Source organism: Mustela lutreola, chromosome 1, assembly GCF_030435805.1.
Source record: "Mustela lutreola isolate mMusLut2 chromosome 1, mMusLut2.pri, whole genome shotgun sequence".
In the NCBI taxonomy this organism is placed as follows: Eukaryota; Metazoa; Chordata; class Mammalia; order Carnivora; family Mustelidae; genus Mustela; species Mustela lutreola.
In genome coordinates this window covers 204,596,988-204,651,356 of record NC_081290.1, presented here as the reverse complement: position 1 = coordinate 204,651,356, position 54,369 = coordinate 204,596,988, and the positions used below count along the sequence as shown (strand labels likewise).

The following is a 54,369-nucleotide window of genomic DNA, read 5'->3' as shown; positions in this document are numbered from 1 at the left end:
GTTACAAGTTCTAAAGAAGAATATCCTATCTTCTCTGAGCCAACAAATGTATGTAAATAAATGGTCTTTAGAAAATAAAGAAGATGGGGCACCTGGGTGGCTCATAGGACTCTTGGTTTCAGCTCAGGCCATGATCTCAGGGTTATGAGATCAAGCCCTGCATTGGGCTCCACATTCAGTGGAGAGTCTGGTTAACATTCCCTCTCTTCCTCTTCCTTTTCCCTCACCCTACATGCACTCTCTCTTCATCTCTCTCTCTAAAATAAAGAAATACATCTTAAAGAAAATAAAGAAGATAGACATCTATTTACATAGCATACAAAGTAAAAATATAAATAATTAAGAGCTATCAGTATTGTTATATCACAATTTTATAACTTTAGAACTATTTGATGTCTACCATTCATAACAATAAATAACACAATTTTTATAAGCTGAATATAATTATTACATAATTTCATTGCAGTCTTGAGTCTTGGAAAAAAGTATTCTTTGGGAATTCTTGCCTTCTTGAAATGTCATGAGGAGGAAAATCTGCAACATGATATGCAGCTACATCTATGAAAAATCACATTCAATCCAGATAGGACAAAGAATGAACATGTGAAGAAAGGATGAAAACATTAACCAAAAATTAAACACACTTTTACTCTCATTACCAAACTTCAAAAGGACAGACTTATAAAATTTTAAGAAGACAATTTCTTATTATTTGAGTCTATGGAGGCTAAATAAAAAGTCTCAAAATAATTGCTCTATCTTGCTATTTTCCATCATTTCTAAACGCCAAAAGATTTTTAAAAATCTGCCCAACTTATGATTCCCAGGTGTGAATTTCCTTCTATAAGACATGTCACTGAAAACATTTTCCCCAAATTATATTTTGCTATGCACCAGTTAGTGATATGAAATATCCATATTTTATCTATCAGGTATCTGGATATATAGGAACAAAGAGAAATTTTCTTAAAGTTTGACATCATAATAAATTAGTGATGAGTTTAACTATGCTTCTCCTTTACTTTGTTACCATGATATCTTAGTTTAGCACAGCAAACTAAGAAATATTTATAAAATGAAAAATTAGGAAATACAGATGCTATGTATTTGTCATTAGCAGAGGACATACATGGTTAAAAGAATTACAAATATCATTTATGACATTCAGCTCCTTATTTAGAAAGTAATTTCAGCGTGGTATATACTTTATATACTTAGCATTATTCAACTAGAAACAAATTTCATAACATACAAGATATTTTGAAACTCTCTTGTCCCTTTACTTTATGCAAGATGTTTAGAAAGATTGAATATCAGCTAAAACATGTTTTAAAAAAATTAAGCTTTAGCAAAGAAAATTAAAGTTAAGAAAAAAAATAAAGAAATAAAAAGAAGTACAGAAAAAAATTAAGCTTTAGCAAAAGAAAGCAAAACAAAGCCAAAGTCTAACTTTACAGAAAATAATAGCAACATAGAAGGCCATACAAACAACAAATGATTTATTTTCTTGAACCTGCTGAAAAAGCAGCACATTGATATGCTTTGAGATGAAAAGTTATCGTAACATGACACTTGCTGAGGAATACTAGTACTCTGTGAAAATGAAAGCTGAAATGCAGATAAAGTTTCAGAGATTATTTTTGTTATCTTGAAGTACAGTTACATGACTCCATTGTTAGATTTTTATATTCAGTATTTAAAGGGATATATGTTTGGGGGAATGCAAATCAATGCTACAATGAGGCAGCATTTCACACCCACTAGGATGGCTATACTGGTTTAAAAAAAAAAAAAAAAGATTAAACCAAGTGTAGTGAGGAGATGTGGAGAAATTACAACCCTCGTTCATTGTTGGTGGGAATGTGAAGTGGTATAGCCACTTAGGAAAACAGTCTGGTGTTTCCTCAAAAAATTAAACTTGTGTCCCAGCAATCCCACTCCTAGGTATTTACCCAGGAGAACTGAAAAGATATGTTCACACATAAACTTGAGTGTGAATATTCATAGCAGCATTATTCACAATAGCCAAAAAGCAGAAATATCCACTCATTGATGAATGGATAAACAAAATGTTGTATCCGTATAACAGAATTTAATTTATCCTTAAAAAGGAATGAAGTACTGATATATGCTACATAAATGAATCTTACAAACATTATGCCAAGTGAAAGAAGCCAGTCACAAAGGGCCACATATTGTATGATTCCATGTACATGAAATGTTCAGAATAGGTGAATACATGGAGATGGAAAGTAGATTAATGTTGCTAGGAGCTGGGGAGGGGCAGAGGGGAATGACTGTTAATGGGTACAGGATTTCTTTCCAGAGTGATAAAAATGTTCTGGATTTAGACAATGGTTACAACAACCTTATGAATATATGACAGTAAAAACTACTGAATTGTAAAATTTAAAAGGATGGGTTTTCTCATATATGAACCATATCTCAATTTCAAAAACTTTTCTCAAATATAAAGTACTTCTATTTGTCCTTTTTCTATGTATGGAACTAGAAATATTTGCTTTATATATTGAGGCTAAATGTTTAGGAACTCTAGAATTTACAACTCTAGAATTATATCTTTTCATGAGTTCAATCTCTTATCATTATCAGTAACTCTCTATATCTGGTAATGACTATTATTATTCAGTCTACTTGCCTGATATTAATATGGTTACTCCAGATTTTTTAATATGAATTTGCATGGTATATGTATATTTATATTTTTCATTGAGGTAAAGTTGACACATTTTATATTAGTTTCAGGTAGAAACACAGTAATTCAATAATTATATACATTACAAAATGCTCACTATAAGAAGTGTAGTTACCATCTGTCACTATACAAAGTTACTACAAGATTATTGACGATATTCCCTATGCTGTGTTTTTCATCCCTATGATTTATTTTGTAATTGGAAGTTTAAAACTCTTAATCCCCTTTACCTATTTCACCCCATACCCTCACTCCACCTCCCCTCTAGCAACCACCAGTTTGTTCTTTGTATTTATGTATTTCTGTTTGTGCATTTGTTTTTTAGATTCCGCATATAAGTGAAAGCATATGGTGTCTGTCTTTCTGTCTGACTTATTTCATTTAGCATAATACCCTCTAGACCTATCCATGTTGTCATGAATGGCAAGATTTCAATCTTTTCATGGCTGAGTAATATTCCCTTGTGTGTATGTGTATGCATATGTATATATATATATATATATATATATATATATATATATATAATGTATGTATATGAATGTGCGTGTGTATGTATGAAATATATATACCAGAACTTCTTTATCAATTCATCTATCCATGGATATTTGGACTGCTTCTATATCTTGGCTATTTTAAGTAATGCTGCAATAAGCACAAAGGTGCGCGTTTTTTTGAATTAGTATTTTTGATTCTTCAATTAGTATTTTGATTCTTTTACTACCAAGTAGTAAAACTACTGGATCATATGATATTTCTATTTTACATTTTTTTAAAGATTTTATTTATTTATTTGACAGACAGAGATCACAAGTAGGCAGAGAGGCAGGCAGAGAGAGGGGAAGGGAAGCAGGCTCCCAGCCGGGCAGAGAGCCTGATGCGGGGCTCGATCCGAGGACCCTCGGATCATGACCTGAGCCGAAGGCAGAGGCTTTAACCCACTGAGCCACCCAGGAGCCCCTGTATTTTACATTTTTTAATAATTTCCATACTCGGGCGCCTGGGTGGCTCAGTGGGTTAAGCCGCTGCCTTCGGCTCAGGTCATGATCTCAGGGTCCTGGGATCGAGTCCCATATCGGGCTCTCTGCTCAGCGGGGAGCCTGCTTCCTCCTCTCTCTATCTCTCTGTCTGCCTCTCTGCCTACTTGTGATGTCTCTCTGTCAAATAAATAAAATTTTAAAAAATCTTTAAAAAAATAATAATAATTTCCATACTGATTTCCATAGTGGCTGCAAGAAATTTACCTTCCCACCAATAATGCATAAAAGTTCATTTTTCTCCACATCCTCACTGACACTTGTTATCTTACTTTTTTTATACTAGCCAATCTCACTGATGTAAAGTGATATCTCATTGTGGTTTTGATTTGCATTTCCCTTATGATTAGCGACACTGAGCATCTTTTCATGTGTCTGTTGGCCATCTGTATGTCTCCTTCGGAAAAACATCTATTCATGGTTTTATTTTAAATCAGATTTTTTTTTTTTGGTGTTAAGTTGTATGAGTCCTTTTTATATTTTGGAAATTAACTCCTTATCGGCTGTATCATTTGCAAATACCTTTTCCCATTCAGTAGGTTGCCTTTTCATTTTTTGGTGGTTTCCTCTGTTGTGCAAAAGTTTTTAATTTGGTATAGTCCCAGTTGTTTATGTTTTCTTTGATTTCCCTTACCTGGGGAGACATCTAGAAAAATAATGCTAAGGTTGATTTTCAAGAGTTTACAATCTATGTTTTCTTTTTGGTGTTTCATGATTTCAGGTCTGATATTTAGGTAGTTAATCCATTTCAAGTTTACTTTGGTATGTGGTGTAAGAAAGTGGTCCAGTTTCAATATTTTGCATGTAGTTGTCCAATTTTTCCAACACCATTTATTAAAGAGACTGTTTTATTCTTGTTACCTTAGTTGTAAACTAATTGACCATAGAGGTGTGAGTTTATTTCTGGGCTATTTTGTTCTATTGATCTATGTGTATATTTTTGTGACAGTTCCATACTGGATTACTACAGCTTTGAAATCTTGAATTGTAATACCTCTTTGTTCTTCTTTCAGCTAGTTGGGGTCTTTTGTGGTTCCATACAAATTTTAGGATTCTTTGTTCTAGTTCTGTGAAAAATGCTATTGGTATTTGATAGGGATTACATTGAATTTGTATATTGCTTTGGATAGTATGGACATTTGATAATATTAGCTCTTCCAATTCATGAGCATGGTATATTTGTCCATTTATTTGTGTTGTCTTCCATTTCTTTCATCAATATCTCAGAATTTTCAAAGTATAGGTATTTAACTTCCTTAGTTAAATTTATTCTTGGTATTTTATTCTTTTTGATGAGTTGTTAATGGGATAATTTTAATTTTTCTTTCTGCTAATTCATGCATGGTATTTTTTAAAATGATTTTATTATTTACTTGCCAGAGAGCGAGCAAGAGCAAGAGCAAGTTAAGATAGAGCATGCAGAAGCAGAGGGGTTGGCAGGTAGAGGGAGAAACAGACTCCCTGCTGAGCAGAGAACCTGATGGGACACTCGATCTCAAGATCCTGGGATCATGACCTGAGCCAAAGGCAGATGCTTAACCGACTGTGCCATCCTGGCATCCTGTGTGGTATGATTTTTTATATTAACTTTCTATCATGTTGTATACTATGTTAAAGGTGTATTTCTTGTAAAACTTATATATTTCTTTTTTGTGTGTCTGACAACTTTTACCTTTGGAGGGTTTACTACATTTACAAAATTTACTATGGTTGCTAATATATTTGTATTTATTTCTACTATCTTAATATGTGTTTTCTACTTGTACTTATTTTTTACATTATTGTCTATTCCTTTTTACCTTTTATTGGTTAAGTTTTTTAGTTGCCTTTTTTTTCCTCATTCTATTTGCCCCCTTCAAGTTTTTTGGGTTTTTTTTTTTGAAAGTTATAAGTATTAAGTACATTAAACAGTTAAGCTAAATTTAACATACATATTCAACAAATTCAAAGTTAATATCTTAGCATTACGAAAAGCTTAGATCTCCCTTGTTTTTGCTATCACAGCTCTTCCACCATAGATATTTTCTCCTAGTCTTAGAACTTTATACAAATTTTGCCCTCAAATTAGACATTAATATATTTTTTATTGAATTAATGTTTGTTGACCTGTATTTGCATATTTGTCAACATCCTTCCTTTGTTTCACATTTTTTCTTGAATCTCAGACCTTACCACTGGGGTCATTTTCTTTCTGCTGACATATGTTCTTTAGGATATTTTTTCTCCACTGAGGTTTACTGAGAGACTTAAGGTGCAATGCCCTAAGCATCCATGGTCTGTAATGAATTAGCTTTCCTGGTATGCTTCTATAAATTACAGTAAGGAACTAATCACTGAAAATATTTCCTGTAAGGTGTTATCTTATGAAGCCCCAGTTAAGAAAGGCTGCCTCAGAGTTCCTTTTAAAACATGGATCTTTTGATGATATAAAATCTTTTGGCCCTTGTTTGTCTGTAAGGTCTGTATTTTGTTTTCTTTTGCTTTGTTTTTCTTGAAGGACCATGTTGCTAGGTAAAGAGTTTTAAGCTGTGAGCCCTTTTCTCTAAAACATTATATCTTCTGGATAGTATTGTTGCATTCATATCCGCATTCATAAAAAATGACATAGGTATGGAGTTGAGGTATAATAATAGAAGAAGAGGTATAAATCAGAGATACATGTATTCAAACATCTCTTAAACCTTGGTTTCTCCATCTACAAAGTGGAAAAGCTGCATGGTTGCTAAGATTAAAAATAACATATATATTATCTGAAATATAATACATACATATGATTTTCAGGATTATTATTTGTTTTTTCCCTTGGTCTATAGATTATCCTTAGATTTTATGGGTTTGAGTCTATAGCCTCAGAGAATAAAGTTTTATGTAGAAATTTTGTGGGTGCATGATAAAATTCTCTTTCAGTGAGCCAGACATTCAGACTAGTGGGAGAAAAGATCATCTGACTCCTTAGTTCTCATCCCAACTGGGAAGGTTCCTTCTTCCCTTTTGACACCAGATTATTTGCCAAATTTGTTGAAGCTCCTAGGCCTAGGTAATAAGATTTTGTTGTAGTGCAATGGTTCAAATTTAGGTCAAGTGCTATAATTTAATTATAAAAATGTGATTCATTTCCAAAGGTGTCATTTGAGGAAATCCATTTGACTCATATTTGTCCACTATCAGTAGGAAACTTGCCTATATCCAGATAGCTGAGAAATAAGACAACACAGAATGCTCCATGGCAGGCTTTGCTGTCAGATCTGTCAGAATCAAGCAACCAAATTGCTATATCTTCTCTGACTGGATATGACCCACAAGGTCACCTTGGAGACACACGGGCTGTAGGAAAATGCCTGAAGACGTTGTTCATGGCACCTTGTATTCCCCCCCTCCTACAACACACATACACACACACATACACACACTCTCTCACACACACACACATCAGGAATTTACCATTCAGCATATACAGTACTTTCTTTGGCATAGAGAGAACACTAATCCTTACTCTCTCTTAAGCCAGAGACTCTTTTCTTCCTTCCAAATGAGTCAGAAATAAAATCTGGTATTATTTTAATCATATCTTCCTAAAGGCACATTTGATTAGAGAATAAGAATATGCTAAGGATTAGGCATTTAACTAGGTAAATCAGTCATTAAAGATTTTTGAAGACTTTTTGAAGCCTAAAAATAGGCATCACATGGATATACTATAATATTCATAACAATTTCCTTTTTTTATTTTTTAGCTTATTTTTACATTTTTGCTATTGTAGGCAATACTGATATTCTCGACATAAATCTTCCTACTTAAATGCTTGTAGGTGAATTCTAACAATCCTAGAAATGTATTATAATACAGTCTTACAGGATGGGTTCATTTGTAGTTTGGATGTATGACCCACTCTTCCTTTTCTCAAACAGGATGATCTAGGGAGAAAAGAAAGGCTAACAGTAAGAAAGGGTAAGCCTATTCAGTACAGAATGAGAAAGACACTGAACTGTATTCTGGGGATGAAGGCAGATCTCAACATTCATGAAACATAAAAGCAGGGGTAGGGGTGACTCACCTCATTGTCTTCTGGATGAAGCCAAACACCGGGAAGGTAAAGTGTTTTCTGAGGTCCAATAATTGAATATCACCCAAGGTTACGTCCATTGATGAATGCAAATCCAGAATTCCAGGTCTGGAAGGAATGGAGTCTTGAGACATAGGAACAGATTCACACTGGCAATTCTCACCTGAATGTTGAGATCTGCCTTCATCCCCAGAATACAGTTCAGTGTCTTTCTCATTCTGTACTGAATAGGCTTACCCTTTCTTACTGTTAGCCTTTCTTTTCTCCCTAGATCATCCTGTTTGAGAAAAGGAAGAGTGGGAATCAAACCTTTAATGCTAATGCTACTGTTGTTCCTGACCCATGATGTATAATGGTATGTTTTGTTTTTTTTTTTTAAAGGAGTTGTTCTGTTTCCAGAGATAAGTATTAGATAATAAAGATGAATGCTAAAGCTAAGAAGTTACAAAAGTTATATATTTTTTAAAACCTGCTCACAATACCATGATGAGTGACAGGACCAAGATCTCGGCAAAGAAAACTGAGAGATAAGAAGACATTGAGACAGTTTTTCCAATAGCAGCATCTGCTTATTCAGGAAGAGGTGGCTGAGAAGCTTAGCAGAAACTTCTTTAGCCTCACAAGTTTAGGGAACAAAAACTGGATACCAACGAACCTTATTAAATAATTTACACTCTGGGTTGTGATCCTGAGCACCTGCCTAAACCCAAGGAGAAGAGTGAACTAGAAATAGTCTGGCCATTGTATGAAAACCTTGATTCAAATCATTTCTGTCCTCATAATTGTACTAAGGTGATTACTAATGCACTTAATCAACTCTAGAGGTGGATGTAAATTCCTGATAGCATCTTAGGCTTTAAGTTATTTCTAGCAGTTTTCATATGTAATTTCTGGAACTCAAAAATATCAAGCAGATGGGGTTGGAAAAGACAATATAATAAAAAATACTACACGGAACAATAGGCAATAAAAACAGATGCACAGGTGATGCAGATAATGGATTTATAAGTACCAGGCTTTCAAAGAATTATGCTGAGGCACCTGGGTGGCTCAGTGGGTTAAGCTTCTGCCTTTGGCTCAGGTCATGATCTTAGGGTTCTGGGATCGAGCCCCACATCAGGCTCTCTGCTCAGCAGGGAGTCTGCTTCCTCCTCTCTCTCTGCCTACCTGTCTGCCTACTTGTGATCTCTATCTGTCAAATAAATACATAAAATCTTTTTTAAAAAAAATAAAGAATTATGCTTATTAAATTAGTTTGCTCATAGAGATGAAAGATAAAAGCTAGAATTTTGACAGAGAAGTGGAAACTATTTAAAAAAGTCTAAAGTTATAGAATGAAAATTCTAAAATTAAAAAATGTAATAATTAGAAATAAGAATTTAACAGATATTTCGAATAGCAGATTCGATACAGCTAAATAGAGAATATAGCTAAATATAGACTCAGTAAACTGAATAATAGGAAAGAAAGTTTCCAAAATTAAGCTTAGAGGAAAGAAGAGTGAGAAACATACAAGACAGGAAGAGACAAAAGGAGATATAACAAAATGGTTCTAACCTATAAAATTGGAGGCTCTGAAATGCTCCAGGTAAAAACAAAGATTGCTAAACATTAAATAAAACAGTAATATGATATTCATAAGAAAACCATCTAAAATATAAAGGAATTATAAAAATAAAAGAATAACAGAAAATGATATAATAGATAAACCTTAAGCAAAAGAAGTTACTATAGCTTCATTAATATCAGAAAAAAATTTATAAAGATTTTTTTTATTTGACAGCGAGAAAGGGAACACAAGCAAGGGGAGTAGAAGAAGGAGAAGAAGGCTTCTGCTGAGCAAGGAACCTGATGAAGGGCTCTATCCCAGGACACTGGGATCATGACCTGAGCTGAAGACAGCTGCTTAATGACTGAACCACCCAGGCACCCCTAGTATCAGAAAAATTTGACATTTAGGCAAGAAGCACAACTAGAGATAAAAAGGAACATCTCTCAATAATAAAATTTTTAATCTAAGTGATAATGATACATATAAAAGCTAAAAGTAAAGATTCAGAATATCTAAGCAAAACTGATGAAATAACAGGTGAAATAAAATTCATAACCATAATGGAAAATTTTCAAACAATGTTTCAATAGCTAATAGATAAAGCAAACAAGAATCAATAAAGACATAAAACATTTAAAATAAGGTAATTAACAAAGTTGAACTAAATGATATATATAGAGCATTGATCTAATACATGCAGAATATACCTATTCTTTCAAGTATACACAATAATCTTTATAACTTTGACCCTATATTGGACTAAACAAGTATTGTATTTTAAAATTCTCAGACCACAGTACAGTTAAACAAGAAATTGATAATAAAAAAACTACTATAAAGTATCCAAATATTTGGAAATTAAGAAACATGTACACATCTTTTTAAAAGATTTTATTTATTTATTTGATGAAGAGAGATATCACAAGTAGGCAGAGAGGCAGGCAGAGAAAGAGGGGGAAGCAGGCTCCTTGCCGAGCAGAGAGCCCGAATCAGGGCTTGATCCCAGGACCCTGAGATCTGACCTGAGCCGACGACAGAGCCTTAACCCACTGAGCCACCCAGGTGCCCAAGAAACATGTACACTTCTAAATAACACAGAGGCCAAAGCAAAAATCATGAGGAAAGTTAAAATATATTTGAATTGAGTGGTGATGAAAATAAAACATATAAAAACTTATGGAGTATATATCCAGAATAGGCAATTCCATAGACACAGGGAGAAAATTATTGTTTGTCAGGGTTTAAGGGGAGGGGAAGAAAGTGCTTAATGAGTACAAGCTTTCCTGTTAGAGTTATAAAACTGTTTGGAACTAGATAGAAGAAGAGTTGCATTCATTGTAAATGTACCAAATGACTCTGGATTGTTCACTTTAAAATGATTAATTTTATGTTAATGTAAACTTCACCTCAATAAATGTTTTATGCTTATGGGATACAACTGAATTCATACTTAAATGAAAAATTGCCTAAAAGAATAAAGACTAAAAGTCAGTTATCTAAGCACCCATCTCAAGAAATTATAAAAAGAAAGAAGATAACTCCTAAGATAAAAAGTAGAATGAACAAAACACTTTACACCTTCAGAATGGCTAGTATCAAATAAGTAAATGAATAAATAAGATATAGCAAGTGTTAGCAAGAATGTGGAGAAAATGGAACCCTTATGCCTTGTTGATGGGAACACAAACTGGCATAGCCCTGTGGAAAACAGTATGGAGGTTCCTCAAAAAATTTAAAATAGGATCACCATATGATCCAATAATTCTGTATGGAGTATTTAACTAAAGAAAACAAAAACATTAATTCAAAAAGATATATGTACCTCTATGTTTATTTTGGCATTATTTACATTAGCAAATATGGAAGCAATCCAAGTGTCCATAGAAAGATGAATGGATAAATATGTGTGTGTGTGTGTGTGTGTGTGTGTGTGTGTAGACAATAGAATATTACTCAGCCACAAATAAAAAGAACAAAATCTTGCCATTTGCAACAATATGGATGGACCTGGAGGGTATAATGCTATGTGAAATAAGTCAGACAGAGAAAGACAAATACTATATGATTTCACTCATACATGGAATTTAAGAAACAAATGAAAAAAGAGACAAGTGAATAAACAGACTCTTACATACAGAGAACAAACCAGTGATTGCCAGAGGGGAGATGGGTGGAGGAATGGATGAAATAGATAAAGGAGATTATGAGTAGTCTTATCTTGATCAGCACCAAGAAATGAATACAATTGCTGAATCACTATATTGTACACCAGAAACTAATCTAACACTGGATATTAATTACACTTGAATTAAAAACTTTAAAATGCAAAATAACAGAACTAGGTGATAAGGGAAATAATTGGTATTTGAAAGTTGTGGGGCATCTGGGTGGCTCATTCAGTTAGCATCTGCCTTTGGTTCAGGTCATGATCTCGGGGTCCTGGGTTTGAGCCCTGTGTCGGGCTCCCAGATTAGTAGAGTCTGCTTCTTTTTCTCCTCTGCCCCTCCACCCCACTCGTGCTTTATCTCTCTCTCAAATAAATAAATAAAATCTTTTTTAAAAAAGTCAAACAATTAAAATAATACATATTAGAAACATACTAAAATGTTTAATATATTTTTTATTTTAAAATAATTTCAGATCTATAAAAAATTTGCAAAGATAATGTGGGATTTCACAAAAGAACAAAATAATAATAATAATAAAGAAAATGGCAGAAATGAAACAGAAAAGAACTATACAATATGGTAAAAGTCACAGCCAATCATTGATTCTTTGAAAGATTAATAATTTGGTAATATTATGATGAAATTTACCAAGACAAAAAGAGACATTACTACAGATGGTCGAGATATTAAAAATGAACAATTTAAACATAATACATTGAAAATTCAGAGGAAATGGAAAAATTCCCAGAAAAATAAAATTTATGAAAACTCACTTTTAAAGAAGCAAAATCTGACTAGTACTTCAATCTTGACGGAATTTAATCCACGCTTACAAACTTCCCCACAAAGAAAATGTTGGCCCTAATTGGTTCCACTAGTAAAATCTACCAAACATGTAAGAAGTAATACCAGGCTTACAGAGACTCTACTTCCCAAATCATTTATGGGGGTCTTAAAACTTGGTACCAAGACATAACAAAGATGTCTCAATAGCAAACATTAACACAAAAGAAGTCTTAATATTTATAATAGCCAAACACTGGAAATAATACAAATGTCTATCAACAGTAGGATGGTTAAATAAAGTATGGTATTTTATGAAATGGAACCCCATACAATACTGAAAATGAATAAATCACCACAACATCACTTAATGATGAATTTTAGCAAAAAACCAGGCACACAGATAAAGAAGGCATGCTATGCAATTCAATTTACACAAAGTACAAGGGAAAGCACTGAATTGGAGTGTTAGAAATCAAGATAATGGTTCACCTTTTTTTAATCTGGTTTTTTTTTTTTTTAAGATTTTATTTACTTATTTGACAGAGAGATCACAAGTAGGCAGAGAGGCAGGCAGAGAGAGAGCCGGGGAAACAGGCTCCCCACAGAGCAGAGAGCCTGATGTGGGACTCGATCCCAGGAACCTGGGATCATGACCTAAGCTGAAGGCAGAGGCTTTAACCCACTGAGCCACCCAGGTGACCCTAGTATGTTTTTTTTAAAGATTTTATTTATTTATTTGACAGAGAAAGACAGTGAGAAAGGAAACACAAGCAGGGGTAGGGAGGCTGGAGAGGGAGAAATAGGGGGCAGCTGGACAGGGAGAAGTAAACTCCCCTCCAAGCAGGAAGCCCAACACGGGGCTCAATCCCAGGACACTAGGATCATGATCTGAGATGAAGGCAGCCGCTTAACAACTGAGACACCAGACACCCCTAGATAATGGTTCACTTTAAGGGACAAGGAGAGAGAGTGATTGGGAAGGGTGCTGACAATATTTTACTTTTTTATCTCAAAAGAAGTACATGGTGTTCACTTTGTGATAATTTATTGAACTGTGCATTTATTATGTGCATTTATACATAAAAAGCTATAGGAGGTATAGTATTTTTAAAAAGCAAGTTGCAGAATATAACTTAGGGAGTGAACCCATTAATGTAAAAAGTAATTGTGTATATGTTTAGGCAAAGTTATATATGAAATCCTACAAACTTTTAGCCTAACCACAAACTGTCAGCCTAACCCCTGAATTCAGGAAATTTCTAGTAGAAGCTTCTGCCTGTCAATGTTATCTTTTAGGAACTAATTCCTAGAGGCTTCTGCTGAGCTGTCAATTTCACCTTTTAGAAAGAAACTAACAAACTTCTAGAATAGAAAAAGAAACATTTGAGGGCCACACCTGTGCAGATGAACCAGAAAGTGCCAGAAGTGACCTCAGCCTCATGGTATTAAAATCCCCTTCTGAATATTCATCCCAAGCCCTAATAAGAGTCTGCTTTCCCATCTTCAGGGAGACAGGACTTTGGAAATTATTCCCCACAATCTCCTTATTTGCATAAATAAATGACTTGTAATACAACTCCATTTGATGTAGTCTGTCTATAACTCACTGAGGAGCAGCCCACTTTGGTCCAGTGACACAGGTAGTGTTTAGTTCTGAAAAGTAGAAAGTAATTGGAATGGAAGGTGGGTTGAAAGGAGAAATTCCATCCTTTGCTCTCTCCATCTTATTTTTTCAGGTTTTCTGTTGTGTTTTGATTTATTATTTTTTAAATAATGATAATCAGGAAGTTTGAGAAATGTTGGAAGTCTTGTTAGAAGTGAAGAACAGAAAAACAAGGAAAACGGGGAGGCATTTTGCTTAAAGAAGCAAAATCTGACTAGTACTTCAATCTTGACGGAATTTAATCCACGCTTACAAACTTCCCCACAAAGAAAATGTTGGCCCTAATTGGTTCCACTAGTAAAATCTACCAAACATGTAAGAAGTAATACCAGGAACACTACAGCTTTGTTTTAAAACTCTTTTGACAAGAAGAGGTGGTTGGGACACCAGAACAGATGAGGGCAGCTCACCTACCAGTAGACTCAGGAAGGTGTCCTTGGGTGAAGAGTCAACCTTCAAGGTACCGAGGTAGAAGGCAGGGCCCAAATAGTTCCTTGGGACAGGCCTCCAGGTGGCAGAGCGGAGTCTGGAGGAAGAGCAGAGCCTTGAAGAAAAGACCTTCAGCACTCTAGTGCAAACACTGACCCTAGATTTCCCCACCCAGGGACGAGGAGATGTATTAGACTAGAAGCATTAAAATCAAGAGTTGGGAGACTTGTTCTAGGGTTCTAGTCCTGACCCTAAAGCACTCTATAATCCTGGGTAAATCAGTTGTCTGGATTTTAGCTCTTCATCTGCAAAGAGTTTGACATCTATAAGCCCCTTGATCCCTCCAAAGGTTTAGGCATAAGGAAGAACATACCTTTCAAAGAAGCTCATTGTCATTTCCAGAGAATAGATAGCAAAACCATTCAGGGGGAATTTATCAATGGTAACTGATTCAGTTAGTCCTGCAGATGAGAGTAAGAAAAAATATAGGGATTGGACATTCTCCAGTGTCTGGGATAAAGAAATTCAGACTGTATATGCCTATGACAAAGAATCAGCCAGGAGGGCAAAGACTTGTCTAACCTGCTATTACCAAAAGTTTCCTGTTACATGGTTCCATATTACAAAGAAAGTTTCCCACTGGCAGACTGGGTCCGGGCTCTATAATAGGCCAGGGCCCTATCCAACCATTCTGCTTTTCCACCCAGGAGAACTGGAGAAGGCAGGACAATGGAGAGGGAGCCTTTGGTCCAGGGACCTAGTCATCCCACTGATCAAGGGACTCATTTTCTCCTCCCAACAGCAACATCGTCCCAATCTGAGAATCCAAGTAACTACAAAGAGAGATTACAGCCTGTTTCCCACCTTTCCGCTGATCTTGAATTTTCCACGAAAAATTGACTCGTCCTCGATTTTCTACCAGGATCCTTAGAAGTTGACATTCCTAAAAAGAAAAAAGAAAAAATAAGAAGGAAGTTGACATTCCTGCTTGGGATAGACCATTTTACAGAGACTACATGTCCTCGCAGAGTTTTTACTCTCCAACGCATTCTTTTCTGAGTCCCAAATAGAAAGACAAGCAAATGGGAGAAAAGGGGTCTCCAGAGCACAGCAGTCCTTCTCTCTCATGAGGACCCTTTGTGTTCCTATTCCAAACCCAATCTCCCCTTTCATCTGCTGATCTGTCTTAAGAAAGGCAGAGCGGCTCAGCTGTGTGCTTTTGATCAGAGACCCAACCAGCAGCTAATGACTGACTCAGGGCCTAACAGGGAAGTTCCATTTAAGCCCTTGCATGTATGTTACAACACTGATACACCTGGACCTGGGAGATGCAGTTATGCTTATAGCCCTAAGCACTTGTTGATAGAACCCTAAGTGAGAAGCAATACCAAAGAGCAGTGGCAGAGAAAGGCGGTATTCTATCTCAGGACCAGGCTATGCTTGCTTTTGAGTCAGATGTGTAGGGCAACACCAAGACTCTTGAATCACATACCCTGATTTTAGGAATAATCAACGTCTTAGTATGATCATCCAGAAGTCCTATACTTATCTCATTCAAAAACACCTGCAAAAGAAAAGCCAGCATCAGACTTACTGGCCCACCTGAAGAAAGAAGAGAGGCTCTGGTTTAGGAAGCAGGTCATTTTGATGGAAAAGACTAGCCTTGGTGATCACAGATGGCTAGAAGCTGAACAGGAGGACTTCACAGGCTTAAGTTGTGACAAAGCCAAAAACAAATCTCTTTGGCTTGACTTTATATTCCCAATGCCTCATGAATAATAGATGCTTGAAAATACCATCTAATAGTAAAGCTGACCAGTGACTACCCACCCCAATAACAGAGTCCGGTTCTGCTTACCTCCATTTACAGTCTGTTGATACCTACCTGTGCTGTATCATGAACATTAGCATGGAGAGAACCTCCAGAGCAAATAGAAGTTTCATAAAGCACGAATCCATAGGACTGGCCATTCCCACTGTTTATAGGGAGGTTCTCCATGTTGACTGTTGTATGAGATATAACTGGCTAAGAGAGAGACATAGCAGAAACAGGGGCCAGGGTGATGAGAAGTTGGGATCCTTCTTCCTTAGGCCCTTGTCATTTTTTGTTGTACATCCTAATGGTCCCCAACAGTTCTTTGGGTAAGAAATATTAAACCCATGCTATTTGATGATTTTCATCATCTCCACTGACCAGGAAACTCAGGGGATAGTAGGAGCATCATAGAGGGAACAATTGCTGTAATCATGAGAATTAATGAAGTGAATAAACTGTCTAACATAACTGAAGTTGAATAAGAATTATGCACTAAAGCAAACATTTAGTTAGCATCTACATTATGTGCCAATAAGATCTAAAACAGTGATAGCAGAAGTGAAACTAATATGAATTCAAGAGTTAATATTTTTCAAGCAATTTTCACCTTTTCTTCAAAATAAGACAGGTAGTCTAATTTTAAAGGGAGAGAATGGACACATAAAAGTTCAGTGATTTGGCCTACTGGATGGTGAAGAAGAGTTAGAAACTCAGTTTTACGGCTTCCTGGCTCTCAGTGTTTCCTATATGGATCATGCAGTCCCACCTAAGAATATCTAGCAGATGGTTCCTCTGAGCTGGGAAACAGGATCCTCTAATATCCTGCTTTCCCCCGCCCCCCCACTCATTCTTCAAGTTCAAACCCCTTTACAGTCTACCCAGAGAAAAATTTTGTGGTTCTTACCCCATAGTTCTAAGTTTGGACAAAATCTAAAAGATTTATTTTCACCCTTCCCATAAAAAGTCCTTGAAAGAATCTCTACTCTGTGGTCTAAAGCTCTCTCCCACAGGTCCCCAGTAGCCAACCCCCCATTCCACGGCCAGGTAGTACTCACCTCATGTAAGTACTGTAGAACATCCCACAGTGGCAAGCAAAGGGATGGTTTCACAGAAGGATACTCAGCCTTGGGAGTGAGCTTGGGCAAAGGTGGCAGAGGCATTGCTGAAATGAAAATAAGCCATGGGGCAAGAAGGGCCTGAAATAACTACTGCGTTCTCCAATTTCCCCATCCCTACCCATGAACTCTCATATCCCAGGGCCAACAGGAGAAATGGGTCCTATCCTAGCATATGTGTATACTTCTCCAAGAGTGATGAGAAACTGGAAATAACTAAATTGGAACGAGTTTTATGTGCATGATAACTGATAGCTATAGACCTCTATAAGGTAATGTTGGTCATAGGGACTGAGGGCTCTCAGGGAGCAAGAAATCTACCTTGCACCTTCTGGCAATGCCAGTGCTCACTTTCTAGGACATAGCAGATTATTAACTGTATTTATTTTTGCTATCGTATGTAAGGGTACCATGCCATCATACCAAGAGATCTACAAATAGTAAATTATTTAATCTTCACAGTCATTATAGGAGATGGATATCACTTTTTCATATTTTAGTGAGGAAACAGGCATCAGGGTCTTGAAACACTCATGAAGAGCCCCTCATCTTTTAAGTGTGAAAATCAAGATTTGAACTTAAGGTTGCCCTTGCCCTTAAGGCTCCAAACTTTTGCCCATGGGGGGAACTTTCCCTTCCCTCACCCTTCCACTTCATGAGGAAAGCCATCCCTCAAATTAAAAGTGATTGCTGAGTACCTAAGACAGAGCTAAGGAGTCCTTGAAGCTTGAAATATTTTTCTGTGTAATCTCCGGCCTCTGTCAGGACAGCATCATAGTCTGCAAGACACCAGAGTCACTGGCCAGGCAATCTTCCACAACAGACCCTCTTTCAGCACTGCTGGCATGAGATGGGCCAGGGCTACCAGAGGGAGAGAGAAGATACATCTTCCCCATGGCCCAGACCAGTCTATCCCAGGCTGGGATGTGTGTGTGTGTACAGGGGCAAGGGTGTGTTATGTCACTCTGGGAATACTCCCCACAACCCTTCCTGGGGATCTGAGACTGCAAAGACATTGGACTCATCCTTCTGTTTTCTAATGGATACCCTCTTCTTCCCTCAATCTGGATTGCCCAGGTGTGTCTGTCAGTACCAGCAATCACCATTTGTATTCTGTGTGTCTTAGAAGGTTCAAGTCAAGGGATGATATATATGATGAGTGAAGCAGGGCTCTAGGTCTGAGGCACCCCATCTACTGCAATGACAACCTGCAGGGGGCATTATGAACATCACAGAAGAAAGGAAAATAAACAGGAATATCCTGAATGCTCAACATAGATTATAAGTCAAGAATTCAATGATGCTCAGAAGATGCTTTTGGAACCTTCTCTGTAAAACTCCAGTACCACTTGTGCTGGGAGGTGACCATACCAGCAGGCACTTGCCATAGCTAGTGACAACAGCTTTGTGTATCCCAACATATGTGGCCCCATTCATGAAACCAAAGTTGGTTCCACCATGGAACATATATACATTGAAGGAGATCTCAGATGTGATAAATTTGGACACAGTTTCCTTAACATCTGTAGAGGAGGAAAACAAGAACACAGGGAAAATTAAAAATTAAGACAGAAGTCTTTGGTGAAACTTATTCTCAACCCCACCCCAGAATCAACTTAGTTGTTTTGTGTTTCAATCTCCACTAAGATTCTAAGGAGAAAATAGGTGGAACTGGCCAAAACTATTCCAGGAAACCAAGTCTTATCAATACCTTTTCAAAAATTGTTTTCCTCAGAGTCTAGACATAATTTAGCTCAATCTTATATCTATTAAATAATAGCCAAAAAACTTAATGTCACTTAAATATCTAATGTTCATTAAATTTTCTGAAATTATACAAATAAGTAGTATAATCTCATTACTCCCTTCTAGAGTAATATAAAACCACTGCAGTAGTCCACAAGTAGCTGTTCCCAATCTTTAGCCACAGAAACTCTTATTTTTTTCATCATGACTTTAAGAGATATGATCAACCTTCCACTGACCATCATAGGGAATTGGTTAAAAGTTAGTCAGATATGGGATTCAATTCTGGCTGTGCTCTTTACTACTTGTATTAACTTGGACAACTTATATTTCTCTCAGAGCCTCTGTTTCTTTATCTGTTAAATGAAAGTTCTAATTTCTACTATCTCATACTACTGATGAAAGAATCAGGTAAGAAACACACCATAGTGCCAGACATGAAAGCAATCAGAACACTTGTTTGTTGGGGTGGGTTTTCTTTTGTTTCAGGCCAAGCAGGCTTTCCTCAGTTACCTGGCATTTTTCATTGGTTTACGTTACTTCTGATATAAATGAGCTTATTTTCATAACATCGACAGCAAAGTATCTTTAGCAGCAAAATATTTTTTCTAAGTCAACATCAGCCAGGCACTGTTCCGAGTTGTTTACTGCACTTAACCCCCACAACAACCCTATGAGGTAGGGTACATGATAATTCCCATTTTCAGTGAGGACACTGAGGTTTAGCAGACAAGGAAAGCTGCCTTGGATCATGCTGCTAGTCACGCAGACTAGCAGTGCTGAGGCTGAAATCTTGATCTCTTTGGCTGCAGGACCCATGCTTTCAACCATCATTGCATGTTATTTCCTGACAATGACTACCACTTAGTTGACATCAACATAGCAATGGCCTGCGGTTTACCAGAGATTATTAAGACTTTTAGCAAATGCATCCCCTTCTTCAGAGATGTTGCCTTTCCAAGACCCCTTCCATGACAACCTTGCCTTACCTCTGCAGGCTTGTCCCTCTCTTTTCTATCACTACACCTGTTTGCTTCAAAGCTCTTGTCAGATGTGGAACCCCTGATTTACTTCTTTATCTGGCAACACTACTAAATAACAAGCTCCCTGGGGGAAGGGACCAGGTCATTTTATTCATCAGTTCACCCTCAAGCATAGCCAAGACCTTGTACATATAAGTGTTGAATGAATAGTTTGGGTTGAATGAGCTAATTCATTAGCAAAGAAATGTATGAATGATCCGTGACTCAGAACCACCTCTACTTGGGGTCAAACACTGCAAAACACTTACCCTCAGCATTAGCAACTGAATGTTCACTTCCCCATGTGTCAAACCAGCCAACCCAGAATTCCATGATCATAATGGGCTTATTGCTCTAGAAACAAACCAAATCAAATACCAAGTCTGAGAAAATGTAAAAAGAAAATCAGAAAAGCTAAGCACAACAGACAAAAATTTAAGGAACTCATGCTCTTCACTTTTTCAAAGTTCAGCACTTCATTCTCCCTCCTTTCCCATCACCCCTTTCCCATCATCCATAGCTTTGGTTTCTCCACCTCTCCTAAACATTCTCCATACTCCTTAAACTTTATATGCTTTGCTGCTGTACCTGGATAGCACCATCTATGATTCCAACCTTGTCATATGTGAGGCTGGTTTTTAAAAAATTGGCTTTGGATAAACAAGGACCTGACTGCAATTCCTGACACAAATATTGAGGCTCACATATACCAAAGGCCCACAGCTAATATTATCCTCAATGGGGAAAAACTGAGAGATTTTCCTCCATGGTCAGGAATAAGACAGGGATATTTACTCTCATCATACTATTTAATATAGTACTGGAACTCTTAGCCTCAGCAATCAGACAACAAAAAGAAATAAAAGGCATCCAAATCAACAAATAAGAAGTCAAAGTTTCACTATTTTTAGATGACACAATACTCTATGGAGGAAATCCAAAAGACTCCACCAAAAATTTGTTAGAATACATGAATTCAGCAAAGTCACAGGGTATAAAATCAACATACAGAAATCTGTGGCATTTTTATTTGCCAATCATGAAACAGCAGAAATAAATATTAAAGAATCAATCCCATTTATAATTGTACCAAAAACAATAAGATACCTAGGAATAAACCTAACCAAAGAGGTAACAGTTCTGTACTCTGAAAACTACAGAACACATATGAAAGAAATTGAAAAGGACACAAAGAAATGGAAAAACATTCCATGCTTGTGGAATGGAAGAACAAACATTGTTAAAATATCTATACTACCTGGGGATGGTTCACAAGCTGGTAAAAGGAGTACATTTTGCATAATACAAGGTATCAGAAGCTTGAAAGAAAATAATTATTGCATAATCAGGGATAAATTCTGACATTAAGAACACAAAACATGGGGGAGGGTAATAAAAATGTAATTTTAGAATGTGTTTGAACTAAGTTGTTACCAACTTAAAATAGACTGATATAAATTTAAGTGGTTCTATGCAAGCCTCATGGTAATCAAAAAGCAAAATGTGTGGTAGATATGTGAAGGATAAAGAGAAAGGAATCTGAGCATACCTTTAGAGAAAATCATCAAATCACAAAAGAAGGGAGCAAGAAAAGAAGAAACAAAGGAATTATAAAACAGCCATCAAACAATGAACAAAATGGCAATAAGTACATTAACTGTCAATAGTTACTTTAAATGTAAATGGAGTAGCACCTGGATGGCTTGGTTGGTTAAGCATCTGCCTTTAGCTCAGGCCATGATCCCAGGGTCCTGGGACCAAGTCCAGTGTTGGGCTCTCTGCTCATCGGGGAGTCTGCTTCTCCCTCTCCTTCTGTCCCTCTCCCCTGTTCTTGTTCTCTCTCTCTCAAATAAATAAATAAAATCTTAAAAAAAAATAAAATAAAATAGGGATGCCTGGGTGGCTCAGTCAGTTAAGCATCTGCTTTTGGCTCAGGTCATGATCACAGTGTTCTGGAATCAAGTCCTGCATCAGGTTCCTTGTTCAGCAGGGAGCCTGCCTCTCCCTCTGCCTGCTGCTCCCAGAGCTGTTCTCTCTCTCTCTCTCTCTCTCTCTCTCCCTATCTCTCTCTCTGAAAAATAAATAAATAGAATCTTTAAAAATTAAAAATAAATAAAATAAATAAAAGTAAATGGACTAAATTTTCTAATCAAAAGACATAGAATAGTGGTATGGGTAAAAAAAAAAAAAAGTAAGACCCATCTATATGTTGCCTACATAAGACTTACTGAACATTTAAGGACATACATATTTTGAAAGCAAGAGATGGAAAAGATATTCCCTACAAATGGAAACCAAAAGAAAACTGGGATAGCTATACTCATATCACACAAAATAAACTTTAAGACAAACACTGTAATAAGTGATAAAGAAAGTCATTATATAGGGGAGCAATATAAAGAGGTCAATCCAATAAGAGAATATAACATTTGTAAATATTTACTTAATAAGGTTAATAAATATAAGATGATCCTATCAAGCTCTTTTCCAAACATAATAGTATAAAACTAGAAATAAATTACAAGAAGAAAACTGGAAAATTCAAAAGTATATAAAGATTAAACATGCTACTGAACAATCAATGGGTCAAAAAAGAAATCAAGAAATCTTGAGGCAAATGAAAACAGAACTACATATCAAAACTTAAGAGATTCAGCAAAAGCTGTCTAAAAGATACATTTGTATGAAAAATGCCTACATTAAAAAGAAGATCTCAAATAAACAACCTAACTTGACACCTCAAGGAACTAAAAAAAGAATAAATGAAGCCCAAAGCTAATAGAAGAAAGGAAATAATAAAGAACACAATAGAAATAAATGAGAGAATAAAAGCACAATAGAAAAGATCAATAAGGGGCACCTGGGTGGCTCAGTAAGTTAAGCCTCTGCCTTCGGCTCAGGTCATGACCCCAGGGTCCTGGGATTGAGCCCCACATCGAGCTCTCTGCTCAGCAGGGAACCTGCTTCCCCCTCTCTCTCTGCCTGCCTCTCTGCCTACTTGTGATCTCTGTCTATCAAATAAATAAATAAAATCTAAAAAAAAAAGTCAATAAAACTAAGGGCTGTTTTTTTTAAAAAAGATAACAAAATAAACAAACTATTGGCTAAACTTACCAAGAAAAAGACAGAGGATTCACATAAATAAAATCAGAAATAAAAGAGGACATGTTATAATTGATACCAAGTTAATATAAGGAAGGTAAGAGACTGCAATGAACATGCAATGAATATGCTAAAATATTGGACAACCAAGATGAAATACATAAATTTCTAGAAACATACAACCTACTAAGACTGAATCATGAAACTACAGAGAATCAAAAACATCCTAATAAACAAAGGTCCCCAACCAGATGGATTAACTGGTCAATTCTGTCAAACACTTAAAGTAGAACTAATGCCAATCCTTTCCAAACTCTTCCAAAAAATAGAAGGAGGAAGTATTTCTAATCTCATTTTCCAAAGCCAGCATTACCCTGATACCAAAACCAGACCAGCACGCTGAAAGAATAGAAAATATCAAGCCAATATACTTGACGAACATATATGCAAAAATCTTCAATAAAATATTAGCAAACTAAGTTCAACAATACATTAAAAAAATCATTCATCATGAATAAGTGGGATTTATCTCTGCAATGCAAGAATGGTTTAACATCCACAAATCAAACAATGAAGAACAGAACTGAGAGCCCAGAAATAAACCCACACATATATGGTCAATTAATTTATGACAAAGAAGCCAAGAATACAAAATGGGGAAAGTTTAGTCCCTTCAATAAATGGTGTTAGGAAAATAGGAACAGCCACATGAAACAATGAAATTGAACTCCTATCTTATACCTTACATAAGGATTAACTCAAAATAAATTAAATACTTGAATGTAAGACCTGAAACCATAGAATCCCTAAAAGAAAACATAGCCAGTAAGCTCCTTGATGTTGGTCTTGGAAATAATTTTTGGATCTGACATCAAAAGCAAAGGCAACAAATGCAAAAATACAATGGAGACTACATCAAACTAAAAAGCTTTTGTTCAGCAAGGGAAACCATCAACAAAATGAAACGGCAACCTATTGAATGTGAGAAAATATTTCCAAACCATGTATCTGATAACCAGTTAATATCCAAAATACATAAAGAACCCATACAACTCAATAGCAAAAAACCAAATAACCTGATTTAAAAATGAGCAGAAGATATGAATAGATATTTATCAAAGAAGAAATATAGATACCCAACAAGGACATGAAAAAATGCTCAACATCACTAATAATTCAGAGAAATGTGAATCAAAAACACAATGATATATCATCTCACACCTGTAACAATGACTCTTGTCAAAAAGATAAGAAATAACAAGTGTTGGGTGTGTATGCCATATAAAAACTTTTCACAGTAGAGTAAAAATTAACATTAAAATGTTACCAAATTTCAACCATATTATCATGTTTTATCCAATTAGTTCTCAAAATGCCTGGTTAACTGTGAATCAAATACGAATAACATCATGTAGGATTCTTTTTTTAAAAGTTTGCCCAGCATTTCAAAATGGTTACGGAATTAATATAACTTTTAAAATGTCGAAGTATGCTATACATATTGCACTTTTCTGCTAGGCTGGGCTAGTAATTTCCATGGCAAGACACTAAAACTATTGAATAAAATACACTTTTAAATCAATAGGTACTTGATAAATTTCCCTGAAATTATCAACATCATTACCAAAATCTTCCAGGATTTTGTAAGATTTGATTCCTTAAATACAGTTTTAAAGTTTAACCTAAGGAGGGAAAAAAAACCTCAAATATTTCACTTTTTAATGTCCTTTTTTGGTCCTTCAATGACCAAAGAGAATTTGAAACAGATTATGTTTCATGTTTCATGGCTTAATAAAAAGCTACAATTTCTATTATCCAAATTAAGAAAAATTATACTAATCAAAAGCTATTAATTTTGAAATGTCTACGTAAGTCTGTCTGTAGGTCCCCTTAGAACCTTTCATGCTTTTATAATCAAGAGATTTTAATCAATTATGTGCTAGAATCAAATTAGGTAAGGAAAAACTTATTTGAAAAAATAAAATCACTTCCCAATATGCTTGACAGAAACAAGCTATTCATTTTCATTTGTGTTCCATTGAAGACATAACTGAAATCTGTCCAATGGTTTATTTCCAACTGGTCCACTACGGAATTCTTTGGAATGTTTTAAGATTGGCTATAGCTAGAGTTCTGACTTCCATTTGGACCCTGTTCTCCTTCACTGTTTGGAGGAGATTTTGGTTTCGGCATCTTACTAAGAATAGTCGCCATCTCTTTTCTCTAGTTTATTTTTGTGTCTTAGTGTGGATTTACAAATTTACTACAGGTATCCTGCGCCAGGAACACAATCAGGTTTCAGGCCAGTTTGATACTGGCTATTCTTAATTCTCATGAGTGTAGGACTTTGGACTAAATGTCATGTCATTGGGACTGTGCTGTCTGTGGAACTTAATCATTTTCTTCAGATTTAAGGAGAGTGATAAAATTTGGAGTCAAAGGATACTGATGTACAATTTAAGGATTAAATTTTTTTATAAATCAGTTGTAAACAATGGATTATTTTTTTTAAAAGATTTTATTTATTTATTTGTCAGAGAGAGAGCGAGCAAGAGCAAGCACAGGCAGACAGAGTGCAAGGCAGAGTCAGAGGGAGAAGCAGGCTCCCTGCGGAGCAAGGAGCCCGATGTGGGACTCGATCCCAGGACGCTGGGATCATGACCTGAGCCGAAGGCAGCTGCTTAACCAACTGAGCCACCCAGGCGTCCCTGAGCAATGGATTATTAAATTAAATGTTGACTTCCTAGTATAAAACTGCAAGAATAAAAAGTAAAGTTCTCCAGCTTAAAAAAAAAAAAAGAAAGAAAGAAAGAAAGAAAGAAAGAAAGAAAGAAAGAACGAACGAACAAATGTTGGAGACAAGATGGTGGGGAAGTAGGAGGAGGCGCCCTTTCAACCTGTACCCTAAAGTGAGCTGATTACCTTCCAAAGAACTCTGATCACCCATGAAATCAGCCTGAGATCAGAATTATACACGTCTGGATCTCTACCAGAGCAGAAGATGCCAGTGGGCAGGTAAAGCAGAGTGGGAAAGTCTGACTGATATTAGAAGATAAACAAAAGGGGTAGGGAGCCACCAGAGGCGACCCATTGGAAAGTAATACCCCAATACGAGAGTGCCCTGTGCCTGGGGAGCAGCATTAACTCCAGAGTCTGGTAGAAAGCACTCAAAAAGAACAAAGGATCACTGGGGGTTAATTGCGGGAATCGGGGTGTTTAGGGTCGGGGCTTACGTCCCCAGACCCAGGACAGCCACCCCTGGTGCAGAGCCAGAGAGAGTGCCGCAGAGAAAACAGGTCTCGGTCCCTGAACCACCAGCGCGCCTGAGAGTGTGTGGCGCCCGGCTCCCGTGAGGGGCTGGGAGCCTCGCCAGCCAACAGAAGCATAGCCTTTTTGCAGTCCCCACTAGAGTGCCCTGCCATGCCATCAGAGTCCAAGTCATGCCCCGCACCCTCTCCTGAGAGAGGTGCACACAAACGCCAGCTGGGTGCTCTTGGACTGGAAAGACCAGGCACTCCCAGCCTGGGCCAGTGGGAAAATCTTAGTGTGCAATGGCTGCTTGGAACTTCTCTGGCAGTCTGGAGCTGCCAGACAGCCGCCGCTGCCCTGGTTTGGGGTACAAGCAAAAAATCCAGAGACTGCGACTGGGAACCTGCTCCGCCAGCGGCCAAGGCGGGATTTATTTGGGCTCTGAAGCCAGACTGAGGCTTCTCTCTGAGAGGGAGGTCAGGGTGCAGTTTGCGTTCCTCTAAACCTACAAAAACCATCAAAAGTGGTCAAGGCAAGAGAGAAAAACAAAAGTGAAAAAATATTAAAATCTCCAGAGAACAAAAGCCTGAAAAAACTAGTTTCCTCAGAGCCCACCCCCTTGAGGGGGGAGGGAGGACTTCACTGAGAGAACATCATAGACTGAAAAGGCACGTAGCAGGCCCCTCACCCAGAAAACCAACCAGGAAAGGAAAAAAAAAAGACGACAAGAGAACAACCACCACTATTTCATAGGACAATTTTTATTATTAATCCTATCCCACTATTCTGGCTCACTTTTTTTATATAGTTAATTTTTTACTATTATATAGATAATTTTTAACCTATTTACTGTCACAGTGAGATGTCCAGTACATCAAATTCCATAATAACCTTCTAACCTAAACTTTTTGATACATTCACCAGTGTTTTCCTTTTGCATTTCTATTTTTTAAATTTCTATTTTTTTTTAATTTTAGTTTAGTTTAGTCTAGCTTATTCCTTTTTTTAATTTTTATTTTCTAATATTCATATAGAGTTAAACTTCAAGGTAATCCCCTTTCCCCAATCAATGCCACCCCTATAGGTAAACCAATTCCTAATGCCCCATTATCTTAGGAAAGTTGAATCCTTTAACAAAGATATCAAGATACATCCAGGAAGAATCAAAACAACCTTCCTCACCCACACTGAGAATTTACAACCACTCTCCCATCTTTTTCTTCCACCAGTATTTCTGTGTTTTTGTGTTTGTCCTGATAGTACATAAATCTTACACTCAGGGTTCTTTCTGATGAGGTTCTTCCTTTATTTGCATATATATATATATGCAAATAACATATATATATTTTTTTCTCTTGTCATATACTTTTATCAGTCTTTTTGTCTGTGTCTGTTTGTATACTTCATAAATCTTACCTTGGGGCCCATTTGGGCTAAACCTTCTCTTTTATCTCACCTTTCGTTCCTGTCTCTCTCCCTCTCTCTTTTTTTCTTTTCCTTTTCTTTTTCCTCTCATTTGGGTGGGGAACTCTGATTGCTCAGAAGCATTCCAGGATGCACCTTGACTGCACCGCAGTCGACACACCCAGCTACACCCATTCAGCCATCTCTCCCCGAAATGACTAGGAGGAAAATGCCCAACAGAAGAAAAATACAGAGGATGGACCATCTGCAACAGAGCTAAATGCTATCAACATAGACAATATGTCGGAAAGAGAATTCAGGCTAACAATTATCCAAGCAATAGCTAGGTTGGAGAAAGCCTTGGGTAACCAAACGGAATTGATTAGGGCCGAACTGAAAATGACCAGAGATCATGTTTTCAATATTAGGGAAGAGCTGAAAGCTACCAGGGATGAGCTTCACAATGCTCTCAATGAGTTCCAATCTAATCTAAATTCTCTCAATGCTAGAGTAACTGAGACAGAAGATAGAATTAGTGATCTGGAGGACAAACAGATAGAGAGAAAGGATCAGGAGGAAGCCTGGAACAAACAGCTTAGAAGCCACGAAAACAGAATCAGGGAAATAAATGATGCCATGAAACATTCCAACATCAGAATTATTGGAATCCTTGAAGGGGAGGAGAAAGAAAGAAGTCTAGAAGATATAGTGGAACAAGTTCTCCATGAAAATTTTCCAAATCTCATGAATGGAACTAGCATTCATGTACTAGAGGCCGAAAGGTTTGCCCCGAAGATTACAGATTCTTGAAAGTCCTCGAGACACCTAATAGTAAGAATGAAGAATTATAATTGTAGGCAGAACCTCCTGAAAGCAGCGAGGACAAAGAAGATCCTTATGTACAGAGGAAAGCCCATCAGAATAACGTCAGACCTGTCCACAGAGACCTGGCAAGCCAGAAAGGGCTGGCAATATACATTCAGGGCACTGAATGAAAAGAACATGCAGCCAAGAATATTTTATCCAGCAAGACTGACATTCAAAATGGATGGAGAGATAAAGAGTTTCCAAGACCGGCAAGGCTTAAAAGACTATGCAACCACCAAGCCGATACTGCAGGAAATATTAAGGGGGCTTCTTTAAAGGAGGAAAAAGCCCAAGACTAGCATTAAACAGAAATATAGAGACAATCTACAGAAAGAAAGACTTCATGGGTAACACGATGTCAATAAAAACGTATCTATCAATAATCACCCTCAATGTGAATGGCCTAAATGCACCCATAAAATGGCACAGGGTTGCAGACTGGATAAAACGACAGGACCCATCCATATGTTGTCTACAAGAGACCCATTTTGAACCTAAAGATACACCCAGACTGAAAGTGAAGGGATGGAGAAGCATCTTTCATGCCAATGGGCCTCAAAAAAAGGCTGGAGTAGCAATTCTCATATCAGACAAATTAGATTTTAAACTAAAGACTGTAGTCAGAGATACAGAAGGACACTACATCATTCTTAAAGGGACTATCCACCAAGATGATCTAACAATTGTAAATATCTATGCCCCCAATATGGGAGCAGCCAATTACATAAGAAAACTGTTAATCAAGATAAAGAGTCATATTGATATGAATACAATAATCATTGGAGATCTTAACACACCTCTCTCAGAAATAGATCATCGAAGCAGAAAATCAATAAAGAAACAAGAGCATTGAATGACACATCGGATCAGATGGACCTCATAGATATATACAGAACATTCCACCCTAAAACAACAGAATACTCATTCTTCTCAAGTGCACATGGAACCTTCTCAAGAATAGACCACATACTGGGTCACAAATCAGGAATCAACTGATACCAAAAGACTGAGATTATTCCCTGCATATTCTCAGATCACAATGCTTTGAAACTGTTGCTCAATCACAAGGAAAAGTTCAGAAGAAACTCAAACACCTGGAAGCTAAAGACCACCTTGCTTAAGAATGCTTGGATCAACCAGGAGATCAAAGAAGAACTGAAACAATTCATGGAAACCAATGAGAATGAAGACACTTCAATCCAAAACTTATGGGATACAGCAAAGGCGGTCCTAAGGGGGAAATATATAGCCATCCAAGCCTCTCTCAAAAAAATTGAAAAATCCAGAACACAACAGCTGTCTCTACACCTTAAAGAACTGGAGAATCAACAACAAATCAAACCAACTCCTCACATAAGAAGGGAAATAATCAAGATTAGAGCTGAGATCGATGAGGTAGAAACCAGAGATACAGTAGAACGTATCAATGAAACTAGAAGCTGGTTTTTTGAAAGAATCAATAAGATCGATAAACCATTGGTGACACTAATCCAAAAGAAAAGAGAGAAAGCTCAAATACATAAAATTATGAATGAAAAGGGAGAGATCACAATGAACACCATGGAAGTAGAAACAATCATTAGAAGTTATTATCAACAGTTATATGCCAATAAGCTAAGCAACCTAGATGAAATGGATGCATTCCTGGAAAACTATAAACTCCCAAAATTGAACCAGGAAGAAATTGACTACCTGAATAGACCAATATCTAGTAATGAGATTGAAGCAGTGATCAAAAACCTCCCAAAAAACAAGAGCCTAGGACCTGATAGATTCCCTGGGGAATTCTACCAAACTTTCAAAGAAGAAATAACACCTATTCTCCTGAAACTGTTTCAAAAAACTGAAGCAGAAGGAAAACTTCCTGACTCTTTCTATGAAGCCAGCATTACCCTGATCCCCAAACCAGGCAAAGACCCTACCAAAAAGGAGAATTTCAGACCAATATCACTGATGAATATGGATGCTAAGATTCTCAACAAGATCCTAGCAAACAGGATCCAACAGCACATTAAAAAGATTATCCACCATGACCAGGTGGGATTCATCCCTGGGCTACAAGGATGGTTCAACATTCGTAAATCAATCAATGTGATAGAACAAGAGAAGAACCACATGGTCCTCTCAATTGATGCAGAAAAAGCACTTGACATAATCCAGCATCTGTTCCTGATTAAAACGCTTCTAAGTATAGGGATAGAGGGAACATTCCTGAACTTCATCAAAGCTATCTATGAAAGACCCACAGCAAATATCATCCTCAATGGGAAAAAGCTTGCATCCTTCCCATTGAGATCAGGAGCATGACAAGGATGCCCACTCTCACCACTCTTGTTCAACATAGGATTAGAAGTCCTAGCAACAGCAATCAGACAACAAAGAGAAATAAAAGGTATCCAAATTGGTAATGAAGAAGTCAAACTCTCTCTCTTTGCAGATGACATGATTCTTTATATGGAAAACCCAAAAGACTCCACCCCCAAACTATTAGAACTCATTCAACAATTCAGCAACGTGGCAGGATACAAAGTCAATGTACAGAAATCAGTGGCTTTCTTATACACTAATAATGAAAATACAGAAAAGGAAATTAGGGAATCGATTCTATTTACTATAGCACCAAGAACCATAAGATACCTGGGAATAAACCTAACCAAAGAGGTAAAGGATCTGTACTCAAGGAACTACAGAACACTCATGAAAGAAATTGAAGAAGACACAAAAAGATGGAAGACCATTCCATGCTCTTGGATCGGAAGAATAAACATTGTTAAAATGTCTATACTGCCTAGAGCAATCTATACTTTTAATGCTATTCTGATCAAAATTCCACTGGTATTCTTCAAAGAGCTGGAGCAAATAATCCTAAAATTTGTATGGAATCAGAAGAGACCCCGAATCACTAAGGAAATGTTGAAAAACAAATATAAAACTGGGGGCATCACGTTACCTGATTTCAAGCTTTACTACAAAGCTGTGATCACCAAGACAGCATGGTACTCGCATAAAAACAGACACATAGACCAGTGGAACAGAGTAGAGAGCCCAGATATGGATCCTCAACTCTATGGCCAAATAATCTTTGACAAAACAGGAAAAAATATACAGTGGAAAAAAGACATTCTCTTCAATAAACGGTGCTGGGAAAACTGGGCAGCTATATGTAGAAGAATGAAACTCGACCATTCTCTTACACCATACACAAAGATAAACTCAAAATGGATAAAGGAACTCAATGTGAGACAGGGATCCATCAGAATCCTAGAGGAGAACATAGGCAGTAATCTCTTCGATATTAGCCACAGCAACTTCTTTCAAGGTATGTCTCCAAAGGCAAAGGAAACAAAAGGGAAGATGAACTTTTGGGACTTCATCAAAATCAAAAGCTTCTGCACAGCAAAGGAAACAGTCAAGAAAACAAGGAGGCAAACCACGGAATGGGAGAAGATATTTGCAAATGACAGTACAGACAAAAGGTGGATATCCAGGATCTATAATGAACTCCTCAAACTCAACACACACAAAATAAACAATCATATTAAAAAATGGGCAGAAGATATGGACAGACACTTCTCCAATGAAGACATACAAATGGCTATCAGACACATGAAAAAATGTTCATCATCACTAGCCATCAGGGAGATTCAAATTAAAACTACACTGAGATATCACCTTACACCACTCAGAATGGCCAAAATTAGCAAGACAGGAAACAACATGTGTTGGAGAGGATGTGGAGAAAGGGGAACCCTCTTACACTGTTGGTGGGAATGCAAGTTGGTGCAGCCTCTTTGGAGAACAGTGTGGAGATTCCTCAAGAAATTAAAACTAGAACTTCCCTATGACCCTACAATTGCACTCCTGGGTATTTACCCCAAAGATACAGATGTCGTGAAAAGAAGGGCCATCTGTACCCCAATGTTTATAGCAGCAATGGCCATGGTCGCCAAACTGTGGAAAGAACAAAGATGCCCTTCAACAGACGAATGGATAAGGAAGATGTGGTCCATATACACTATGGAGTATTATGCCTCCATCAGAAAGGACGAATACCCAACTTTTGTAGCAACATGGACGGGACTGGAAGAGATTATGCTGAGTGAAATAAGTCAAGCAGAGAGAGTCAATTATCATATGGTTTCACTTATTTGTGGAGCATAACAAATAGCATGGAGGACATGGGGAGTTAGAGAGGAGAAGGGAGTTCAGGGAAATTGGAAGGGGAGGTGAACCATGAGAGACTATGGACTCTGAAAAACAATCTGAGGGTTTTGAAGAGGCGGGGGGTGGGAGGTCGGGGTACCAGGTGGTGGGTATTATGGAGGGCACAGATTGCATGTAGTGCTGGGTGTGGTGCAAAAATAATGAATACCGTGATGCTGAAAATAAAAAATAAATTAAAAAAAAAAAAGAATCAAGGGGAAAAATGTGTTCTACTAGTTGACATTTTATATAACTCATTTAACAATAATGCTTAAGATATGCAATAACTCCAAATCATGAATTCATATTTATTTTAACTTCATTTGGAAAAAAAAAGTAAACATTCATTTAATTTTTGGGGAGCATTATTTTCTATTTTACAGTATATGAACCAGCAAGTATTTCTAGTCCTTTTCCCCCTTGCTTCTTTACATTTCTATAGTTTCATTTCATACTTTTCTAACAAAATAAATTACTTCTCAGAAAAAAAAAAAAGAAATAACAAGTGTTAGTGCGAATCTAAAGAAAAAGGAACCCACTGTTGTAAATTGTGTAAATTTGTGTAAAATTCATAAAATTCTGTAAATGTAAATTGTGGAATCACTATGGAGAACAGTACACAGTTTCCTCAAAACATTAATAACAGAAATACAGTATGATCCCGCAATTCCAAACCTGGGTATTTATCTGAAAAAAATTAAAGCATTAACCCAGAAAGATTTATACACTCCCATGTTCATTACAGCATTATACAATAGCCAATGTATAAAGACAAACCAAGTGTCCATTGATGGATGAATGGATAAAGAAGATATGAATAGAATAGAAGTTAACCAAAACTGAACTAAAAAATAAAGAGAAAAAAGAATAGGAAAAAAAAACCCAGCATCCAAGCAGTGTGAGACAATATCAGATGATATGATGTACATGTAACTGGGCCTGCAGAAGAAGAGAGAGAGAAGAAAGGAAATAGGTGAATAAGTAATGGCTGAAATGTTCTTTTGTCATTTTAAGATTTTTTTTATTTATATGACAGAGAGAGAACACAAGTAGGCAGAGAGGCAGGCAGAGAGAGAGAGGGGGAAGCAGGCTCCCTGCTGAGCAGAGAGCCTGATTTGGGCCTTGATCCCAGGACCCTGAAATCATGACCTGAGCCAAAAGCAGAGGCTTAACCCACTAAGCCATTCAGGGGTCCCAGCTGAGAATTTTCTAAAGTTAATTACAGACAGCGAACTACAGATCCAATCTGTGAGAACATCAAGCAGGATAAACTCTAAGAAACAAACCACACCTAACTATATTATACTCAAGCTTCTGAAAACCAAAGAGAATGAGAAAATTCTAATGGCAGTCAAAAATAAAAATCACCTACAAAAGCCATAGATAAAAATTACTACAGACTTCTTATCAGAAACCATGAAAGCCAAAACAAGACAAAGCAAAATGAAAATCAACAAAATAGAATGGCACTTTAAAATGAGGATTTAGGAATATATTATTATAAGATATTAATAATACATATGAAGCAGTTCAGTATTTGAAAGTACTTTCAGATTAATTTAACATGTATTTTAAATCCTTGGGCAACAGCTAAAACTTTAAAACCTGAGAAAAGTAATTAGTCCATAGAGGAGACAAAATGTAATCATAAAAAATGTTCAATTAACTCAAGAAAGGGGGAAAAAGAAACATAACAAGTGCTTTTCAAAACAGAAAAAGAATTAGCAAGATGCTAGATTTTAATCCAACTAAATCAATAATAACTTTAGATGTGAATTATGTAACTATATCAGTTAAGAGGCAAAAACTATCAAATTAAATATTTTTAAAAGTAATACGTAATTATATGTTGTCTACATATATATCCACTCTACATAAAAATCCACTTTATATACAAATACTTAAAGAAAGGTAAAAAAGTAGTGCACCTTGGTGGCTCAGTCAGTTAACAGCTCAGGTCAGGATCCCAGGGTCCTGGGATTAAGCCCCAAGTCAGGCTCCCTGCTCAGTGAGAAGCCAGCTTCTCCCTCTTCCTCTGCCCCTTTGGCCCACCTGTGCTCTGTCTCTCAAATAAATAAATGAAGTCCTTCAAAAAAAGATAAAAAGTAGAAGGATAAAGAAAAATACATCATGCAAACCACTAACCAAAAGAAAGCTGGAATAGGTATATTTATAGTAGACTTCAAAACAAGGAAGATGATCATTACATAATGAGAAAGGGGTGAATTTTCCAAGAAAATATAACAATTCTAAATGTAAATATAACTAAAAACAGAGCTTCAAAATACACAAGACAAAAATGGATAGATCTGAAAGGACAAATGAATAAATCCACAGTTATATATAAAGATATCAAAACTCTTCTCTTAATAATTGATACAGTAAGTAAATAGAAAACCAGTAAGAATAGAGATTACCTAAACAGTACCATCAATCAACTTAAGCTAATGGAAATATATAAACAAATGCAAAATACACATCTTCGCAAGTGTACATGGAACATTTACTAAACTGACGATGAGTCATAAAACAAACCTTAACAAATGTAAAAGCATAGAAATCATACAAAGTATATTCTTGGATTTTAACAGTATTAAACTATAAATCAATAACAGAATAATACCTGGAAAATCTCCAAGGATTCAAAAATTAAGCAACATACTACTGACACATAATTAAGGATGAAGTCTCAAGGGAAATTTTAAAATGTTTTGAGCATTTTTGAAAATGAAAATACAACATATCAAACAGTGCATTCAGGGAAATTTGTAGACATAAATGCTCATATTAGAAAAGAAAAAATTCTCAAGTAAGTAATCTCAGCTTCCACCAAACAAACAAAAATACAATCTAGAAAAAGTAGATCTGATTCAGTCCAAAGGAAGCAAAATAGAAAAATGTCAAAGAGCAGAGAAGAAATCACTGAAATAGAAAACAGGAAGAAAATAAAGCAAATAAATAAATAAATAAATAAATAAGGCCAAAAGCTAGTTCTCTGAAAAGATCAATAAAACTGATAAACTTTTAGTCACAATGACGGAGATAGAAAGAGAGGAGACAGGGTGCCTGGGTGGCTCAGCGGGTTGAGCCTCTGCCTTTGGCTCAGGTCATGATCTCAGGGTCCTGGGATAGAGCCCCGCATCGAGCTCTCTGCTCCTCAGGGAGCATGCTTCCCTCTCACTCTCTCTCTGCCTGCCTCTCTGCCTACTTGTGATCTCTCTCTGTCAAATAAATAAAATCTTTAAAAAGAAAAAATAAAAGGAAAGGAGACACAAACATACCAATATCAGGAATGAAAGAAGAGCCACCACCACTGACAACTAAGATTAGAAGAATATCAACAAAATATTACAGACAACTCTGTGCCCATGAAGTCATAAACTTAGATGAAACAGAACAGAATAAATCCTTAAAAGACACAAATTACCAAATTTGCTCAAGAAGAAATAATTCTAAATTATGCTACATCTATTAGAGAAATTAAATTTCTAGTTAAAAGTCTTTTTAAAAAGAAAACTTCAGGTCCAGATGGTTTCACTGGTGAATTTTACCAAATATTAAATAAGAAATGCTATGGATTCTATACAACCTCTTCCATAAAATAGAAAAGGAGGGAATATTTCCAAACTCCCTTTATGAGGCCAGCATTGCCCTGGTTCTAAAATAAAGACATCACAAGGAAAGAAAACCAAAGACCAATGCCCCTATGGAGGTAGAAACAAAACTTCTCAGTAAGACACGCACAAATTGAATTCATTGGAATATAATACATCACAATCGAGGAGGTTTAGTCCCAGGAATACAAGACTGGATCAATTTTCAAGACCCATGTTTAGCCATATTAGTGTATGAAAGAAGAAGGACTTTGTTTATGACCTTAGACATAGGATACAAGAACGTGATCCTCTTGGCCATCAAAAGGAATGAAGTACTGATTTATGCTATAGTACAGAGGAACTTCAAAAACATCAAGCTGCATGAAAGAAACCAGATACAAAATACTAGATCATGTATGATTCCATTTATATAAAATGTCCAGAAAAAAAACAAATTTATAGAGATGGAAAGCAGATAAGCGTTTGCCTTAGGCTGGAGATGGGAGCAGGGGATTTAGCACAAATGAATGTGAGGAAACTCTTTAGATTGTGGTAGTGGTTGTAAAACTCTACATCTTGGATTGTATACTTACAATCAGTAGATATAATGGTGTATAAATTATATTTCAACAAAGTTGCTTTAAAAAAAATGACAATCAGAGAAAGACAATTATAATATGGTTTCACTCAAATGTGGAATGTAGGAAACAGTGCAGAGAATCATGAGGGAAGGGAGGGAAAACTGAATGGGAAGAAAACAGAGAGGGAGCAAACCATGAGAGACTCTGGACTCAAGAAAACAAACTTCCTCAGGTTGCAAAAGGTCACGTGGGTGGGGGAACGGGGTAACCAGGAGATGGGCATTAAGGAAGGCACGTGATGAGCACTGTGTGTTACATGCAACTAATGAATCATTGAACACTACATCAAAAACTAATGATGTACTGTATGTTGGCCAACTGAATTTACATAAAATAGTAATGATAATAATAATGTAAAAATTTTTCAATAGTGACAAGAGAAAAAGAACCACCAACAACAAAAAAGAGACTTATTACAGCCATTAAGAACTAGATAGCCATGGATCCAGCCCTGGCAGAGTCCCTTCCATTTATTAGGTCAGATGTGTAGAAATCAGTGAGAAGAGGAAATAAGATTAATTCTTCCTTAATTACAACTTGTGTAGAAGGGTGTAAGGTACTTGAGGAAGCACCTTGGGATGTTCTGGCCAAGTGAGCAGTTCGCCCCATACTTTGCAGTACTGAAGAAGGCCTTCCTGCCTAAGGGAGAAGAACAGTGCGGGCTGAGCCTGGCAACAGGTTTGGATATTAACCTAGGCACAAAGGAGACCCAGGAAAGTGTGTTAAGCAGAGGAAACCATAATCAATTTAGTCTTTAAGAGCTTGATCCAGCTGTTCTGTGAAGAAAAGATATAATCCCCAAAGGCATAGTCTATGATTTTTCCATCTTTGAAACTATCACAAGGGACAACCCACTGAGAGGAAATAGGAGCTACTCAATCCATGGCTGTTAGTGAATTCATGTACATCCGTTATTCACTCCCATAGTTTGCAGTCTGGCTAAAATAGGCTGACTCCAAGAAAACTAGGTATGAGTCCTCTCTCAGCAATGTATATAGCCCATTTCTGAACTCTGTCCTTGCAGGGGAAAAAGAACATCATCTCCCTTTGATTTACCCCACATAATTCCCTCACCTTCGCTCTAGTCATCTCCATGAGTTGCTTCACTAACAATGGTGATAGAAGCAGAACTTGCTCTTCATTCCCCGTGACAAAAGGCATGAATTCCCCAAATTGCTTTGGAACCCAGCTGAGGCTCTGGGGGTTGCAGGGAAGCAGGGGTTTCCTTTCCAGGCCTGTTCTTATTGAATACCAGCTGCACAGGCTAAGGAGGTTTGGGCAGGCAAAGGAGGAAAGACTCTTCATCTCTAAGACATCCTTACCTGCAGCTGGGAAAGCTGCTCAAAAGCACTCTTCTCAAATTTGTCCATATTGATGGTGGCCAGAACTATAGAGAGAAGAGACAGGTGCTGCATGAAGTACGGTGCCAGTGCCAGCAGGGGGAGGTTGCAGGCCCACACCCTGCACACAGAAGGAAGATGTGCTAAGTTGGAAGGATAATGGGACTCTACTCATAGTCCATTTTGCAAAGTACAAAGTGTTGCCATCTATGTCCTCACATCACTGGACACTTGTAAGGACAATGCAAGATAAGAAGGGCAGTTAAAATTAATCACATTTTGGGGCGCCTGGGTGGCTCAGTGGGTTAAGCCGCTGCCTTCAGCTCAGGTCATGATCTCAGGGTCCTGGGATTGAGTCCCGCATCGGGCTCTCTGCTCAGCAGGGAGCCTGCTTCCCTGTCTCTCTCTCTGCCTGCCTCTCTGTCTACTTGTGATCTCTCTCTGTCAAATAAATAAATAAAATCTTTTAAAAAAAAAATTAATCACATTTTGTGTAGAGAAGTAGTATAGGCCAAGATCATACAACCTGATTAGACCTAGGAACAGAATAGAAGTTTCCTGATCCAAATTCAGCATACTTCTCACCAAACCATCATAATGAGGGGGAAGAGCCACCAAAGAGAAAGGGAAAACAGCAATATATGGAAGTAACAGGTCTGAAATAAGGACTGCCTAACAGATATGCCCCTGGATTCAAATGACTGCTGATAATACCTTAGTCGTTTTCCTCACTATTGTTACCTTATGATTCTGGTCTGAACTGTTCTGTTACCTCACTCTCTAGGATGAACTCCACTCAGAGTCCACAGTGACCTCCAGCTATAAGATCCCAGGACTAGAACTTGGCCTATGCCAGCTTCCTGACACATGTGTTATCTTCTGATTCTCCATGTAGCTCTCCATTGGAAGAGTTTTCTCTTAGAAGACCTAGATTCTAAGCCATGCCCAGCACCAATCCAGATTCTTGGCCCATGGAAAGATTATGAAAAGGGTACTGAGGCCATAAGATCTTGATTACAGCTCTGTTTAAAGACAACATGAATGAGGGAAAGAGATACGGTTTTTGTGAGCTCTTCACTTGGACCTTGAGTCCTCTTCGGTATCAAGTTTCTGGAGTTCTCTTCAATGTACATGGGAAAAAGAGACATCCAAGATATGCCTGGTTCAAGATTCAAGCTGGCTGGTGAAGAGCTTCAGTTCTTCCTTAAAATATGTCTAAATTTGTACCTCCTTTTATGTGGCCTTTTAGCAGATTTTCTGCTTCATCCGAGGTCATGAGCAGTTCCACAATCCCTCTTTTCAGCAGGGCCTGTGGAGAAAACTGGACAAAATGAACCTACTTCCCTTACTCCCATAAGAAGAAGGAAACATAAGGAAGTTAGGGAAAAAAATATAGCTTGGGCTCATTTGGGCAATGTGTGAGCTAGAGAGAAAGGTTTGAATTTTGAGTCTGACCATCTGCAATTCAGTAAATTATGGGAACCTTGGTCTCTGTCCCAGCCTATGTTGTTCCCAAGGATGACCACAAAGGTAGCTGAGTTACGGGCTCTGCCAGCCATGGACATAGCCTCAAGAGAACAAACACAAGGTTAACGTTTATGAGGAAGCACTTGAGGGAGGCTCTAAATCCAAGAGAGAGAGAGAGAGAAATGAAGCATTTTGTGCATGAAGGGAAGAGGCCAAGGCTGCGGGGCCACAGATAAACTTTATGAAACTTGCATCCTAACTGGATACTCAAAGGAAGCAAGGAAGTCTGTCATGGCTTCAGGGAATAGGGGGAATCTAATTGGCAAATTGTATTTACTAAGGGCTGAGGAGCAGACAGATGGCCAGAGGGCAGGAGGACCCTATCTGTGCATTTTACATGTTCACTGAGCCATGTCTAGGCCTGACATGGAAGTCAAGTAGTAAATCTGGAAATCAAGAAAACACAATGCTAACAGAATGAGTTTGATTTGATGGGGGTCTAACATGATGCCCCTGAGAAAAGTTAGAAGGGGGAATCCTTCTAACTTGTCCAGCCCTAGAGGCCATAGCTGTATGGCAGGAGCCAGGATGTCCAGGGAGCCCGGCCCTGCCCTCTTTCCCCTTTTGTCACCTACTCACTCTTCCTTGCCCAGCTGGCAGCTCCTCCCCACTCTTCCCCACTGCTTTCCAGGTCAGCCCACCCAAGGGTCTCTGTGTGGACACAACTAACATGCAACCCCACATTCTGCTCAGCAACCTAAGGAGGAGGTCCAGGTTACAATCGAAACTCATCAGCTTCTTCACTGTGGGAAATCAGGGACAGGAAGGGGTCTGACCCATCAGAAAGGCAACCAGCCAAGACTCCAGTCATTTCCCGGCCTGAGACATTCCCCCCATGGAGGAACAAAGACAATAGAAGAAAGAATGTTAACACTACAGGTCAGAAAGCTGCAGGATGAGAGCCATCGACATTAAATTCATGAAGCATTATTTGTTATGGATGTAAATTTACCAGCCCCCAGATTTAAGGAGAATTATGGGTCACAGAGATAAGAACAGAAAGGAATAATCTCTCCACATCATGTTTTATCTCCTAAGAAAGTTATCTGAGTACATCCTGACAACATTGCCGACTCATGGAGACTCTGAACTTGATTTCACATATTCTCATCATCCATAGCACCTACCACAGGGTCACCTATGCAGCAGGGCCTCAAAAATGCATGCCTATAAAGGTGACAGAGTGAGGAAGGAAGGATGCAAATATGAGAACAAACCAAGTGTCTCTTACCTTTCGAACATAAAGCATGTAATCTTTATCCTTGGCAAATGAACCATATTCATTCTCCACCTGCACTGCAATGATGGGACCTCCCTTATGGTACTGAGAGACAAGGAGATCAAGGGGGAATGTAAAGTGACTGGTGGAAAAAGCCTGCAGTCTCCGAGTTTCCTGCTAAGATCACACACCTCGTGGGTGAGCTTTGATCCAAGTAGTTACCTCGTGTTCCTTTGGTGCTCCCTCTCCACCCCCGGGTCCTGGAGTCAGTCACCTCCAGGCACTCATCTATGCACAGAGGCCTGACTTCCCTAGTCTTTGGAGATAAGCAACTCCCACAGTTTTCCCTCTATTTCTCCTACTAATTATCTGCTTAAATATGAATCTCAAACCTACAAACTCCTCTGCTCGCATGCCTACCCTTTCACTTTCCCCAACAAATCAAAGAAGGAACACCCTTCGTCCCCCTGCCTTAGGATAATGCCACCACTTGTGAGCGGAGTCCCCCTTCCTCCTACTGCCTGCTCTCTGCCCTGTTCCCTCTACCTTCAACCTTCAACCTTTCCTTTCAAGCCAACTGACCTCCAGTATCATGGAAACTTATTTGGAACCCTCATAGCAGAGAGGGAGAGCTCATGCACCCCAGGACTGTTTCTCCACCCACAGTTCTCTTGCTCTTTCCGTTTTTTTTAATATATTTGACAGAGATCACAAGTAGGCAGAGAGGCAGGCAGAGAGAGTCTTGCTCTCTCCTTCTTAAGAGCCCTGTGTCTTCAAAGAGTTACCAGTAGTCTACGCTCACTTTTCTCTGCATTCATGCTTTGTTCTGTTTGGTTTGGTTTGTTGCTTTGCTTTCTCACTTTGACTCCGCCCCCCAACCCACCATGTTAATTCTTCCCATGCTGTTGTGCCCCCTGTCATCAACAGTAACCTAGCTGAAATTATACTGAAATTGTAAGTTTTTAATGTTTAACTTAATCTTTCAACGTCCTTCCACACTCAACTGCAGAAAGAAGTGTCTCCATACTGAAGGCAGGGGGAGCTCTTGACAGCCTGACCACTTCAGCCCCCACTCTTCATCCGCCCTATTGCCTACAGGGTAACCGCCAATTGCAGAGTGAGGTATTCCCTTTTGGACAATGGGACAGGAAAGAATGAGGGTGTGTGGTGGGATTTCCTCTACAGCCTCACCTTTTCCCACTTTCCTACCTCACTTTCTATGCCCCACACCAGCTGAACTTCTTCCAGGTCTTCAAACTCCTCATTCCATTCCTTGCTCTCTGGTCTTTACCCATGCTGGAGACTCCTGACCATTGCTAATGCCTGCCCATGCCTCAGGTCACTGTTTAAGTTACTTTTTCTGGAAAGTCATACCCTGAACCTCCCTTCCTCTCCTGTTTCTACCCTATGAGGGGTGCCCTGCACTTCTCTTACTGCAGCAATTTCTCCTCATATTGGAAGTGACCATTTGCTTCCATGGGGCAGGAACCATGTCTGTCCTTCTCATCACTGGAAGCTTAGTTCCTACACAGCACCTGGCACATCGCAGCTGCTTAGAATTCCTTGCTGAGTGAACAAAAGTATTCCACACTGATGAATTAAGAAAAATTGTTTGTATTATTGAATCATATCTTCTCCCCAACCTGAAGGGTGAGATTCCTAAAAACTGCATCATAAATTCACAGCTGACCTTATAAAACAGTGTTAGAAGAATAAAAGTCCCGAGTAAAATAGGAAAGATACTCTAAAAATTATTTAAATATAATACTTAAAACAATGAAGACAACCAGATAGAAAACCTTAAGATACTAACAATTTAGTAATAATAAGTTCTATAAATTTCATTTGCACTTGAAATTTCTTGCTTCTTAAAAATTTCCTAGGATCTCCTACCTCATGATTCCAGCAGGGAATCTGTAAATTCGCTTTGCTTGTTGCATCTGTACTGATGGTATGTGGCATTTGTACTTGTGCCTAAACTTCCAGGCAAACATTCAAAATCTTTCTAGTTTTAGGCTCAGAGATTTTTGCCCCTGCATCTTATACCACCTATATGGCAGAAATGCAGCCAGAAACATAGGGTTTTCAGCTCTTCTAGTGAAAGACATACCTCAACTCTGCCTAAGAGACTCAGAGTTTAATCCTAATGATGATGTCTTCTTCCCCAGAGCACTGCTCATCTCTCCTAAAGCTGTATGGCAGAGACATTTTTCCTAATCTGTCTTTCCCTTTATTTTCATTCCTAATCTGCAATTTCTTTTCTCTAAAATTATTCTAAGAGTAATTCATAATTCACAATTGAGAATTAGTTACAGAGAGTTAGATCTGCATCATATTTCCCCCCCACCAAAAAAGAGTCTAAGATAATAAGCTATTGGTCTACTACCTAATAACTGGTTTTTATCCTTGCTCAAGTTTTATCAAGATATATGCTCTCAAAACAAAATTTATTTTTATTTAAATAACAACCATTGTCTTCTCTTGTTTGGAAGAGAGTTGTATTTTAAAAATCAAACATAATAACCAAATAATTTTTGCCTTGTAGACTGCAGGATATATTTTTTTTTTTTTAATCCCAGACTGGTCTGCATGCTATGGTTTCCTTGCATAGATCTGGAGACTCCATGAAGAAAGGAAAATGCATGGTGTCTGTGCTCTGTGCATTTATGAAATGAAAACAAACTGAAATGTAAGCAAGAGTAAAATACTCATACAGGTACAAAAGGACATATGAACCAAGTTATGCATTACAGCATAAACTTGAAAAATCAAATTTCCATGATAAGTTACTAGTTAAATAAATTATGATATATTCAAATTGTGGGGTACTATGCAGATATTAAAAAGAAAGGGTTTCAAAAATATATTTTTAATAAAAAAAGTCCAGTAGGAATTGTGTATTTTTTTATGCAAAGGTATGCATAAATGCACATATATAAGTATAAGTGTATATATAAATAATTTGCTTCTATATGTGTACAGAATCTCTGGAAAGACACAAAAAAATCTGGCAAAATTGATTATCTTCTGAAAAGACAATTGAATGGCTTTGGCTCAAGGTAAGAGGGAAGAATTATTTCACCAAAAACTCTTTTATACTCTTGAGTTTTATCACCAAGGGCCTGTATTAACTATTTAAAACAACAAAGATAATTTAAGAGTAAAAATAAGCAGTATGAAGATCAGTGAGCTTAATGAATATCAATTACATTCAGAACAATGACAACCACAAATGAACACCCTTTGTCAGTCCCTTGTATGATGTGTGACTTTCTAGAAACCTTGGAGTAAAGGGTGTACTTAAGACGAGAGTCTAGAATTGAAAATTGCAAGAATGTCGGCTTCAGTTCTCATAGAGACTGGGCATGGTCTATTCTGTGAACATGCCAGAAAAACAATTTTCCTAAAGCAAAGATAGGAAAGGAACAGAAAATTTGCTTTACCTGGAGAGGAACAACTCCAGGTGGTCAAAATACTTATCAACTGCTCCAACAAAGCCCTTGTAGGTTGTTCTCAATATCATATTGGGATCTTGCAGCAGCCAGCTGGGGGCAAAAGGAGACAAGCTCAGTGTCTCAGGTGGGAAGGTAGAGGTGAGGGTAAGTGGAGTGGGGCTTTGGCAGTTTTACAAGCTACTATCAAAACTTGTACTCCCACATCTTAACAAGAGGTAGTTTAACCTTTCATTGAATACTCTCCTCTATTCTTCGTCCATTCATTAAAAACATTTTTCTTGAGCACAGTGTATACACCTTAGGCAGAGGGTTGCATTTCCTCTAAGAGCTAAGACATCCAGCACAGAGCAGGAGCACATAAACCAGGAAGCACACCTCCAGATCATCTTTAAAGTACTGGACAGGGTTCCAGCTAACCATGAATTGCTACTTCTCTGAAGTACCCTCTTCCTTCAAGGTCATGCATTTTCTGCTCCTGAGCTGGGATGGGAGAAGGTGCTCATCTTGGAGGAAAACAATGCTTTTACCTGACAAAGGGAAGTAAAAGCTCACCTGGAGCAGAGCCATGGACTAAACGGCCAGTCCTGTTAGCTTGTGACAGTAACAGAAGAGCATTCTTGAATTCTCACCCTGAACCTTAGTTGTTTGCATTGACGGCAATCATCACAGATGAGAGAACAGGCAAAGAAAAATGAGAGGGAAGGCAGGGGATCCGAGGGCTCTTAATACAGAGAATTTGGTCTTCCATTGATAAAATAAGAGAAAAATCAGACATTGTCAGAACTAGCCCATTCTTCACTGTCTAAAGCTTCCCTTCCCATTCTTCCCATCACAGGACAGAGCTGGGCATAGCTCCCTCCAGTGGGGAAAGAAGGCTATGATCATCCTGATGCTTTTCCCTCTGCACACTTAGTCACACACCCAGGGCACCAGGACGAAGTTTCATCTATAAAATGGGGATGACAAAGGCACATACACCTCACCATATTACTGCAACCATTACCTGAGACGATGTATATAAAGCAACAGTAACAGTGCAAGACACAGAGGATGTGCTCATTCATTATTAGACTGAAGTTTTATGTTTAGTAAAGCCTACAACTTTACTACAACCCCAACTCTGGACTCATATCCCTGTTCACCTGGGCAAGCCCCCAAGGTCAATCTCACTGCAGATATAGGGTCCTGGACGCAGAATCACCCATAATCCAGTCTCCGCAGCCATCATCACAAAGGCCCTAGGGAGGTCAGTGTCAGCAACTCTCAAGACACAGAGAGGAGGGCGTGGTGGATAGCTCCACCACCAGCATCCCAAGGTGGTGGAGCTATCCAATCCCCCCTCTCCCACCCTGCAGAGGCCCTGGGAGCTGGGTTCTTACCTGCTCCCAGCCCAGGACCTTCTGCATAACCCCACTGGGGACATGAGGATCAAAGGCATTAGACAGGGTATAGGGGAGTCCTAAGAGTGAACCAATGGCCTTGCTACCATAGAGGGGCAAACCCTGTCCCAGTCTAGGTGGCTGGACCACACTGAAAATCAGGGCAGACACTGGGGATTTGGTACCTCTGGGCTGCAGTGAAGAGGTCTGGGCTCAGAGGAAGCAGACCCAGACCCCTTGGAGTAACAGGTTCATGGACAGCATGTGGGTCCTGAGAACATAGTGCCCAACTAAAATGGCCTCATGGTTCCTAATCAACCCCAAGGAGCCATCTCTCTGACTCCTCACCCCAGGCCACGCCATAGAAGCAGCAACAGCACTTACTCCAGGTCCAGGTTTCCAGAGAAGTCAAATTTGCCTCTTTCTGGCTCATGGAGGTTCCATGGTACATAGCTGTAATAGGGAAGGGGGAAGTACAATAAACATCTTCTGATTTCTTTCCTCTAAATTTGTAGGTCATCCCCAAATCCATGCCAACACCTGGGATAGTTCTATTTTGGAATAAGTAAGAGTTTCAATGGCAATTAAATCTGTATTACATGAACAATGATAATTGTCAATAGTTCCTTTCTTTATTACCCAGACTTGGTCCAAGCTACCAATAATCCTATGATTCTACATTCCTTGAATTTATATATAAATTATCCCACTCACCACCCCATTCTATGTAATACCCATTAAACATATAATGAAAAGGATAAAACCCTCAAATGCCCAAGAAATGTTTGCTAAGAACTAATCAAAATAGGAATGGAGGAGGAATTCCTATGAGGATAAAGGAGATGTAGTAAAGAAAATTGCCAGCTTTAGATTTAGCAAGAAGGAAGCTTCCAGGTACCTCCCCCTTTAAGGCTGAAACTGTAGGGACAAAAGGATATGTGTAAAATTTTTATTAGGTGCTATTTTTAATAGGTGACTGTCTTTTTTGTGTGTGTCACCAACAAAGTTCTTGAGCGTTGTGCCTCTAACTTCATGTTTCTCATCAGCTCTGTAGTTCTTATTACACAATTTTGTACAATGTAAACTTTTAAAATCCATATGTTGCATTGTGGTAGAACTGACTGTATTTAATATCTTTTCTTGTGAGGAGGAATGAAGAGTTGGTTTGCTAGAGACTTAAATATGCATGATAAAGTTGATAGCTATGCACTAAGAGAACAAAAGGGGAAAATTTTGCTAAATGATGCTTATAAGTGACTTACTTTTTAAAGGATACTGCTGGAAAAAGTTGAAAACAAAAAGATGGAAAATTATATAGATGAGGCAGAATTATTCTAACAATCTTAAATAGCAGGCAAACTGAATTTTAAGGCAAAAAAAAATCCCTCACAAATAGATGTTGAAAGGCATCAAATTATAAGAAAGGAAATGATCCATCAAGAAAATATGGTAATCATTACCACATGCTCTCTATAACCATAGTTTCAAGTAAAGGAGGAATTTACTAAACCAGAGAAGAAAGGGATAAATCCACAGTCATAGTGGGAAGATTTAAACTACTTCCTCGAGAAACAAGGAAAATAACAGCAAAAACTAGAACACAAATGAAAGGCTGGGGATCTAAGAACAACACCGAGAACTCAGTACCCAAAGGTGGAGCACATACATTCTTAAAAACACGTGCAGCAGTCATAAAATACAAGATAAATCTCAACAAATCTCAAAAACTTTCATCACGTAGTCCATGATCCCAAGACAAAGGCAACTACATTAGAAAACTATGCTTTAAAAGCATAAAAAGTAAAATAAATAAATAAAACAGAAAGCATATTCCCAAATAGCTGAAATATTTGAAATCAAATGACATTCAAAGTATTACACAGCAAAATTTAGGGGATATGTAACCAAAGTAATAATTAGAGGTACACCCATATCCCTGAATAAATATATTAGAAAATGCAAAATCCTGGAAAGAAAATGAGCTAAATATTCAACTCAGAAGACAAAGAGTAAAGAAGCAAGTGGAGTGGGAAGTGGCGAAGGGGAGGTAGAGCAGAAGTAGGGGAATAGAAGAGGAAAGTACTAAATCAAATAAGGTAGAAGAAAGGAAATTATACATTACTCAGAAATTAGACAACAAAAAGATACAGAACATATTAATAAAGCCAAGCTAGCTCTGTGAAAAGAATAGACAAGAAAAAAAAAAGTCCCAAATACACAATATGATGTACAACTACCAAGAAAGGAAAATTTTTAAAAGTCCTAGTGAATCCAAAAGAAGAAAAAAAAGGAAAAAAGATCTACAGGATAAAAATAGTGTATACTCTAGCAGAAAAAGTAGTAGCCTTTCAATAAAGATGAATCTTCCCTCACAACCACAAAAGATATTAGTCACAGAGGTTTTACAGGTGAAATTTAAGAAACATTCAGGATAAAGAGAATTCTTTTTCAAGATAGTTTGAGAGAAGAGAAAAAACATATAGTCACTTGAAGAGTTTATTACGACTCATATCAAAACTGAACAAGATACTAAGAGAAATACAATTTTAAATCAATTTCAATTATAATCATAAACATATATATCTGAAATAAAACACTAATAAATGAAGTCTAGCAGTGTGTGTGTGTGTGTGTATGTGTGTGTGTGTGCGCGCGCGCGCATTCACATGTGCATGTCTCATAATTAAACAGAATTTATCCAGAGCTGTGGATTGGTTGAATATCAGAAAAATTGTTCATATAATTTACTACTTTAATAGAGTGAAGAAAAACTATATAATTTTTCAATAGATGTATAGAAGCCTCTCAGTAAAACTCAACAGTTATTTATTATTAAGTTCTTTATATATTAAATGAGCCAATTATCAATTTACGGCTTCCCAGCTTCAAATGTAGCCTTTATATCAGCTCTGCAGGAGTGGATGGGGACAGCCCTAGAAGCATTTTGTCCTTTGTAGTGAGTACCGTGCTTAGCCTTGCCACAAGAGGGTAGTGGAGAGACATGCAGGAGGAAAGGGGCTTCACTTCGGATTCCAATGCAGGTTTTGCATTTCTGTGGTCCTGCTAGGTCTGGTCTGTGGTCTAAGTGGGTGAGGACATCTGGTGGTTCTTTGTTTTTTTAAATAATGAAAGCATTGTAAGTATAATCCGTAACAACCAATGTAGTATTACCCCAGAAAGGCAAGGGAACTCAACTATTTTTTGAATTAACATAATTAATATAGTTACAGATGTTAAACATTACATTAAATGCCCCATAGAGTTTTGCTAACATTTTTCTGCTCCTTCCCCTTCTATATTGTAAGTTTAAGCTGCTCAGAACTGTCTTTACTTTTTCCTGATGTTATTAATAAAATCCCCCAGCTTGACCACGAAGACAACATACCCTTCTGACTGCTGGTGACAAACATCTCATCAAGAAACAGAAAAATTAGTTCTGCTTCATAAAATGATAAAATGCCCTGCAGAGGGGACTTAAGTTTACAAGACTTCAAAAACGGGGTTGCAAAATGCTCTGAATGTCATCTTCAATCTCTAAGTGAAGTCCACAATTATGAAAGGCAGTTGAGCTGCTCAGCTCAGGTGCCTGACTGAATTTAAAGCACAGCTCTGCTAATACTACATAGACTTCAAGCAATTGCCTTCAACTCTCCCCACCTGAGTTTTCTCACCTACAAAAGACAGTGATCGCACTACTCTCCACAAACTATTGATATAGTGACAATGTGAATTAACATTTTCCAGGGATTAGAACATGCCTGGCTGAGTGTAAGTGCTAGAGACATGTTAACTGAATAACTAAACTGGTTGTCTTACCTTACAGCGTAGATGTATGTGGACTGGGATCTCCGTGTCCTGTCAATGGCAGCATTGTTATACTAAGGGTGGGCTCCTCTGCCTTTTCTCCAGCTCCAAAAACACATTCCCAGGAAGTTAACCTCACATCATTTCATGTGCACCTGTTACAGTGCTGCCTGCCATGGAATAGTTTCTTTAGGCTTACCCTATAACCCATTTTTATTGACTCCCAATTTTTTTAGTTTCAGGACTTTTTTAGAAATTGATTTGTTACGAAGGAATCTCCACTGTTCCTAATTCAAACGTGATTTTTGCTTCCAGCTGGTAATCTGTGCACTGACAGGAGCCCATACCTATACGTGACCTTGGCAGCACCCTCACTCACAACTTCATGGTCATACACTGAGAAGATGGTGGATGAAATGAGCAGGCTAGTTAAGCCCTCTATGCTTCTTTTTTTTTAAATTTTTTATAAACATATATTTTTACCCCCAGGGGTACAGGTCTGTGAATCGCCAGGTTTACACACTTCACAGCACTCAACAAAGCACATACCCTCCCCAATGTCCATAACCCCACCCCCCTTCTCCCAACCCCCCTCCCCCCAGCAACCCTCAGTTTGTTTTGTGAGATTAAGAGTCATTTATGGTTTGTCTCCCTCCCAATCCCATCTTGTTTCATTGATTCTTCTCCTACCCACTTAAGCCCCCATGTTGCATCACCACTTCCTCATATCAGGGAGATCATATGATAGTTGTCTTTCTCTGCTTGACTTATTTTGCTAAGCATGATACGCTCTAGTTCCATTGTCGCAAATGGCAAGATTTCATTTCTTTTGATGGCTGCATAGTATTCCATTGTGTATATATACCAAATCTTCTTGATCCATTCATCTGTTGATGGACATCTAAGTTCTTTCCATAGTTTGGCTATTGTGGACATTGCTGCTATAAACATTCGGGTGCACGTGCCCCTTCGGATCACTATGTTTGTATCTTTAGAGTAAATACCCAGTAGTGCAATTGCTGGGTCATAGGGCAGTTCTATTTTCAACATTTTGAGGGAAGCCCTCTATGCTTCTGTTACTTTCCCCCTGCATAGTGAGAATTCCACTAGCCATCTCACAGGACAGCTAGTTGTAAAGATTAAGTGATTCTGTGAAGATGATTACAAAATGCCCAGCCATCAGTAGACCCTAAATACACATTACCTTTGTCAGTATACACCTAATCATGTTAAAGATCATGCTAAATTTATCATGTTAAATGCATATTTAATCATGTTACATTTATATTTAAGTTCTTGTGATTTACTATAATAGGTTTGCATTTCTTTTTTTGCCATCATAATTGAATGCATATACGTCCATGCATGGGGATAGGCATTTTTCACATAAACAAGGCAAAGGTTTTATCTCATTTAATCAATACAAACTTATGAAGCAATTTTTATTTTGCCACATTTATAGATGAGGACACCAGGGCCCTGGGATGTGATGTTTGGAGGCAGAGCTGGGACCCAAGACAGGTCTGTCTGAGTCTGCAACCCTATGTTCTTAATCATTAAGCTACAGTATTCATTCCCTTAATGCCATTAAATTTAACTTCAGTGATACTGGTACTTCCTTTGATGTGTTCATTTTTTTGACACTACTATTCCTTTTCAAGCTCACCTCCATATACACAAATAATTGTTTTTAAAACACCATGTACTGGGGCGCCTGGGTGTCATAGTTAAGTGTCTGCCTTTGGCTCAGGTCATGATTCAGTGTCCTGGGATTAGATGGAGCCCCATGTTAGGCTCCCTGCTCAGCAGGGAGTCTGCTTCTCCCTCTGCCCCTCCCCCCCGCTTGTGCGCGCTCGCGCTCTCTCTCTTAAATAAATAAAATCGTTTAAAAAACACACTTATATGGGCACCTGGGTGGCTCAGTGGGTTAAAGTCTCTGCCTTCAACTCAGGTCAGGATCTCAGGGTCCTGGATCAAGCCCCGCCGGAGCCTGCTTTCCCTTCTCTCTCTCTGCCTGACTCTCTGCCTACTTGTGATCTCTCTGTCAAATAAATAAAATCTTAAACACACACACACACACACACACACACACACACACACACACCTTATGGGGGTGCCTGGGGGCTCCATCATTAAGCATCTCTCTTTGGCTCAGGTCTGATCCCAGCGTCCTGGGATCTAGCCCCACATCCCGCTCCCTGCTGGGCAGGAAGCCTGCTTCTTCCTCTCCCACTCCCCCTGCTTCTGTTCCCTCTCTTGCTGTGTCTCTCTGTCAAATTAATAAAATCTTTAAAACACATGGGTGCGGGCGCACGCACACACTCGCCTTAAGTATTTAAACTGAGAGCTCCTAAGGGACCCAATGACCCGCTCATTAGAGAGATTACTACAGCAATCCCTTAGGGCTTCTGTCTTTCTCTCATTAACCCCTATCCAAGACTGTGACCACAGCCAACTGAGTGTGAGGTGTGACCCTTAAGTTTATCAGACACATGCTAGAAAAGATAAGGGATCCCAAATCCAGAGGTCCTGCACCTGGGTGCAGGGGTTAGGAGTCCCTGAAGGTAGCAAGTTCACAGAGGAGTAGAGAGCCAGCACTCACGTGGTAAGGGTGTTGAAGCCACAGGCCTTCAGCTTCAGCAAGCGGTCCCTCCAATACTCCCTGGGCACCCGGAAATAGTGGATGGAGCCCCCAAAAATCAGGAACTTGTGACCCCCCAGGGTGAAGTATGTCTTCCTTCCGACTCTGCTCACAGTCTCAAGTCCCACAGATCGGTCCTTCAGCGTGAGGGGGATCAGGTGAGACCAATTAAACGTGCTGAGAGAGAGAGAGAGAGAGAGAGAGAGAGAGAGGACAGGCCGCCATAGCTTCAGTGGAAAAGAAGTTCTGGCGGCAGGACAAGCTCTAAGCATCCCGCTGCTATTATCTTCTCCAAGAAAGGAGAACCCTCCCCTTCTCCCACTCAGGCAAACACCTACCCGGCTGGGTGTAGCTGTGCATTTGCATATATAAGACCCTCTTTATCTTTCACTCGGGGAGCAAAACTTGCTAAGATAAGTGGCAGGAAAAAGATGCTCAGGATTCTTTTCCAGGAGAGACACCGGCTGAAAGGAGAAAGAAAAAGCAATGACCAGTGGGGGGAAGGCACTGGACTCGTCAAACTGTAAGGATTAAAATGCGACTTCAGCATTATAAGAGGCTCACATCTAGGTAGGTCCTCCAGGCTAGCCTAACGCGCTGAGAGACTGTGGCTTTACCTGGATCCACGGAGGTCCCCTGTACCACAGTCGCCTGTGGCTGCCGCACAGCCCACCTCAGTCCCGACAGAAAACTGCGGACTCAGCCCTAGAAGCCCTCAGCCAGGAACGGAACAGGACAGGCGTGGGAGCTGGGGAAAGGGGGTCCTGGGGCAAGGTGGAGGAAGGGATAAGGGGTTCAATGAGAGGGGGGCACACCATCCTCCAGGTTCAGAAAGGCTGCAGTGTCCGATCCCTGAAGCATTTTTGTCAGCGTCTACACGCTGATCTTCTTCTCTCGGGGATAATGTGACAGACTCTCCCGCAGAGCTCGGGTGTATCTAAGGTGTGGGCAGAAGAGCTGGAGGAGCGAAAGCTCGAAAGGCGAGTAGATAAGGAGCGGCTCCAGCAGATAGGAGGACCCAGAGGCAGTCCCAGTCCAAAGGGGCCCTTGCTCCACGTAATGGCCCCGGGGCCCAGCCAATAAACTCCTGTAGATGACCGGGTGGCTAAGAGAACAAGAGAACGGGGAGAGAGGTCTAGCAGGCCCTCTGCCGGGAAGTTACCCAGCAGCCGCGCTAGGCGCGAGGGTCGCGGGGAGCCTGGAACAGCGGGCTCGCTGCCGGCTGCGCTGTGGCGGCAAGGTCACCTGAAGCGCGGAGGGGGGCCCATCACGCGCCGCCCGCGCTGCTCCCGCCGCCTCTCCGCAGACCCAGACGCTGAACACCGGAGTGGGGGAACCTGCCAAATAGTGCCAAGGAGGTCTCGGGCTCTGCGGGGGCAGGAAAGACAGAGCACCGCACCGGACCCAGCGTGTCGGAACTGCCTGGGTGCGCAGATGACTTTCAACTGGGGCGAGTAATGTGGGAGGGTCTTGAGCTATTGGCCATGACCTTGGTGTTCCTATACTGTTGTGTCACCAGCCAGCTGGGAGGGAAACGCTGCGATAAGTGGGAGTGAAAAAAGGCAACTTGGCCTAAGCGTGTTCCGCAGGTCGACAACTGTGCTGAGTGCCCCTCTGGCTGCAGACAGCGCGTTCAAACCAATGGACGAAGTGTTTTGAATGGGTAAATGGGTAAATGCCAAAATAAAGGTTTCACAGGGCGTAACAGAAGTGCAGATGAGGGACACAGGCTACCCTGGAGGAGTATAGTTTAACCAAACCGAGTCTGTAAATTAAGAGAATTACCAGAGCAAAGAAGGGAGTGCTGTTCCTATCAGTGAAACAGTTTGAA

The 54,369-nt window shown here is 38.6% G+C and overlaps 1 protein-coding gene across 1 annotated transcript; it reads right to left on the bottom strand.

Moving 5' to 3' along the window:
• Positions 1-7,539: 7,539 nt before the first annotated feature.
• On the bottom strand, positions 7,540-53,933 carry LOC131838895 (beta-galactosidase-1-like protein 3). Its single transcript, XM_059185700.1, is given in 20 exon segments — positions 7,540-7,665; positions 7,806-7,922; positions 14,398-14,509; positions 14,786-14,873; positions 15,277-15,355; positions 15,905-15,976; positions 16,298-16,438; positions 17,284-17,390; positions 18,042-18,122; positions 18,729-18,866; positions 20,381-20,465; positions 38,496-38,560; positions 39,741-39,822; positions 41,272-41,401; positions 44,718-44,804; positions 45,857-45,952; positions 46,478-46,546; positions 52,500-52,715; positions 52,877-53,002; positions 53,784-53,933. Coding segments are annotated over 20 exon segments (1,980 nt in total). The 5' UTR covers positions 53,807-53,933; the 3' UTR covers positions 7,540-7,599.
• Positions 53,934-54,369: the final 436 nt, after the last annotated feature.